This window comes from Eschrichtius robustus, chromosome 14, assembly GCF_028021215.1.
Source record: "Eschrichtius robustus isolate mEscRob2 chromosome 14, mEscRob2.pri, whole genome shotgun sequence".
Lineage (NCBI taxonomy): Eukaryota > Metazoa > Chordata > Mammalia > Artiodactyla > Eschrichtiidae > Eschrichtius > Eschrichtius robustus.
In genome coordinates this window covers 15,330,266-15,385,737 of record NC_090837.1, presented here as the reverse complement: position 1 = coordinate 15,385,737, position 55,472 = coordinate 15,330,266, and the positions used below count along the sequence as shown (strand labels likewise).

Here is a 55,472-nt window from a genome sequence, read left to right as displayed (position 1 = left end):
ATTATTATCCCCATTTAACAGATGGTGAAACTGAAGCACAGAAAACTCAAGTTGCATGTTCAAGGTCAGATGGCCACTAAATAGTGGCCGGGATTTGAAGCCAGTGTCCTATTCTGCCTTCCTATGAGCACACATAGCTTCCAGCGAATCCTGTTTATGAAAATCCAAATCCTCCCAAGGTAAAAATGAGGGAGGGAGTATTTGCTGTAATAAAAGCATCACTACCACAACTCTCCCTCCTGGTGTGTATGTGATGCTGTACAGTTTGCAAAGGATTCTCACGGCTCAGAGGGATTAATCCTCCTGCCACCTTTGTTGAAAAAGGACTGGTTTTGAGTATGAAAGTGGCCGTGACTGACCTGAGATCATCTCTGGGTTTCTGGGAGCTGGTACTCCAACCCTGGGCTCCCAAGGAAAGCTCAGGCATTTGTATCAAACAAATCAAGTTTGTACCTGGCTCCCTTTTTCTTTTTCTTTTTTGTTTAAATTTTTATTTTAAATTCATTTTGGGGGGCTTCCCTGGTGGCACAGTGGTTAAGAATCCGCCGGCAAATGCAGGGGATACGGGTTCGAGCCCTAGTCCGGGAAGATCCCACATGCTGTGGAGCAACTAAGCCCGTGCGCCACAACTACTGAACCTGCACTCTAGAGCCCGTGAGCCACAACTACTGAAGCCCGCACGCCTAGAGCCTGTGCTCTGCAAAAAGAGAAGCCACCGCAATAAGAAGCCCGCGCACCGCAACAAAGAGTAGCCCCCGCTCGCCACAACTAGAGGAAGCCCATGAGCAGCAACGAAGACCCAATGCAGCCAAAAATAAATAAATAAATAAAAAGAAAATTATTTTAAAAAAAGTTCATTTTGGACTTAAAGAGAAGTTGCAAAGAATGCAATGAATTATTGTATATCCTTCACTCAGAGTCTTCAAATATTACCATTTTACCATATTTGCTTTCTTTATCTCTCTCTCTCCAATTGATTGGATGAGGCCCACCCTCATTATGGAAAGTAATCTGCTTTACTCAAAGTCTTCCAATTTAAATGCTAATCACATCTAAAAATACCTTCACAGCAACATCTTGACTGGTGTATGACCAAACATGTGGGCACTATAGGCAGGCCAAGGGAACACATAAAATTACCCATCCCAGCTATCAAGGTTCTTTCATCCTTCTGCTTTTCTGTCCTAGATGTGTTGATATTTCAGCCTTAGCATTGTCACCTCAAGGTTACAAGATGGCTGCTGAACTCCAGAAATCACAACCTCAGACAACAATACTGTCCAGAGCAGTGGCCAGGGAAAAGAAGATTAAAAAGGTCTTTTCTTTGCCCATCTCTCTCTTAATAGACAGTCTGGGAATAGACTGGAAGACAGTCTTCCCAGAATCCCTTAGCAGACTTCTCTCTATGTTTAATTGGCCAGAATAAGGTCACATGTCCACCTCTAGACCAATCACTGGAAAGGGGACACAGGATGCCAGAATTGGCTTAGACCAATCAAGACTCATCCCCTGGGACCAGGTGGATGATTTTGGGTAGCAAGGGAAAATAGAGGAATTACTGCTGCGTAGGCAACCAACAGCGCTGGTGTGTACTCGATGCTCCTTAAATGCTGAGGAGTGAACCAATGGATGACTTAAACTTGGTAGAGGCAAGAGTCCGATAAAGGAAACCAAGTGTGTAGAGAGTTGGCTTGGGTCTCCTTTGCAGGCTTAGCTTTCATGGCTTGCCCAGTGCCCTTGACGATTAACAGGCTACCTGGGAGACCCTAGCTGGTCAGGTAGACAGGGCAGCCCAGTTGCAGAGGAAGAAGTGGCCACCACCAGCCTTTGTCCTCTCCGATGTGACAATCTGGTTCCGTCCCATGGCCTCCCAGCCTGGGCTCTGGCCAACCCTCTGACACCGGGACAGCCATCTGCTGTTCTAGAAGCTGACTCTGCAGGCGGGAGACCATGGAGATTTCCCCAGCAGGGAGTGGGGGTGGAAGGAGAGAGGGAGGAGGAGGAGCTCTCAACCCCAAAGCTAAAAGCCAGTAAGAGAGGTCAAGGGTATCCTGAAATGGGTTGGGAAAATTCAATCCTCATTTATAGGATACTTTCCAAGCCTTTTCATATTTATTGTCTTGTTTAAGTATCCCCACAGGCAAGGGAGACAGATACCATTCTTCTCATTATATGGATGAGGCTCTGGAGGTCCAGAAAGTCAAAAAGCCTTGCCCAAGGCCACTATATGCATTTCCTATTGCTGCTGTAACAAATGACCACAGACTTAGTGGCTTTAAACAAAACAAATTTATTACCTTACAGTTCAGGAGGTCAGAAATCCTAAAGTCAAGGTGTCGGCAGGACTGCGTTCATTCTGAAGGCTTCAAGGGAGAGTCTGTTTCTGTGCCTTTTCCAGCTTCTAAAGGCCACTGCGTTCCTTGGCTTGTGGCCCCTTCCTGCATCTGAATTCAAGGCCAGCAGTGTAGCATCTTCCAATCACACCGCCTTTCCTCACTCTGACCTCCTGCCTCCCTCTTCTAAGGACGCTTGCGATTACATTGGGCCCACCATCTGGATAATCCAGGACAATCTCCTCATGTCAAGATCCTTAACTTAATCACATCTGCAAAGTTCTTTTTGCCATGTGCGGTAACATATTTGTCACTTGTGGGGATCAGGATGTGCATATCTTTGGAAAGACATTATTCAACCTATCGTAGTTACCCAGCCGAGGAGTGACTGAGAACTTCTGAGCCCCTACATTGCTCCTTTGCCCTTCTCCTCAGCAGTTTCACTGTGGCTGCAGTCACTGACAGATCCTGTTTGTGCCTTGCACACCCCAGTGACAGCATTTCAGTGGATCCTTCATTTGCCATTTTTAGGTAAGGAATGAACACATGGGCCCTGGAGTCTGGTTGTCTGAGTTGAAATCTTAGCTTCAACTCTTCCTAGTTGTGTGATGTTGGGCAAGTTACTTTACTTTTTTGTAGCTCTGTTTTCTCATCTGTAAAATGGGAATGATGATAATAGATACCTGTCCCCTAGGTGTGGAGTGTGAGTATTAAATGATTTAATGAATGTTGAGTGCTCAGAACAATGTCTGGTTCATAATAACTTCAGTACATGTTAGCTCGCTTTTTTGTTTTTAATTGAAGGCATGACAACCCATCATTTACTCTCTACCAGTGTTCTTTGCTCTCTTCTAACTTTGGGGTCTGAAGGTGTCAGGGTATTTAATGCCAGCCGCCGCAACAGACAAACCTGGAATCACAGTGGCTAAACACAATAATCTTTGACTTATCACTACTTTGAAATCATGATAGTTATTAGACTGGAGTCTTCATTTCAGCCAATGCCCAAGGGCTGGGCTAATCAATGGGGACCTTGGGGGCTGTAGCTGAGGGTTTTCTATGTCTACCAGGCTCTCAGGTGGGATTATAACCCCTGAGGGTGAGGGTCTTTCTCTGGGACTTGGATCATTACAGCTGCAGTGAGGGTCACCTGGCCCAAGTTGGGGTAGGGGGCTGCTGCTCAGGTTCAGGGCTCAGCTGGGAGTATTCTGGAAGTTTCTTATCACTCAAGGAGAATCTTTTTGTTTTTGATCACCCATGGCCATTTCAACCTTTTCTCCACTCAGGCTGAGATCCACAATGGTTCACTAGCTTCCAAAGCCAGGTTTACAGGAGTCCATATAGTTAAGAAGTTAAATGCTTAGAATTCAGAGGCAGAGAGGCCCAGGGTAGAATCCCATCAGCCTACTCACTTGCTGCAGGCCCTTTCGAGGCTGGAAGGAGACAAGGCACTAATGTCTCAACAGCCTTCCCATCCCCCGCAGACTACTTCCCCCCAAATCAAGGCCTTTCTCCTCTCAGTGCTACAGCCACCAAACCCACTCCCCTGCCCCCATCCCAACACCACTGTCCTCTTCTCTTATGGTCAATGAAGTGAGCATTTTCCATGTTTAAAGATCATTTTAACATCTTTTTTCATGAATTGTCCGTTCATAGTTTTTGTCTATTTTTCTATCGGTTTTTCACATTTTCCCCTCAAATTTAAAGGGTTATTCATATATTAGTGAGAATGGCCCTTTATCCATGATGCATGTTATAAATATCTTCTCTCAGTTTGTCACTTGTCTTTTGACTTCGCTTATGGTGTTTTCGACATGCAAAAGTTAATGAAAGTTTTATGTAGTCAAATATACTAATCTTTTATTGCATTTGGATTTTGAGCCATAGTTAGAGGCCTTTTTTTCCCCACACACAAGTTATGCAGGAATTCACCCATACATATACTTCTAGTAATTGCAGTTTCATTTTTTACATCTAGATGCTCATCATTTAGGAGTTTACTCTTTTTTTAAAATAAATTTATTTACTTTTATTTATTTATTTTTGGCTGCGTTGGGTCTTCGTTCCTGCGCACAGGCTTTCTCTAGTTGCGGCGAGTGGGGACTACTCTTCGTTGTGGTGCGCGGGCTTCTCATTGCGGTGGCTTCTCTTGTTGTGGAGCACGGGCTGTATGTGCGTGGGCTTCGGTAGTTGTGGCTCACAGGCTCTAGAGCACAGGCTCAGTAGTTGTGGCACACGGGCTTAGTTGCTCCGCGGCACGTGGGATCTTCCCAGACCAGGGCTCGAACCCATGTCCCCTGCATTGGCAGGCAGATTCTTAACCACTGCACCACCCAGGGAAGTCCCAGGAGTTTATTCTTGTGTGTTGTGTGAGGAATGGATACTGGGTCAAAAGAAAAGAAAAACAGAGAAAGTATTTTTGGGACAACTGGTAAAATTCGAATAAAGACCCTGTATTAGACAATAGTATTAAGTAAATGGTAAATTTCCTGAGTGTTATAACGGTACTGTGGTTATGATGGATAATGTCTTTTCTCTTATATGACCACCTGCAGTTTTTAGGGTTGATGCGTCTCGATGTCTTCAATGAACTCTCAAATGGTTGAGCAAAATTACATGTAAGTATGAAGAGACAGTTAATGAGATGTGACAAAATATTAGCAATTGATGACAGGCATATGGATATTTATTATACTTTACTATTCTTGCAACTTTTCTTGAGGTTCAAACTTTTGAAAAATAAAAAGCTGAGAGGAAGTGTGTCATTGCAAGGTTTGAGCAGGCTGACGAGGGCGCCGGGCCCCTTTAAGATGGCCCTGTCCCTTACGTCCTGTCCTTTACGTCCCGCCCCAGGCCCCGCCCACCCGGAGGGGCTTGGCCCAAGCCCCGCCCCTCCACCGCCTACGGCCTTTTCTTTCCAGCCCCGGCACGGCCCTCCGCTGCGGAGTGCAGTCACGTGAGCCGGGCTGCGGCGCCCCGCTCCGCACCGTCATGGTGGACCCGATGTATGGAGCCCCGGGCGGCCGCCTGGCCCGGGCGCTGACGCGGGCGCTGGCGCTGGCCCTGGTGCTGGTCCTGCTGGTCGGGCTGTTCCTGAGCGGCCTGACCGGCGCAATCCCGACCCCGAAGGGTCACCGGGGACCGGGGAGGCCGGTCCCACCCGCCTCTCGCTGCCGTTCGGTGCTCCTGGACCCTGAGACGGGCCAGCTGCGCCTGGTGGATGGCCGCCACCCTGACGCCGTGGCCTGGGCCAACCTTACCAACGCCATCCGCGAGACCGGGTAAGGGTTGGCCCGGTCTCGCGCGGACCAGCCGGGGGAGGGAGTTGCGTGGGCGCCGGACCTCGCCTGCCCCTAGGACCAGCCTCTTGCCGGTGACAGAGTCCCATCCTTGTCTCCCTGGGGGTCAGTGTCCCACCTCTGAGGCTGCTGCACCGTAGTTGGGTGGGGCTGATGCCGCATCCCTCAGCTCATGGGGACCAGTCCTTTGCCTTCAGCCAGGGATGACAGTACCTCTGTTTCCCTAGTGATACAGTAACTCTTATTCCCACGTAGGCCGGCACTCATCTCACCCCCATGACCAGAGGGGTGGTAATGGCTCTCCAGGAGAAATTCTCACTTCCTTGGTTTTAGCTTACCCCGTGGGTGCCAGCCCCCCTGCCTTCTTTCCAAAACCAGAGCAGCAGGACTGAGCTTGGATTCCAGGCCAGTCTGAAAACAGAGGGTCCCTAAATTCACAAAGACCCAGAGTGTATCATTGCTTGGCCTCTGCTCCTTGCTTCCCTCCTCTCTCCTGGTTCAGGGGAAAGTCACTTGGCCAGATACTTAGTTTGGAGCCAAGCACTCCATCTTTGGCAGTCACCGTCACTATCCTTATCACTGGGACCCAGGCTGTCATTCTGTTGTATGGCTCTTAGCTAACTCCTCTGCCTGTCTGGGCTCTCATTTCCCCATCTGTGGCTTGGATTTTGATGATGTGCTCTGGCTGGGAATTCGGGTGGTGTCCCTCTCAGGCCTTGTACCAGGGCTGGTGCCCATTCATTCATTCACTCACCTGGTACTCTTGGCTATGGGGACACAGAGCTGAGGGGGTCCCCATTCAGTCAGGGAGACAGTGCCAGGAGGGAAAATCCTGGGCGTGGGGAACATCTGCCTCAAAGCCTTGTCAGCAAGGCCCAGACCCTGGATCCACGCTGTGTTGGGGAATCTTGGGGAACCCTGTGTCCCCCCACCCCTCCCCCACCTGCACTGTCCCATCCTGGGGTCATCCCAGTGCTTAGAATACATTACCCCCTCCAGCAGGCATGGCTTCTCCCACTGCTGCCCCCATCCATTTTGCTGGCTTGCATTCATTTCTGCAGGTGTTGGGGAGACATAGGACACTGTGGACACCCCCGTTCTGGTGCTTTGTGGCACTTGGGAGTGTATTAGATAGACAGACCAGAGACTGTGGGGAGAAGATTTGCTGCAGACCCAGGAGCTGGGTGCGGCTAATCTGGGAAGGCTCCCAGGGAGAGGAAGCCACAGAGTGGGCTGGCGTCTGTAGAGGGAATCAGAACTCTGTGGCGACTTGACTCTGGAATCTGGTGACCCAGTCTCTGCTGACTCATATGTTTTGGGCCCCCGCTTAGCAGAGCTAAGAGAGATGACAATCTCTGGATGCCAGGGAGGGGGCACAGAGGTAAGGCTCAGCATGGGGAGGGGGCTTTGGCCCCAGTAGTTCCCCGCTAGGCTGTGTTGCTGTCAATTATGGAAAACAGAGAAGTGGGGAGAGGGCTCCCCTGCTTGCGCTGGATGGAAAGTTCTTCCAGGCTCAGCTCTGGCGCTGTGTGACCTTGGGCAAATCACTTCATCTCTCTGAGCCTGTTTCCTTCCCTGAAGGTGGGCCTCGAAGGGAAATTTGGGGAATCACAGAAAGCACCTCTGTTTATTTACTAAAGGAAGGAGTGAATGAAAGAGAAAGGAGCGCGTGTCTTCTGCCCCCATTTAGCAGGTGGGGAAACTGAGAAGTGAGCCCTGGTCTCTTCCACACTTCTTGCTCTCACTTCACTGTTCCAGCATCTTTTCTGTCCAGTCTGCCCCTTTCCCTGTGGGTTTGACAGCACTTGGGACTACGATGTAGGGGAAACTGTATGGGAAGCCCCCATTTTATAAGTAGGGAAACGGAGGCCCTCAAAGACACCCTCTTGAGAACTCAGGAGTGAGATGTAAGAAAGACATCTGGGGTGTCCTGGCCCCCGAGCAGTAAAACCGCTGATTTGCAGGTGACTGTCTTATTTTTTGGAGGGTGGAAATCATGGTTTGACTCTTCTGTTCACCTAGAATTGGGATCCTTCTTCCTTTCTGGCTCCCAGATTTCACCAGATCGTGGGATTGTCAGGATAACTTGCACGTCTCCTTCCCCCATAATCTTTCCGCTTACTTGTGCTGTATCTGTCTCTGGACTGACACTCCCCATGGAGCCTGAAACATTTAGATTTAATGCTAGGGGATCAGAGATGCACCCAGAGGCAGCGCCTGCGCCAGCCTGGCTCTGGTCTTGGTCCTGGGGATGCCGAACCCTCCAACCTTAGCTTTTCCTCCTTTTCTGACCTGATGCCCCCCAACCTGCTGATTGACCTAAATAGCCTTCGAGTTGGGAGAGGAAGTGAATACCAATAAGAGGGAACTAACCTATTAGGAAACTGGGAAACATCCCAAATCTACCACCCAACAGGCAGAAACGCAGCCCAGTAAAATAGATAAATACCACCCAACTGTTTCTTTTTTTTTTCTTTTTTTCTTTATCTATTTTTTTTTGTATTTTATTTTATTTATTTTTTTATACAGCAGGTTCTTATTAGTCATCCATTTTATACACGTCAGTGTATACATGTCAATCCCAATCTCCCAGTTCATCACAGCACCACCCCCACCCCCCGCTGCTCTCCCCCCTTGGTGTCCATACGTTTGTTCTTTACATCTGTGTCTCTATTTCTGCCCTGCAAACCGGTTCATCGGTACCATTTTTCTAGGTTCCACATGTATGCGTTAATATACGATATTTGTTTTTCTCTTTCTGACTTACTTCACTCTGTATGACAGTCTCTAGATCCATCCACGTCTCTACAAATGACCCAATTTCATTTCTTTTTATGGCTGAGTAATATTCCATTGTATATATGTACCACATCTTCTTTATCCAGTCATCTGTCGATGGGCATTTAGGTTGCTACCGTGACCTGGCTATTGTAAATAGTGCTGCAATGAACATTGGAGCGCATGTGTCTTTTTGAACTATGGTTTTCTCTGGGTATATGCCCAGTAGTGGGATTGCTGGGTCATATGGTGGTTCTATTTTTAGTTTTTTAAGGAACCTCCATACTGTTCTCCATAGTGGCTGTATCAATTTACATTCCCACCAACAGTGCAAGAGGGTTCCCTTTTCTCCACACCCTCTCCAGCATTTGTTGTTTGTAGATTTTCTGATGATGCCCATTCTAACTGGTGTGAGGTGATACCTCATTGTAGTTTTGATTTGCATTTCTCTAATCATTAGTGATGTTGAGCAGCTTTTCATGTGCTTCTTGGCCATCTGTATGTCTTCTTTGGAGAAATGTCTATTTAGGTCTTCTGCCCATTTTTGGATTGGGTTGTTTGTTTTTTTAATACTGAGCTGCATGAGCTGTTTATATATTTTGGATATTAATCATTTGTCCGTTGATTCGTTTGCAAATATTTTCTCCCATTCTGAGGCTTGTCTTTTCGTCTTGTTTATGGTTTCCTTTGCTGTGCAAAAGCTTTGAAGTTTCATTAGGTCCCATTTGTTTATTTTTGTTTTTATTTCCATTACTCTAGGAGGTGGATCAAAAAAGATCTTGCTGTGATTTATGTCAAAGAGTGTTCTTCCTATGTTTTCCTCTAAGAGTTTTATAGTGTCCAGTCTTACATTTAGGTCTCTAATCCACTTTGAGTTTATTTTTGTGTATGGTGTTAGGGAGTGTTCTAATTTCATTCTTTTACATGTAGCTGTCCAGTTTTCCCAGCACCACTTATTGAAGAGACTGTCTTTTCTCCATTGTATATCCTTGCCTCCTTTGTCATAGACTAGTTGACCATAGGTGTGTGGGTTTATCTCTGGGCTTTCTATCTTGTTCCATTGATCTATATTTCTGTTTTTGTGCCAGTACCATACTGTCTTGATGACTGTAGCTTTGTAGTATAGTCTGAAGTCAGGGGGTCTGATTCCTCCAGGTCCACTTTTTTCCCTCAAGACTGCTTTGGCTATTCGGGGTCTTTTGTGTCTCCATACAAATTTTAGGATTTTTTGTTCTAGTTCTGTAAAAAATGCCATTGGTAATTTGATAGGGATTGCATTGAATCTGTAGATTGCTTTGGGTAGTATAGTCATTTTCACAATGTTGATTCTTCCAATCCAAGAACATGGTATATCTCTCCATCTGTTGGTATCATCTTTAATTTCTTTCATCAGTGTCTTATAGTTTTCTGAATACAGGTCTTTTGTCTCCCTAGGTAGGTTTATTCCTAGGTATTTTATTCTTTTTGTTGCAATGGTAAATGGGAGTGTTTCCTTAATTTCTCTTTCAGATTTTTCATCATTAGTATATAGGAATGCAGGAGATTTCTGTGCATTAATTTTGTATCCTGCAACTTTACCAAATTCATTGATTAGCTCTAGTAGTTTTCTGGTGGCATCTTTAGGATTCTCTATGTATAGTATTGTGTCATCTGCAAACAGTGACAGTTTTACTTCTTCTTTTCCAATTTGTATTCCTTTTATTTCTTTTTCTTCTCTGATTGCCGTGGCTAGGACTTCCAAAACTATGTTGAATAATAGTGGTGAGAGTGGACATCCTTGTCTTGTTTCTGATCTTAGAGGAAATGCTTTCAATTTTTCACCATTGAGAATGATGTTTGCTGTGGGTTTGTCGTATATGACCTTTATTATGTTGAGGTAGGTTCCCTCTATGCCCACTTTCTGGAGAGTTTTTATCGTAAATGGGTGTTGAATTTTATCAAAAGCTTTCTCTGCATCTGTTGAGATGATCATACGGTTTTTCTCCTTCAATTTGTTAATATGGTGTATCACATTGATTGATTGGCGCATATTGAAGAATCCTTGCATTCCTGGGATAAACCCCACTTGATCGTGGTGTATGATCCTTTTAATGTGTTGTTGGATTCTGTTTGCTAGTATTTTGTTGGGGATTTTTGCACCTATATTCATCATTGATATTGGTCTGTAATTTTCTTTTTTTGTAGTATCTTTGTCTGGTTTTGGAATCAGGGTGATGGTGGCCTCATGGAATGAGTTTGGGAGTGTTCCTTCCTCTGCAATTTTTTGGAAGAGTTTGAGAAGGATGGGTGTTAGCTCTTCTCTTCTCTAATTTTTAAAAAAATTTTTATTGGAGTATAGCTGATTTACAATGTTGTATTAGTTTCAGGTGTACAACAATGTTGTATTAGTTTCAGTTATACATATATCTACATTTTTTTTTTTAGATTCTTCTCCCACGTAGGCCATTACAGAGTATTGAGTAGAGTTCCCTGTGCTGTAGAGCAGGTTCTTATTAGTTATCCAACTGTTTCTTTGAAAAGTCACAGAAGATAACTTACACCATCAAGAATGGAAGAGGAGTGATAGCCACAGATGAGGTGGTACATCCCACATAGTAGTGGGTGTCCAGGGCACACTGTACACTGAAGGGACAATGAAGGTGAGGGGAGATTTGTGACCTGCTGCTCATCTCACAAGAATGGTCTGGCTTTTCCCAAACGTGGCCTCTTCATTAGATCCTGGCGTCATCTCAGAGGTATTAGCTGCCCCTGACATAAAACCACAGTGTGGCCCATACACTTTCCAGAAAAAAAAAAAGATTGGGGAAATAGATTCAGTGCAGCCGACTTTTTATTTTTGCCAGGCAAGTGCATTAAAAACAAACCAGAACAATATTTATTGATCTCTGCCCATTTCATCTAATAAAAGATCAGCTATTTTAGAACCAAACAAGCAGGAAGGACATGATCTCTGAATCAAGAACAGTCTAATGGGGACATTTTGCTTTAGAAACACATTCTTTCCAGTGGTTTGTTGTTTTGTTTTGTTTTGGCCAGGGACTGGGGTAGAGTCTCCCAAAGTTGTCAGCCAGCACAGCAGTGAGGGATTCCAGAAGCCATTTGCTGATGTCCAAGCCTTCCCGTTTTACAGATGGGGAAGCTGAGGCTGGGAGAGAGTGGAGGTGTGGTATGACGCAGGGTTTCAGGTTTAACATCAGAGAGATCTAGGTTCAGATCTCTGCCCGGACACTTCCTACAGGTGGCTGTTGGCAGCTGCCTCACGCCCCGAGATGAGGATGGCGCCAGCCTTGCAGGGGCCTGGAAGAAAATCATTTGATTAGGGCTTAGGGCCCGAGGCAGCAGAGGGATCCTCAGAGATCAGCCAGAGGGGCTCTAGCACTGAAATTCCCTCATGAATGGGAATCTCTCTCTTTCCAAGGTATTCTGGAAAGATAGGCAGACACCTACGTAGCCAGGTTTTCTGAGAACTCAAGCAAAGTGCACAAACCCCATCCAAACCGAATCACCCCGTTGCCCTTTGGAATAAGGCGGTCCAGAGAGGAATGCAGAAGGCACTCTCTCCAACAAGGGCAGTGACTAATTCCATATTTACAGTACTGTGGCCTGGCTGGGGGGGGGGGGGGGTCGGGGGGGAATTGTCACTCTCCACTCATCCTTTTCCTTTCTGTCCAGCTTGAAAGAGTCACACTGCTCTCTTTTAAATCTTTGTAACTGTTGCACAAGTACTTAACTTTCCATGGTAAAAAAATTCTAGCAGTTTAGAAAGGTGAGGTGGAATGTGGAAGGTAAATTGTGCTCCCCACTCTTTCTTTTTATATATAACCACTGTTCTTTCTTCTAGAATTTTCTATGCATAAACAGGCCTAAACATACATACATACATACATACATGTGTATACGTACTGGTATGTGTGTGTGTGTAATGTTTTTGTACATGGGGTTATCCTGAGTCCACTGTTTGTCCTTCTCTAATCTTATTTTTTTTAAAAAAACTTTGTGTCTGACATCTCATCAGCACATGGCAGTCTGCCACAAGGTTCTAGAAGCCCACCGCATATATGGATAGATTATTGTATCAGGCCCCTAACACTGGATGTTCTGGGAGGGTCCTGTTTTCCTCAGCTCTAGTCAAAAATGCTGCTGTGAGCTCTATTTACAATAGCCAGGACATGGAAGCAACCGAAGTGTCCATCCACAGATGAATGGATAAAGAAGATGTGGAACATATATACAATGGAATATTACTCAGCCATAAAAAGGAACGAAACTGAGTTATTTGTAGTGAGGTGGATGGACCTAGAGACTGTCATACAGAGTGAAGTAAGTCAGAAAGAGAAAAACAAATAACCGTATGCTAACACATATATATGGAATCTAAAAAAAAAAAAAAATGGTCATGAAGAACCTAGGGGCAAGACGGGAATAAAGACGCAGACCTACTAGAGAATGGACTTGAGGATACGGGGAGGGGGAAGGGTAAGCTGGGACAATGTGAGAGAGCGGCATGGACATACACACGCTACCAAACGTACAATCGATAGCTAGCGGGAAGCAGCCGCATAGCACAGGGAGATCAGCTCGGTGCTTTGTGACCGCCTAGAGGGGTGGGATAGGGAGGGTGGGAGGGCGGGAGATGCAAGAGGGAAGAGACATGGGGACATATTTATATGTATAACTGATTCACTGTGTTGTAAAGCAGAAACTAACACACCACTGTAAAGCAATTATACCCGAATAAAGATGTTAAAACCAAAAATGCTGCTGTGAACAAGGACGGTGATACATACCCGTGAGGCTGTGTGAGCCCCGGTCACGGGGTGAGTTCCTAGCCGCGGCCTGTCTTCAGGGCCTCAGCACTGTGGCCTTGACTGAGCCTGCTCCCTGCAGAAGGAGAGCTTTCAAGCAGGCGCTGTCTGGAAGAAGGCCACTGGCCTCTCAGTTATAACCAGGACTTGGCATCTGAACAGGCTTTTTGGTTTTATGTAAGTTGTGTATGTTCTCCCTTGATTCCCCCGCTTTTTTTTTTTTTTTTTTTTTTTTGTATCACGAGGGGAACTACATTCTGTACCCTGTTTTAAATTTCTTCCCATCACCAAGTCTACTGGATTGCTCCAAACCCCCCCTCTCAGGTTCATGATGAGACACATGTTTAGTGAGTATAAAACGTGAGTTCTCTTCTGGCACCTGCCATGGCAACCCTCTGAAGTGGGAATCGCTTTGCCCATTTTACAGGTGAGGAAACTGAGGCCCAGAGAGGTTAAGCAGTTTGCCCAAAGGTACACAGTTGATAAGAGAGAGACCTGGGGATTCAGACGATGCCTGAGGGACCCACAATCCCAGACTCTCTTTGTCCTCCACTCTCCTTGACATTTAAGACCTTTATTCTAGTCTCTTCTGTTTTTCTGTCCATATCTGTGACTATATGTGAGTCATTAGCCGGAAGTTCATGGCTCTTAGATTTGTTTGGTAAGAACTAACTCCTTCACCTTCAAGGACAAAACAATCCCCCACAAAACTCAGTTAAGGTAGAGGCTCAGGGCACATCATGCTCTGTGATGTTAGTCTCAGCTCTGTTGGGCAAGTGACTTCACCTCTCTGAGCCTCAGGTCCCACAACTGTAAATTGGGAGAATCAAACTCATGTCATAGGGTCTTTGGGAGAATTTAGAGAGAAAAGTAGACATGTGATGTGCTTAGCACTGGGGGCTATTGTTATCCACCATAGCAGGGCCTCATTACCAGTCCCCACAGCTCCATTTTATCTTGTAGCTCAAATTCTTTGCTTTGGAACTCTCAGAGCTCAGGCTTCCTTCTTTTACTTTCCCTCTCCCCCCCACCCCCCTTCTCCCTGCAAGCTCTTACTTAAACTTCAAAACGCAGAGCAGCTGTCACCTCTTCTGTAAAGCCTTCCTAGATTTTACTCAGTAGCAGCAGGAGCGTACCTTCTCAGGGTACTTTATTCCTTTTCTCGTCATAGCAGTTACATATATTCATTCTTGTATACCCTCGGTGTCTGGCACCCAGTAGGTGCTCAAAGAAGCTTGATTGCCAAAACTATTGGGTGTGAGTATTTTGATAGTCATTTCCTCTCCTGTGTCTTCTCTAGGGCAGAGCTGTGCCTGTCCTGGAGCTCTTTGGTGACTTTTTAGCCAAATTCTTGTGAGACAGTCCTGGCTGAGCCTGGCTCTCCGTGTTGTGTAGCCTCTTCAAGGTCTCATTAGTGTCTTCTGTTGCCCTCATTTTCTTAATAGAAGTTGCCTTCACAAGTGTTTTCCTTAGTTACAGAAGTCACCTGGGTGAATATTCTTTGTGTCCTTGGAGCAAGGATGAAATCCAGAACCATAAAGGAAAGACCGATAGGACAAAACTGAAAACTACCATATGGCAAAAACAAAAGCAAAAATCTATTAAAATACAGGTATTTTCAATATTAGTGACAAGCCAAGGGCTAATATGTATATAGAGAATTTCACCAATCAATAAGAAAAGGTGATGGGAATTCCCTGGTGGTCTAGTGGTTAGGATTTGGTGCTTTCACAGCCGTGGCCAAGGTTCAATCCCTGGTTGGGGAACTGAGATCCCGCAAGCCACGGTGCAGCCGAAAAATAATAATAATAATAAGATGAAAAAAACCACGGTAGAGAAAGATGAGTAAAGGACATGAACCAAAGAACTATAAATGACCAATAAGAAATAAGAAAATATATGTAACTTAACTCATTAAAGGATTATAATTACGTGATTGAATTTTTCTGTCACCTTAGTAAGGATGAAAAAGATTGATTTTAAGCAGGGAAGTGCACAGACAGGAGTTTGTACGTTGTAGAAATGCAGTATATATCCCAGGCATCACCTGGGAGCTAGTTAGAAATTCAGAGTCTTGGGCTTTACCCCAGACCTCCTGATCAGAATCTGCTTCCTGGGAGCCAGGCTGCCTGGAATTGAATCTTAGCTTTGCCCTTTCTTAGCTCTGTGACCTTTGGTATGTGTATCAGCTAGTATTGGGCAACAGTGTTGTGTAGTAACAAACTGCCCCCAAACTCAGCGGCTTGAAATGACAACTGTTTATGCCCGTGGATCCTTGGAGCAGTTGGGGCAGCTCTGCTTCATGCTATAGTTCTGCAGACCTGGTCAGCAACATGTGGCTCTCATATTCTTGGGACCAGCGAGCTGGCCGGGCATGTTTCTCTCGTGGCCATAGCAGGGACACAAGTGGAAACACGGGAGGCCCTTTGAAGGCTAATCTCATAACTGACACAAGTCACTTCCACCGCATTCCATCGGCCAGAGCAAGTCATATGACATGACTGAGCCCAAATCAAGGGGACAGGGAAGGACATTTGGCCAGTGGTGGGAGGGATGTAAAGCCACACAGCAAAAGGCAGGGACGTGGGGGGAAGAGGCTGCGATGCCATCTACCACAGCAGGTACATAACTCTGTGCTTGAACTTCCTCCCCTCCTGTACGATGGAGACAAGAACGGTGCCTGCCTTGCAGGACTGTGGGATTGTCATGAGGACTAGTACATGAGTTAATAGATATGGAAGTGACTAGAACAGTGCCTGGCTCAGAAGAAACCCTCAGTAGATATTAGCTGGTATTATCGTGGGGGAGGGGCGGAGAATGAAGGTTAGTACAGCCCTGGGGGAGGCTGTTTGTCAGTATCTATTAAAATTAAAAATACATGTGCCCTTTGACCTAGCAGTTCCTCTTTTAGGGATTTAGCCTGACACGTGCACAGAGACAGACCGACAGACATTCACGTGAATGGCAGTTCGTCACTGCGTTGTTTTCTATGGTTTAAAACTGCAGACAGGTGCACGCCGAGCTGAGGGCCCCTTTCACGCTCGCCCTCTCGCTGACCAAGTGTCCCCTCTCCTCCCCCTGCAGGTGGGCCTTTCTGGAGCTGCACACGAACAACCACTACAACGATAGCCTGCAGGCCTACGCAGCGGGCGTGGTGGAGGCCGCCGTGTCCGAGGAGGTAAGGGCCAGATGCGGGACCCCGGGGTTCCCCCCGCCCATCAAGTGTGTTCCCCGGGGAGCGTTGGAGGGTTCTGAGGTATGTGTAGAGGGGGCTCTCCCACCCCCAGCCTTCCATCTAGTTGGGGAGAAAAGGCTCACATGTATTTGTTAAAAATTTACACTGGGTGCTATTTGATGCATGTAAAAAATACACAACACATTCCAAGTTACGAAGCTTAGTAATAAAATGAACACCCAAACTAAACCCTGGACTGTTACTGAAACCACTGAGGCCCCCTCTCAACTCCGTTCCCCTGCGTCTCCTACCCCAGAGACACCCACCACACTACATGTGGTGGCTGTCATTCCCTTTCATTCATTCATTCATTCATTCATTCATTCATTTATATTGAGATAGAATTCACATGCCATAAAATTCACCATTTTATAATGTACAGTTCAGTGGTTTTTAGTATATTCACAAGGTTGCACGACCACCACCACTGCCTAATTCCAGAACCTTCTCATCAGCCCAGAAAGAAACCCCATACCTGTTAGCAGTCACCTCCCTTTTTCCCCACTCCACCCAGCCCCTGGCAATCGCTAATCTACTTTCTGTCTCTACGGATTTGCTTATTCTGAACAGTTCCTATGAAAGGAATCATCCAATATGTGGTCTTTTGTGGCTGGCTTCTTTAACTTGTCTCCAGGGTTCCTCCACATTCTAGTGTATGTTAGTACTTTATTCCTTTTTATGGCCGAATAATATTGCATTGTAGGGATAGACTATTTTATTTATCCTTTCATCAGTGGGTGGACATTTGAGTTATTTCCACTCCCTTCCTTTGGTTAAACTAGTTTTACTACATGTGATGAAACCTTAAACAACATATTATTTTGCTTTACCTGCTCTTGGGCTTTTTAAAAGTGATAATCACAGATTTCAGAAGGCAGACCTCATCAGGAGTGGGTGAGGCCGTGGTGGGCTGACCATGCTCCCACACTGTGTGTGAAGGTGTGACATCCACGTTGGAATGTAATTTGGCATTAACGTGTAGAGTTGAATACACACACGCCTTAGGACCCAGGGGCCCCACTCCTTCGGTGTGTACCCTAGAGGTGACCCAAGGGGTTCAAAGCAGCCCCGAGGCAAACACGCTCAAACGCCACCAGTGGGTGCACGGGTAACCGGATTGCAGTACTGTCACACAGTGCAGGATCATAGAGCAGTGAAAATGAACGAGCAGAGTGGATGAGTGTGAGATGCATGGTGGTGAGAGGGACAGAGCACGTCACAGGAGACGGTGTACAGTGTGACAGCGTTTAATAAACTCCCTCTCCTCATTCTGACACCCAGCTGCAGTTTGAGATGCCCTCCTGGGACCTCGATGTCTGGGGAGGTGTCAGACACTGGGTCACGCCACGCTGTTTTGGGTGCTTGGTGGTATCTGAGACAAGATTCCATCTCTCAAGGGCCCCGTAGCCTGAGCCAGGAACACTGAGGCAAGGCCCGAAGTGGTTCTCACGTGAGGAACCCCAGACACACGTGCCAGGGGCTTTGCCCACGTTACCTCTCTGAGCTTGCACACCAGCCCCCGAGGGAGGCTCTCCGTCTGTTGGGGTGACGGGGACGATGGGCTCATATGGTCTTTCACCCCCCAGCAGGCTGGCCCAGCTTGTTCATGTGATGTCGGGGCGGGGAGGTGGGGAAGGCCTCTTGAGGGCTGGTGGAACTGGCACAGGATTCTCTTGCCAGGTTCACTGCGGTGTCCTCAGTGCTCAGGACAGGACATAGTAGGTGCTCAAAAAAAAAAAAAAGGTAGTTGAGTGACTGAATACATGTATAGATGGGGGGGGGGTCCCCAGTAACAGAGGAGGCGTAATCTAGGGCAGACTGTGAGTGCTGAAGGCTTTCAGAGGAGGGAGGCATCCAGAGGCATTGGGCCCTGGTGGGGGTGAGAGCTGGCTGGGTGAGAGAAGCCAGCGTGAGCAAAGGTGCAGAGGTGTCCTCACCAGAGCTCCTCGACTCTTTGGAGACCTGGATAGGGGTGAGGACTCTGAGCCCGAGTGGGGGCCAGTGGGGTCCTCAGGGAAGAGCACAGCCCCGCTGCCCCGCCCCTGTCCTCGCCCACCCCACAGCTCATCTATATGCACTGGATGAACACGGTGGTGAATTACTGCGGCCCCTTCGAGTACGAAGTCAGTTACTGCGAGAGGCTCAAGAAATTCCTGGAGGCCAACCTGGAGTGGATGCAGAAGGAGATGGAGTTGAACAATGGCTCTGCTTACTGGCACCAGGTGGGCGTGGCCCCCATGCTCAGAGGGCTGGGGCAGCAGGCTGGGTCTGCTTTGGGGACCTGCTACCACTGCGGCTGCTACTGTTCCAGCTGGCCAACCTATCTGTCCCCTGCTCCTCCTAGCCAGCCGTTTCTCCCTTCCTCCCTCCCTCCCTCATCCATCCACCCATCTACCTACCCATCCTCCCATCCATCTACTCATCCATCCACAGATCCTTCCAGTCTTCCCTCCCTCCCTCCCTCCATGTCCATCCTTCCCTTTCTCCCTCCCATACAGCCATCTATCCATCCACCCACCCACCCCTCCATCCATCTACCCGTTCATCCATCCATCCATCCATCTAGCTTTTCAGCACATTCGTCCACCCACAAGTCTATCCATCTTTCACTCCCTTCTTCCCATTTATTCATCTGTCACCATCCTGCCCATCTTAGCCTAGTTGTCAGATATTCTATCCACCCGCCTTGTTGATATACCCCATTTGGTTGCCTGTCTCTCTCTCTGTTCATCATCTACCTGTCTGTCCATCTACCCTCCCATCTACCTGCCTAGCCATCTTTCTGATGGACCACGTTCCCTGCTTCATTCCTCCTCTTCCTTCTGGCCAGAGCCTAGGCACCTCTCAGTCTGTCCATCTGTTGGTCCATCCCCTCTGCTCTGTCTCTGCTGCTCGTACATCTCACCAGGGGCTGCCCAGTTCTCCAGGGTGATGCCCACACTCCTTAATGTGGCCTCAACACCCCCCTGCACCCTCTCCCTCCCCAGCCTCATCTACTGACCTTCTTGATCTGTGCTCCAGCCTCCCTGGCCTCCTCCCAGTTCCTTGAACAAGATGTTACCTCTTCACTCAGGGCTTTAAAATGTGCTGTTCCTTCTGCCTGGAACACTTTTCCTTCTCCCCCCTCTGCCTGGCTCACCCCCACCACTCCTCACCTCCACGTCCCCTCCGTGCACTTCTTCGTAGCACTCTTGTGAGGCATTCAGGTTCTGTCTTCAACTGGACTTGGGCCCCATGAGGACAAGGCAAGGACCACATCTGCCTTGTCCACTGTGGTATCCCCAGTACCTAGCACAGGGGCTGGCACACAGTAGGTGCTTTATAAGTGAAGGTTTGTTGAGTATTTACAGATGAAGGAGTGAATCCCTCTGGTCCCGTCCATCTGCTTCAGCACCTGCCTGAACATGTGTCCTTCTCTTCACTCTCCTGTCCATCTAGACGATTGCCCTTCTCTCTGTCCTTCTCTCGTTTAACTCGGTAGCCACCATCCATCCATCCAGCCATCTGTCCTTTTGTCCATCCATCTTATGGATGCTTGCTAAGTGCCTGGTGTATGCCCAGCACAGGCCAAGGCCCGGTGGGGGACACAGTGATATACTCCATGGTTACAGAACAATGACAGTGCTAGTGGGGAGAAGTCAGCCACGAGACAAGTGCGCTGAGCCAGCAGCACAGCCAGTAAAACTCAGAACAGGGAGCAGTCAACAGTGGGCCAAGGCAGGCTGGGAGGCTTCCTGGAGGAGGTGGGTTTGAGTTGGGTTCTTAAGTGGGGTGATTTGGGGTTGCCACAGGATGGAGACATATAGTTAAATGATGGCAGGAGGGTGCTTGGCATGGAGGGGTGGGTGGTGGTTAAGGGGGGGGTCAGGGTTGGCTGGAGCCTGGAGGGTGCACCTGAGCCTCCCTTGCTGGAGCCCCTCCCATTGCAGAAGGCATGAGCCTGGGGGAGAGGCCTCACACTCCCTCTGCCCCCTGCCCCCTGCCCCCTCCCCCTCCCCCTAGGTGCGGCTGACCCTCCTGCAGCTGAAAGGCCTAGAGGACAGCTATGAAGGCAGTGTGACCTTTCCAACTGGGAAGTTCACCATCAAACCCTTGGGGTTCCTGTAAGTGCCACCCCCAGAGTGGACAGGGCAGGGGAAAGTGCCACACACCTTATAGTCAGACAGACCTGGGTTCCAATACCAGCCCTGCCACTTCCTGGCTACATGGCCTCGGACCGGCCGCCCAACCTCCCAGTGCCTCGGCTTCCTCTTCTGTGAAATGGGTATGTAATGGCACTCCCAGCAGGCGTGGTAACCCTCCGGCACTCTGACCCTCCTCAGCCTGTTGCAGATCTCTGGGGACCTCGAAGACTTAGAGCTGGCCCTGAATAAGACCAAGACCAAGCATGCTATGGGCTCTGGCTCCTGCTCCGCCCTCATCAAGCTGCTGCCTGGCCAGAGTGACCTCCTGGTCGCCCACAACACCTGGCACTCCTACCAGTACATGCTGCGCATCATGAAAAAGTACTGGTTCCAGTTCAGAGAAGGGCCCCAAGGTGGGTAGATGTGGGTGGGTCTGTGTGTGAGCATGTATGTGGGTACACAGTGGGCATAGTACTGGGAGGTGTGGGCCTCAGCCCCGTATACACTGGGGTCACCATAAGGCCACTCTAAGAGTTCATGTTATTTTTAACATGTTTATTTCCTTTTAATTTTTATCTCACAAGGCGTATCAGTAAGCTACTGCTGCATAACAAATCACCCCAAATTTAAAACAACAAAGGTTTAAAACATAGCCATATATTTTTGCTCACGTGTGCATGGGTCTGCTGGGTGGTTTTGTTATTCTGGGACAAGCCTGCTGATCGTGGCCGGGCTCACTGATGCTTCTGTAGTCAGCTGGGGTGAGCTGGCTGACCTAGAATGGCCTCGTCTGCACGTCTGGGGGTTGGCTGTCAGCTAGGATGATGTGACAGCTGGGCTACATGGTCTTTCATCCTCCCACAGGCTAGCTCAGGTTTGTTCATGTGACATCTGGGCAGGGAAGTGTGGAAGGCCTCTCGAGGGCTGATTGAAACTGGCACAGCATTCTGTTGCTCAAAGCAAGTCAAGTGACCCGTGCAGATTCAAGAAGTGGGGAAATAGACCCGACCATGTGATGTAAGGAACTGCAGAGTCACATTGCAGATGACGTGGATACAGGCATGGGGAGAGTTACAGCCATTTTTGCAAACAGCTACACAGGAATGGATGAATACGTTCTTCCTGTCAAATGTGAAAACCTTGCCACTAAGGCCCAAGTGCCAGATAGTGTGCCCGTCATTCCTGGCCCCAGTGTTAAGTCTAGAGGTAGCCACTGCCAAATGTTTGCAGTGCCTCCTTCTTGGTCAAACTTAAAAAAATTAACGTTGCCAGGAGGTGGCGAGAGGGTGGGGAAATGTATACCCTCATTCACCGCTAACGGGAGTGGGAGCTGGCATGGCCACTTTGAAGAGGAGCCCAGCTGGCGTCTAACAAATTTAAAATCTGTCTCGCCTGTGATCCAGCAACCCTCTGGCTCAGATCTGTCCCTGGAGAAACATTTCTATTTCTGCAAGGGGATTGTGTACGTGGATGTCAGCTGCAGTAGTGGTTTGGAAACAACCTAATGCCCATTAATTTAAATTTAAACTTCTAAATTGACATTTGTACAGAAAAGTGTGTGCATCATAAGTGTACAGCTGGAATTTTTTCACGTTGAACACACACCTGTGTGTGTAGCATCCAGACAGAGAAACAACATTCCCAGCCCCCAGAAGCTTCCTTCCCGTCCCTTTCCAGGCACTGTCCCCAGCCCATAGTGACTTCTCACAGCCTGGATTAGGTTTGATGGATTTGGAATGTTTTGCGAATAGAATCATGCAGCATGGGCTTGTTTGCATCTGGCTTCTTTCACTCAGTGTAATGTCTGTGAGTTTCATCCATGTTGTCCTCTGTAGCTGCAGATCTGTCGTTCCCATTGCTGTGTATCCACTGTCATCTTAATATCTGAAAAACCTACATAAGTCATACACGTATGTTACAGAAAATCGGAAAATGTGGCAAAACACACATACACACAATGAAAGTCACTGGGACACCCCACATCCCACAAGAGATCATTTCTGCAAACACTTGGTTATGTTTTTTTAGACTTTTAAAAAACGTACCTCACTTTTCCATTTGTTTTAACTTATCAATATTTTTATTATACTATTTATATGTAAATACACCCTCACTGCCACAGATTCCAGCAATAGAGATGAAGAAATACATCTCCCTTGATACCTTCGTCCCAAATTCCAGGTCTCTCCTAAGAGGAAAGCACTGATGCCATTTTGGTTTGGATCTATCTAGGTTTTGGGGGATGCATTTATATGTGTGTATATATGGACCTTTTTAAAATTAATAGACTTTATTTCTTAGAAAAATTTTACATTGACATAAATTGAGTAGACAGTACCGAGCGTTCCCATATATCCCCCTTCCCACTTTCCCCTGTTACTAGCCTCTTGCATTAGTGTGGTTCATTTGTTACAATTGATGAACCAATATTGATACATTATTGTCAACTGAAGTCCATGGTTTACATTTGAGTTCACTCTTTGTAGAGTTTTATGGATTTTTGATGAACGCTCAATGACATGTATCCGCCATTACCGTATTCTACAGAATAGTTGCACAGCCCTAAAAAGTTTGCTTTCTGGGTTTTTAAAAAAAACATAAATGAGATCATGCTACATGGATTGTTTGCCACTTGTTCCTCTTGTTCCACAGCCGGCCTTGGAGAGCTTTTGATATTGCCGTGTTCGGTCCACCTTTTAACAGCTGGACGTTAAATTTTAATTAGTCCCCAGTTGAGGATATGGGCCATTTCCAGGTCTTTGCTCTTCCTCCCTTCCTCCCTTCCTTCCTTCCTTCCTTCCTTCCTCCCTCCCTCCCTCCCTCCCTCCCTTCCTCCCTTCCTCCCTTCCTTCCTTCCTTCCTTCCTTCCTCCCTCCCTCCCTCCCTCCCTCCCTCCCTCCCTCCCTCCCTTCCTTCCTTCCTTCCTTCCTTCCTTCCTCCCTCCCTCCCTCCCTCCCTCCCTTCCTTCTTTCTTTTTAAAAAATATTTATTTCTTTATTTGGCCACACCATGAGGCTTGTGGGATGTGCGATCTTAGTTCCCCGACCAGGGACCGAACCTGGGCCCTCACCAGTGAGAGCAAGGAGTCCCAACCACTGGACTGCCAGGGAATTCCCAGGTCTTCGCTGTTTTAAACAGTACTACAGCAAGCAAGTGGGCCCCCAGATGTGTTTCCTGGTGGAAACGCTGGGTTAAAAGATGAGTATAATTAAAATTTTAGTTTCTAGATAGATAACAGCCAAATTGCCTCAAAAAATGGTGGGGCCAATTTACACTTCCACCGCCATTCTGTGAATATGCTGTCTTTCCCCACAGCCTTGCTAGCACTGGGTATTATGGTTCATTTCAAATTTTTTTGCCATTCTGCTGGGTGATAAATGATGTCCCGGACGAAGTTTGTTCTGTTTTTTTTTTTTTTTAAATTCACTTTATTGATGGATAGCTTAAATACACATTTAGAGCATATAATTTGATGGGTTTGGACAAACATCTGCAGTCATGTAAACACCATTCCATGAAGATATAGAACATTTCCGTCACCCTAGAAAGTTCCCTGCGACCTTTGCAGTTAGCTTCCCCGCCTCTCCCCAGGCAACCGCTCTTCTGATTTCTTTCCCATGAGGTTAGATTTGCCTGTTCTAGAACTTCATATAAACCTGCACTAACTTTTAAAAATTTTCGAAGGGAACTCCCTGGCGGTCCAGTGGTTAGGACTCTGCCCTTCCACTGCAGGGGGCACAGGTTTGATCCCTGGTCAGGGAACTGAGATCCTGCATGCCTCACGGTGCAGCCAAAAAAAATCGTTTTTTCTAGTTTTATTTATTTATTTATTTATTTAATTGAGGTGAAATTCACATAACATAAAATTAACTATTTTAAAGTGAACAGTTCAGTGGCATTTAGTGCATTCACAGTGGTGTGCAACTGCCACCTCAGTCTAGTTCCAAAACGTTTTCATCACCAAGAGAGGAAACCCTGTACCCACTGAGTAATCACTCCCTTTTCCCCCTCCTCCCAGCCCCTGGCAACCACCAATCTACTTTCTATCTCTGTAGATTTACCTGTTCTGGACATCCCATAAAAATGGAAACATACAATGGTGGTTTTCTTACGACTGGCTTCTTTCACTCAGCGTCATAATTTCAAGGCTTCTCCATGTCGTAGCAGGTGTCAGCACTCCATTCCTTTTTCTGACTGCCTAATATTTCACCGCATGGAGATACTACAGTTTGTTTATCTATCCATCTGTTGATGGATATTTGGGTTATTTCTTTTTGTATTCTACACTTATTTTTAATAATTAAAAAAACAAATTACTCAAGTCATACATGTTCACTGTAGAAAGTTAGAAAATAGAGCACAAAGAAGGAATAAAAATCACTTGTAACCCGCCCTGCCACCAGCCCCTGAAAAACCACCATTGGTGTTGGTTGTTTTCCCTTCCAGTTTTAGCTGTTCATTGATGGCTTTGCCCTTTTTACTTTTATCTATTTATTAGTTATATAGAAATAGCTCCTTTGGTCCATCCCCTCATCCCTAGGGGCCCTCATCCCTACCCCAGAACACTTTGTACCAAAAGTCCATCCCTTGACAAGTGCTGGTCTGGTTACGCAGTAACCTTGATTGTAGGCCTACTGGGTACCCACTGTTATGCTAGAAACTACCTCCACGATCTTATAAATTAAATCTTTACAACTGCCCTGTGTGAGATGAAGGATTATTATTCCCAGTTTGCAGATAAGGAAACTGAGGCTCAGAAAGGCTAAGTAACTTGACATAAATCAAACAGTTGATAAGGGCCTGAACCGGGATTCTGCCCAGGTCTCCTCCCCACAAAGCCTGTGCTCTCATATGATCCATCCATCTCACTTCCAGGAAATAAAATCTTGAGGAAGTGTCTGCACTCCTATGTTCATTGCAGTATTCACAATAGCTGAGATATGGAAACAACCTAAATGTCCATCGCCAGACAAATGGATAAAGAAAATGTACACGTATACACACACACACACAAAATGGAGTATTATTCAACTGAAAAAAGCAGGAAATCCTGCCATTTGCGACAACATGGGTGAACCTGGAGGCCATTATGCTAAGTGAAATAAGTCATAGAAAGACAAATACTGTATGATCTCACTTTCATGTGGAATCTAAAAAAGTTGAACTCGAGGGAATTCCCTGGAGGTCCAGTGGTTAGGACTCAGCTTTCACTGCTGCGGGCCCGGGTTCAATCCCTGGTTGGAGAATTAAGATCCCGCAAGCTGCGTGGTATGGCCAAAAAAAAAAAATGTTGAACTGATATAAGCAGAGAGTAGAATGGTGGTTGCAGGGGGCTGGGGGGAGGGGGAAATGGGGAGATGCTGGTCAGAGAGTACCATCTCCCAGTTAGAAGACAAATGAATTCTGGAGTCTAAAGCACTGCATGGTGACTGTAGTTAACAACGCCGTATTGTATACTTGAATCTTGCCAAGAGAGTAGAACTTCAGTGTTTTCACCACACACACAGCAGAGGTAACTACGTGAAGTGATGGATGTGTAAATTAGCTTGACTGTGGCCATCCTTTCACAGTGTCTACGTCTATCCAAACATCACAGTGTGCACCTTAAACACAGACAATTTTTATTTGTCAATTATACCTCAGTAAAGCAGGAGATAAACCCTCCCCCCACCCCCCCAAAAAAACCAGAAAAACAAACTCCATGCTCTCAGACTTCTGGGTATTTGCTCTGTGAATTATCTTTTTCACAATAGGTTTTTGCAATTAAAAAAAAAAAGGAAAGCCAAAAAAAGGTACAGTAATCAAAAAAATTATATATATATATGTATATTGCTACTAGCTTTTACACAAATGGCCTGGTTTGCTGACTCTCAGAAAGACTGGAGTAGGGGCTTCCTCTGAAGCCTGCCGTTCCACCTGGAGACTCCCAAGTCTTGCTGGGAGGGGGGAGTGGGGTTCTCCGTATGCGCTTGTCTGACCAGGCCCCCTCCCCTGCCCCCCCCCCCCCCCCGCCCCCCGGGCTCACTCTCCCGCCTGCAGAGCAATCTACCCGGGCTCCCGGCAACAGGGTGACCTTCTCATCCTACCCTGGTACCATTTTCTCCTGTGATGACTTCTACATCCTGGGCAGCGGGCTGGTGAGTCATCCTCTGGTGTCACTTTTCTCCCCGGGGGCAGCTTCACACCCAGCAGCTTAGGCACAGCATGGGGACGCAGACAACCCCCATTCCCGCATCACCACCACCCCAGGGCCGAGGCCGTCCTCCACCAGGAAGCGCTTGTAAAATGTCGCTCCCCAGGTCACGCCCGGACCTCCAGACCCTGCAGCCGGCCTGGGGCTCTGCATTGTCCTGCAGCTCCTCAGAAATCCCTGGTTTGGGCCCTTTTGAAATATCCGTGGCCCCAGTGACCTCATTTTGTGTTTATGTATTTAGGACAAGCCATCTCTCTCCCTACCATGACTCTGCTCTTTCTCGTTCAGCCTTCCCTCTTGCTTTCCACAAAACCCCCTCTAAACCTGGCTGGGTTTTCTGAATAAATGTTGTTTACAATGTGTTGTTTTTATCGGTTTTCCTGGCTGGGCCCCAAACTCATTTAGAAATCTGTTCCTGGCACCCGTAGACGACACAGCAAGCCCTGTAGTCGCCAGGGTAACACTGCAGAGGAGAAAAAACATCACTTAAAAAAAAAAAATCCTAGATGCAGAAGACGCCAGTTCCTGGGGAGGGGAGAGGAAGGGGCTCTTTTTCTTCTATTACTTTGTGAGAGGAGCGTGGGATTTAGTTCCCTTAAATGTGGGAAGAAGCATGAGAGGGGCCAGGCAGTGGGTGAGGGGACCCCCTTGCTGCGGTCTGGGGTGGGGAAAACAGGAGTGAAGCCTGGGGAAGGACAGTTGAAATAGTTTGATCCAGTTACGAAAAGTGTCCGGGAAGGAAATTTACCTCCATCTGGGTTCTTAACTGTTTTTCGACTCCTTTGGCAGTCTGGGGCCGTGAACCCCTTCTCAGAATAACGCTTTTAAATGCACAAGCCAACATATATGGGATTATAAAGGAAACCAATTATATCGACATGCATTTATCGAAATATTATATAAGTAAACTTTTAATGTAATATACAAGTATACCTCGTTTTATTGAACTTTGCAGATATTGCAGTTTTTACAAATTGAAGGTTTGTAACAACCCTGCATCGGGCAAGTCTGTCAGAGCCATTTTTCTAACAACATTTGCTCATTTTGTGTCTCTGTGTCACATTCTGGTAATTCTCACAATATTTTAAGGTTTTCATTATTATTATATTCATTATGGTCATCTGTGGTCAGTGATCTTTGATGTGACTATTGTAATTGGTTTTTTGTTTTTGTATTTTTTTTTCTATTTTTAAATTAAGGTATGTACATTGGTTTTTAAGACATAATACTATTGCACACTTAATAGACTATAGTATAGTGGAAACATAACTCTTATATGCACTGGGAAATCAAAAAATCCATGGGACTTGCTTTCTTGTGGTGTTCGCTTTATTGCAGTGGTCCGGAACAGAACCTGCAGTATCTCTCGGGTCAGCCTGTATGTGCTGCTTTATTAGCACGTTAAATAAGAAACTCCAGGGACTTCACTGGTGGTCCAGTGGTTAAGATTCCGTGCTCCCAAGGCAGGGGGCACGGGTTCGATCCCTGGTCGGGGAACTAAGATCCCTCATGCCACAAGGCGTGGCCAAAAAAAGAAAGAAAGAAACTCCAGTCGCAGGTGGGCTACCTGCCATAATTTAGAAGTATGAGGAGCGTAAACGATATCTTGAGATGTGTGCAATCCTGTCCTATGGTGGGGAAACATCTGTGATTTCTGTTGGTGACGATCTCAGGTACCGCTAATAACACTTGTCATGTGTCACCTCATTAGCAATGGAAGGAGATGCTGCATTTCGGTTTGACATTAGTGGAAATAAAGATGTAATGTTTCCCCGCCCAAGTCTGCAGACTCCCTGAGCACTGTCCCAGGTTGAGAACAGCCCCTGGCGCAGAGAGAGGAAACTGCCCTCCAGGGCTTCTGAGGCCATGCGGGTCTGAATCCTGGCAATGACGTGGGACACTAGAGGGATGAGGAGGGTACAGTGTGGAGGGAGTAGAGAAGCTCTTCCTACCTGGGCATCGCTATTGAGAGGCTTGCTTTGCAGATTCCTCTTTGAAACATCATATTGATGGCTACTGCTATCTCGTAGTTGTTTTCCAGCTTCGTATAAAAAAGGAAGAAGCATGCTAATATCCTGCTGTAGGGGAGCAAGCCCCGATTTAAGAGTTGGAAATCTGAGGATCAAATCTTGGCCCAGCCACGTAGCGGCCATGACCTTTTGGCAAGTCTTTTAGCTTCTCCAGGCCTCAGTTTACCTTTCAAGAAGAAGGGGGCTTAATAGCCGTGCTGTGTTTTCCCCCGGAGGGCTGTAAGAGTTCATGGAGACTGTAGCAGTCCACCAGGCTACCAACCCGAAGCCTCCCAGCTTTCCCTGCGGAACTGCAGGGAAGGGGTAGAGATGGGATGCTATGTCTCTCTGGGGAAAGAGTTGACCCACTTGGTAGGGGGAGTGGGTCCCGTAGGAGCGGCACCCTGGGCTCTCTTAGGGGCTGTTCCCCAGGGCAAAGGTGGATGCATGATCTTGATCATGACCCCCCCTCAATGCTCATCCAAAGAACTAGTGAGGAACATGCACCTAAGCCAGGACGTGAAGTTTTAAAAAACTAGTCAACAAATTTGAACCACGGTTGATGCAGCGCTGCCACTTGGTGGCACCACGCCCCGGCTGTGAGTTAGGGGGCCCTTTCGTGCAGCGCCCCCTCGGCTCTCCCACAGGTGGCCCTGGAGACCACCATCGGCAACCGGAACTCGGCCCTGTGGAAGTACGTGCAGCCTGAGGGCTGTGTGCTGGAGTGGATGCGAAATGTTGTGGCCAATCGCCTGGCCTTGGACGGGGACTCCTGGGCCGATATCTTCAAGAGGTTCAACAGTGGCACGTGAGTGGGCTTCTGGCACTGCGGCCGTCCCACCCAACCTCCCCACTAATGCTCGGACCCTGGGAGACCTGACGTGGCACCAGGGCCACACCCCCCACACCCTCTGCAGAGTCCTCTCCTTGTTTTATACGTGGGGAAACTGAGGCACGGGGAAGGAAAGGATTTGCCCCCCTCTTGCAGGCTCCTCCACCCAGGGAGAGGCTCCCAGAGGGAGGACAGGAAGACACTTGGAACTTGAGAGCTCTGGGGACAGTGGAGAGGGCCATCCGAGGAGATGGACATGGGTGGATGGGGGCCCCATGAGCCAGAGACATGGGAAGTGGATAGGGCAGGGTCTTAGAACATTGCGCAGAATTGACCTTTGTTCCAGTAAGCACTAGGGAGCCATAGACTCTTCTGGAGCAGGTAAGCAGCATGATGAGAGAAAAGTCTGAGGACGCCTGCTCAAGCTGCAGCGTCCGGGTGACGGTCGGATGGCCGGACGCGCCCAGACCACCCCGGCCCCATGATTCCTGACAGTGTGTGGCCCTGGGGGCAGGGGGAGGCTGGGGCAGTGACCACAGGGTCTGTTCAGCCTTCCTTCCTTGGGCACGGCAGGTACAACAACCAGTGGATGATCGTGGACTACAAGGCATTTGTCCCTGGCGGGCCCAGCCCTGGGAGAAGGGTGCTCACCATTCTGGAGCAGCTCCCGTGAGTACCCGGAAAGGGGCAGGGCATTCCAGCAGAGGGAACTGCCGAGGCAGAGGCCTGGAGGCAGCTGAATCGTGTGCGGGAGGGGAAACATCAGGAAGGCAATCCTGGAGGAGAAGGCAGCTCCTGATTGGGGCTAAAGATTGGGGACATAATCTAGCCCCAGGCAGTGGGGAGCCATTGAGGGTCTTTGAGCAGGGCAGCGCCCACAGGAGCCCCCTTTCTCACCACTCCTGCCCCGTGTCCCTTCCCGGTCGCAGGGGCATGGTGGTGGTGGCCGACAGGACCTCGGAACTCTACCAGAAGACCTACTGGGCCAGCTACAATATCCCGTATGTCCCCCCTTCCTGGTATTCCCCACCCTTCGCTCAGCTCTCCGTGCTGGGGAGGGGTGCTTCCCAGGTGATTGTTTAACTCCACAAAGAAACCCACCCTAACCCCTTTTTCTCCAGGAAAGCCCTGATGGTTTTAGGGTACAGTTGTGAGGTCGGCATCCGTTCGGCCTCCCAGTCTGCACCCACCCACCGCAGGGTGGTAGGAGGCGGCCTGGCTCAGGTGCCGACCCCTGCCGTGGCTCTCCAGCTGGAGCTGCTTTAACTGGGCTACACAGCCAGCACCTCTTGACCCTCACTGTGCTTTACCTGGGTTATCCCCTTTGATCCGTGCAGCCACCGTGCGTGGTAGCCACGGCTCCTATTCCCATTTCACAGATGATGAAACCGAGGCCTTGAGAAAGTACCTAACTCTCCCAAGGTTCCATAGGTGGCCAACAGTGAAGTCAGAATTTGAACCCGTGCCTCTTGGACCCCAGAGCCCTAGCTTGGCCACCCCACCAAGCCACCCCACAGCACAAACAAAAGACATGATTATTGCTATCCCGACTGTCGTGGTTGTTGGTGTTAATGTCCTGGCACGACCACCCTCTTCACCTCCCTGGCCACGGTCACGGCCGGGTGAAGTCAGTGGGGGTCGTGAGTGACCATCCTCGTTCCCAGCAGGTCCTTTGAGTCTGTGTTCAACACCAGTGGGCTGCCGGCCCTGGTGGCCCACTTTGGGGACTGGTTCTCCTACGACGGGAGCCCCCGGGCCCAGATCTTCCGGCGGAACCAGTCGCTGGTACACGACCTGAACTCCATGATCCGGCTTATGAGGTACGCGAGGGACCATGAGCCCAGAGTCATGTGGTGGGGCTTTATTGTAACTCATTTCAACCTCCCAACAAGCCCGGGGGGGCGGCAGGGGGGTGGTGCAACTGTGTAGCAGCCAGGACAGCAGGACCGAGGCAGCGCTCCGCTGAGCCCTCTTGCTGTCCTCATGTCATGGGTGAGGATGACGAACAGCTGTGGAGTGACCGCCCTGTGCTGGGCTCCGTGCTTGGCACTGGGAAACAGGCACAGAACGTGTCCCCACTGTCCTTGGGGAGCACCCTGTCCTTTGGGGGATGCAGAAATCCAACCCGTATTCACACCGATGTGGACGTGTAACTAGGACCGTCTGAGCTCCAGGAAATGCTATGAAGGGACAAAACGGGGTCTCTAGCCTGGCCTGGGATGGGGGCCCAGAGGGATTCCCGGAGGGAGGGAGGGATGGCAGAGCCGAGGCTGAGTGAGGCCTGTGGAGTGACCAGCTGAAGGGGGAGGTGGTGACTGAAGCCCAGGCGGCGGGAGGGAGCCGGGCACGTTGCAAGCAGGCGGCTGGGTGAGGGGCTGCCACTAGCAGTCTGGCCTCCCCCGCTCCCCGCACCACTGATGTCTTCTCTCTTTCCGCATCCAGGTACAACGACTTCCTGCATGACCCCCTGTCATTGTGCAAAGCTTGCAACCCCAAGCCCAATGGGGAGAATGCCATCTCGGCCCGCTCTGACCTCAACCCAGCCAATGGCTCCTACCCCTTCCAGGCCCTGCACCAGCGCTCCCATGGGGGCATCGATGTGAAGGTGCCGGGCCTGGGGCTGTGGATGGGGTCAGAGTTGGGGCGGGGAGCAGCAGAGCCTCGCAGGTGGGGACAACTCAACGACCTGCCCTCCCCTCTACCCCCAGGTGACCAGCACGGCACTGGCCAAGGCCCTGCGTCTCCTGGCGGCCAGCGGCCCCACGTGGGACCAGCTGCCCCCGTTCCAGTGGAGCACCTCGCCCTTCAGCAGCCTGCTGCACATGGGCCAGCCCGACCTCTGGAAGTTCTCACCCATTGAGGTCTGGTGGGACTGAGGCTCCATCTCTGCTCTGCTGCGTCTGCCCCTGCTGACCCCAGCGGGGCCACCCGACTGGCTACCACCCTGCCCTCCTGGCTGTCCCCCCGCCCCGGTCCCCCGTGTGAGCATTGCCCCCTGCGCTGTGCCCACGTTGGGGACCTGGGTCGGCCAGGTTCACTCTCGTCTGGGTGGCCTCCTGGGTGGGGAACGGAACCCGATGGGACCCAGGACTGACTCTGTCCCCCTAAGTGGGTGATGCCATCCCCGTCTCCCTCTGCCTCTCGTCTCCCTCTGCCTCTCTGCGTCTCTCTGCGTCTCTCTCTCTCTCCCTGCTTTTCTCTCTCTTACAGCCTTGGGCCCCCTCCTCGTGCCGCCCCTTCCTGAGGGCGGGAGCCGGATCCTGGGACCGGGTTCCGGGGCCCCTAGGGGGGCCGGCAGGAGAGGCCTGTTCCCGTGCCTGCTTCCCAGTGCTGTTTCTGCCGGCGGCTCTGGAGCTTCAGCCCCCGAGACCCGGGCGTTGCCTCCGGTTGGCATCTCTCCTCCCAACCCCCGACCCCAGCCCCACTCTGCTCCGTCGGGAAGTAGCTCCCCTGTTTCTCCTCCTGGAGAGCCTCCTTGAGGACAGAAACTTGAAACCAAACAAGAACCAAAGTTTCTGGCCACTTGTGGCTGGAAGGGCCCGAGTGTCCTTCTCTCTCCGGGGGCAGGCAGGAGTGTCAGCCCCCTGCTCCAGCCTCGGCCCGTGCCCCCCCAAACCCAGGCCTGCCCCTGGCCTCAGGGCAGTGCCCACAGGTCCCCTGCTGCAGGAACCAAATAGCAGGCTGTGCCGCCATTAAAAAGAGAGGCCATGGCCCCTGTGCTGTGCTTCTTGGGGCAGTGGGGAAGGCTGGGTCGGCGCCCTCTCTCTTCTCAGGTTTGGGTTCTGACCATTCACCTATGCATCTCCTGTCCATCCTTCTGTCTGTCCATCTATACATTCATTCACCTGCCAACCCACCCACCCCTTGTCCATCTGCACGGTCATCCATCCATCCATCCATCCATTTTCCAATCATCCATCCATCCATCCGTCATCCAGATACTGACCCATCTACCCATTCATCCATCCATCCGTATCTATCCGACCATCCTTCTATCCATATGTTTATTGAACACCTACTTTGTTCTGGGTCCTGTTCTAGGGCTCTCTTAACCACCAAGACCTTCCCAAATCATACTGGGGGTTGAGAGGGGGACAGATCAACACAACACAGAGTCCCTCCCCACCTGATCTTACCCAAAGCCTGCAGTGGAGACTCACACAATGCGGTGTGCTTAGGGAGAGGAAAGCACACAACCCGGGAGTCCGAGGCCTGGGCTTGAATCCTGTCTCCACCTCTTACTAGTTATGGGACTTAATCTCTCTGAGCCTCGGTTACCTCATCTGTAAAATAGGTAACCATGTGAGCAGCATTTCCCCGCGCATGAGTGTGCACGTTTGGTGGGGGGAGGGTGAGGATTTGCTGCAAAGGTGGCTGTGACGTAGCCCACACGGGGCCTCACACACACAACGTTCATTCATTAGCGAGGATTTATCGAATGCTTGGAACGTGCCAGGCACTGTTATAAGGTCCTGGGGATACCTCAAAACAACAGGTATCCCCCCCCCCAAAAAAAATCCCTGCTCTTGTGACGTTTACATCGGGGAGGTAGATAGGTAGTGAAAATAGACATACAGTGTGTAAGATGCTGGTAAATGCTCTGGAGAAACTAAAGCACAGTTGAGGGCTGGAGATGGATTTGCTATTTCTTTTTTTTTTTTTGGCCTCGCTGTGTGGCTTGTGGGATCTTAGTTCCCTGTCCAGGGATCTAACCTGTGCCCCCTGCAGTGGAAGCATGGAGTCTTAACCACTGGACCACCAGGGAAGTTTGCTGTTTCTCACCATAGCTTTACAATTCTTGTTATCTGGGAATTGACAACTTGTGGTTCTAAAAATTAACTTTTCTGCCGGTACATTTCCCAGCTCCCTTAAGAGTGTTGTCTTTCCCAGGTCTCTTGAGCTCACAACAGCCCTGTTAAGTGGGGTAGGCCGGGATGTTCACATGTAGTTAAAAGATGAGGATGCAGACTTGGAGAAGGGAAGTGACGTGCCTGAAATCTCAAGTCTTGGGCCCTTCAGAACTAGGACGGGGGCCCAGGTCTGCAGACTCTCCCATGGGACACAGCTCTCCCTCCCCATATCCTTGTGATGGTGCAGGGCCCAGCAGAACAAAAGTCACCACCCCCCACCACTGTGCGCCGGCCACTGGATCTTCCCAACCACTCTTGAGGCTGAGGCTTTTATGAGACCCATTTGGCAGATGAGCAATCAGAGGCTCAGGCTGGTGGAACTCAAACAGGGCCACTCTGTAGGAAGGGGCAACTCTTGTCTCTTCCCTAGAATGATTCTGGTCCCTCTTTCTGCTTTTCAGGGGTTAAGGGTAGGTGTGAAGCTAAGGTGACTGAACAGAGAATGGGGGGTCATGCAGATGGTCCCCCACTGGAGCTTCAGCTGATCCAGTAAAGGCAGGACCCACCTTTGCAGGGGCAGCCTGAAAGGCAGTTTCCCTCAGCATCTTTGCACTGGGAGTTTCCCACAATCCTCAGCTTCAAGATGGCAGCCGCAGGCTCATCTCTGACTTCTGCCCTCCCCTGCAGGACAAGGGTCTGGCCAGCTGGTCGGTCCTGGCCCACAGCGGCTCCTCCTTTAGTGGGCAGAGATGTCTGCCTCCCTTCTTTTGGGGTCTTGTGCCTGATTCATGCAGGACAGTGGAAGCTGGAGACTCCTGTTCTGGGCAGGTTTCCCTGAACTGAATGCTGTTTTAGGCCCTGTCCCACTGGGAACAATTCTGGGGCCAAGGGGCTGATTATTTCCCATCCCTTTCCTGCTGTCCTCTCTCCTGGGTTTTTAAAGTACATGTGCTGTCCCTCCTGCCTGGAAATCAGCACGTAGGCCTGTTGCTGGGATGGGTTTTCCCTGAATTTCACAGCACCTGCTCTTGGTCAAGGTGGGTGGGGGACTGCAAGCCCACGTGGATCTGTGTGGTATCCCGAAGGGTTAGGTTGGTTCTCAAACTTCACTTTGAATTTGGGGATCCACTAGTGTCCCAGGGACTGCTATAGGTAGTGCAGGGATGTTCTTGAGTGGCTATGGGGGGCTCCCTTCAGGACCTCCAGGCAGCCCCGGCAGTTCCTCTTCTGTCTGGTTTATCGGCTGGCTTCAGTAATGTGCTGTCCTTGGAAGAGAGGGTTTGTGTTTGAGAGGGTTTGCTTGACGTTGACCAGAGATGGGTGTCCAGTGTCAGTTTACACACCCCCACGAATGGGGGGCTCACTACTCCGCTCCCAGTGGTTCTGTGATAAAATCATTCTGTTATCAGAAAGGACTTCCGATCAGAATGAGGTTGGACTCTTCGGCCTCCACTGGAGGCCCGCATCCCATCCCAAACCCCTCGTGTTCAGCACAGCTCCCCCTCGCCTTCTCCCTGCCATGCAGGGATGCCCCCTCCCGGCACACAAGCCCAGCAGGAGTTGGGATCCTGGCCTCCAAGTGGGAGCCCAGGGTTCCCAGGGGTGGAGGATGGAACGGTGCTCAGTGCTGAGAACTGGGGGCGACAGCAGGCACGGTGGGGTGGAAGGGAGCGAGGGAGGAAGACAGCCATGATGGAGAAACTCAAAGGAGCTTCATTTCAATAAATAATACTTTTCTTCTTCAATGAAAGTTTGCACATTAGAAAAGTGAGTAAGGATGGACTTCGGGCTTTCTGGGAGGAGAGACAAGACGGTTCTTCCACCCTGGACTGTGGCCCTGTCCACCTTCCCAGGGAGAAAGCCTGGGTCGGGGACATCTCATCTTGAGGAGGCCCCGCTGCTGTCCCTCCTGCCCACCCTGCTCTGGGCACCAGGTCTATTCCATGTGGGCGGTTGCCACCCTAGCAGGGGTGGATAAGAGCGGGGCGCGGGGAGGGACCACAGAGCAGTCACACAGATACCGAAGAGTTCAGTTCACAGCCTTGCCGGCTGCTTCCCTTCCGGGCCCTCCGCACAGTGTTCGCGTGAGAATGAGGTTACCGGCTGGCCCGGGCCACAGGCTCCCAACAGACACAAGAATAATATTTAACAAGTCACTGGATGAAACTCCAGCCCTTCCAGGGGTCTCCTGGGTAGGGGGAGGCGTCCTCACTGGGGCAGCCCGCTCTTCATGCCCAGCTGTTTCTTGAGCGCCGGCAGCTGGGCCAGGCTGATGTTGCTGCCCCCACAAACGATGACCACGAGGGAGGACAGTGGGGTGCAGAGCTTCCCCTCTCCTTGCAGCTTCTGAACCACGTTGCTGTAGATGGCAGCCAGGGCTGCCCCACAGGCGGGCTCCACCAGGATCTTCTCGTCATCTGCCAGAGGAGGGGGATGGGGAGGGTAGAGCCAGAGTTCCGCAGGGTGCAAGGGAACAGTTGGGCCACTGGTAAAGCATGAGCCAATCAGCTCTCAGCCCTGGGCACAGACTCTGGTCCTGGACCAACCCCACCCCGCCATCATTACCCTACATTGAACTTCCAAGGTCTGAGCCAGGGCTGAGTTTCATCGTCAGTGCTAACACTGATAAAATGATTGTAATTTCCTGAGCACCGTGTGGAGCATTCTGAGGAATCATCTGAGCAAGAGTGCCAGGGTTGATTAGCCAAAATAACTGTGAGTGTAGGAGAATTAAGTGGCAGCTTAAGTGTGTGTGTATGTGTGTGTGTATGTGTGTGTGTGTGTATGTGTGTGTGTGTGTATGTGTGTGTGTGTGTATGTGTGTGTGTGTATGTGTGTGTGTGTATGTGTGTGTGTGTGTATGTTTGTCATCCCTGTCCCAGGATGAACCCAGTAAGAGTCCAACTTAGTTACAGACCCACCTCTGAATCCAACACTGAGGCCCATAATTTCCTTTTTTTACCCTGGCTACCGGGAAACTCAGAGCCAACATTTTAGATACTCCGTTATTTTTCCTTGCTGTTATGTTATCAGACTTACTTCTTCATTTGTCCCTTTGGTCTTTCTATTTTTACCACCACATTGCATTAACTTCCATTAATGGGAAATTCCAGGGAGGGACGGGAGACAGAACTGTGAATGGGATCCCTTGGCATGCCAAGTGGACAGCCACTTAGGTCCTGAATCAGCAGGTTGGGTCTTGAAAGGACTTGGCACATACCCACAAACTTCTCAACAGCGGCCACAGCCTCCTGGTCCGAGACAACTTCAGAGAAAATGGGGTGTTCCTGAAACACCTTCATAGCCTGTGCTGTCACAGTGGTCACGCCCAGGGCTTTGGCAACACTGGAGAGGCAAGGATGGAGAAGGGGGGGAAGAGATAGGAGAGAGGAGGGAGGCAGGCCATGTGACTACCTTCTGGCCAATGAGAGGTAAATGGAAATATCGTGTCTTTAAAGGGAGGGGGCATAGCTTCTGCCCAGACTTCTTCCTGCTAGATGGAGTGTGGGTGTGATAGCTGGCACTTAAGCAGCTATTTTGGGCCATAAGTCTACATGATAAGGATTATGGAGAACAAACTCAAGGATCCTGGGCCCCTGGCTTCGTGGAGTTGCCCCTGGACTGCCTACCTCCAGATTTTTTTTTATATATGAGAGGAAATAAAGTTCAATTTCGTTTAAGCCATTGTTATTTTGGGCTCCTGTATAATGTGGCCAAACCTAATCCGAATCAAACACCATCTGTCAAAGGTTTGGGGCTGGGATAAGAACTCCTTGGGAGCAGGAGCTGTGTTTATTCACCACTGTCTCCCCAGGATCAGCCAGTGTCTTGCACATATTAGGGGCTCAGTAAATGGTTGGTAAATTAGTGAGGTGTGTAAAACCCTGCCACAGAGGAACCCAATTAATGATTAATATTAGACTTTTCATGCAAGGAAGTGTGATGTTCATGGTACAGAGTCACACAGACTTGGGTTTGGTCCCAGCCGTACCACTCACTGGCTGTGTGACTCTGGGCAAGTGACCAAAGCCTCAGTTTCTTCACCTATAAAATGGGACTGGCATCGGGATCTGCCTCACAGCCAGCACCGAGGGGGGAGCTCCCCAACGCTCGCGGAACATAGTGGCAGCACCCCTGCCTACTTACCTGGTAATCTGGGGCAGGGTGACAAGCTTGCCGGCCTTGGTGGAAGCGTGGAAGCTGTTGGCTCCGATGGTCTCCATGGTGATGATGGGCACGTCCCCCCAGCCCACCTCCACCAGCCCCTGGGCCACTCCGCACAGCAGGCCTCCACCCCCCACCGCCAGCACGATGGCCCCTGGCTTTGTGCTCATCGTCTCCTTCAGCTCCTTCACGATAGAAGAGTGGCCTTCCCTGGAGGAGGTGGGGGGGCGGGGCAGGTCAGGGCTGGGCTTCCTGGAGACCCCAGGCAGTCCTGAAGATGCCACTTACCCTCTGTATTTGCCCTCATCCCAGGCGGCTGATGGGCCTCGGGGCTGGTCCCCTCGTCCCCGACTCCACCCTGATTTCCAGCTGCCAGCATCTGCATCTCTACCTGAGGGCTTTCTCTGGCCACTGGAGCACTATGACTGTGGCAGCTGGCGGTGCCAGGAGATGAAACGCCCTGGGAGCAGCCCCCAACCAACTAGGGGGATTAACAATTACGGGAGCTGATGCACAGACGCCCCAGCATCACCTTCTGCAGGTGCGGTAACTCTGGTTCATGTTCCACGCTGGCTTCCAGGGGCCCCCGAGGGATTAAGCTCCAGCTGCCCACAGTGGTCACTGGCCCATCAGTGCTCTTTATTGGCTTCCCTCCTCACTCCTCTAATGAGTCACCTCCCAAGTCAACTGCTTTCCCTGAAATCTTTGTCTCGGTGTCTGATGCCGGGAGACCCAATCACACACACCTGTGTATCTGAGCCCATGTGTTCGCTCATGGTCAAGGAGAATGGGCCTTGGTGCACGTGTGTGCGGGCACCAGCTGCCATGCCTGTGTGTGTGCTTCTACATGATGATGTGCACACACGTGTACACCGCTGTGTGTGATGGTGTGCTTCATGGCAGGTGTCTACTCAGTGGCGTAGCGGGGTGGTCACTACCCACCCCGGGTGACCCTGGGCTCCACGTACCAGATGAGGGGGTCGTCAAAGGGAGGGACGTAGATCCAGCCTGAGTTGTTTTTTGGCAGGGCCTTGGCCACCCTGACAGCCTCATCCAATGTCTGCAAGATCACAGAGGAGGCGGGAGGGGTGAGGGGCTGGGGGACCTGGCCCTGCTACCAGGTGCCCTCCATGGCCCCTGCCCCAGGTTGGCACTCACCTCACCCACCACCTTGACCATGGCGCCCTCATTCTTGAGCCGCTGGATGGTGAGGGCAGGCGTGGTGCTGGGCACGACGATCGTGGCGGGGATGCCCAGCTTCCTGGCCGCATAGGCAGCTGCCATGCCTGCGTTGCCTGCTGCCAGGGGTCGGGGGCGGATAGTGTTAGTGGGACTCCCTGACCTCCAGGCTCTGAACCCTCCCTGGGTGACCGCTGGCCTCCAGCTGGAATTCTAAATTGGGACTTCCGCAGATGTTTGCAACGGCTCATTGCTGGGGAAACCAGGGCCCAGAGAGGTGGAGCCCCTGGCCCCAGGACACACAGCGGAGGACAGGAGGAGGCATGCAGGCCACTTACCCGAGGAACAGACAAAATGTTCACAGCCTCGCTCAGCCCACTGTAGAGACAAAGAGGGAGGGGATCAGGCCGTACATCTTCCCTCCCCAAAGAGACTGGCTCAGGGAAGGGTGAAGGAGAGGCAGGCCACTGATGGCTCTGGGATCAGTCCACAAGGGGACCCTCTGGACTGGCACCCCTTAACCAGAGGAGGCGTTAATGGTGGGTGCTCAGGCACTGCGGGGAGGTTGCAGGGCCTAGCCTGTAGCTCCTAGGATTTCACACCGCACTGGGCCTGGCCTGTCCAGAAGGAGGACCTGCTGCGCTCTCCCGGATGATGCAGAGCCCGTGCTGTACCGTCTTGCAGAGGTGTCCGATGCCCCGGATCTTGAAGGAGCCAGAGGGCTGGGCACTGTCCATCTTGAGATAGACGGTGGTGCCAGCCACTTTGGACAGGGTCATGCTGTCACGGACGGGGGTCTTCACGTGCAGGGGTTCGCCTGACATCATTGCTGGGAGAAAGGAAGGAAACCCAGAGGGTCAGGGGAGCTGGCCCTGGTGGCAGCTGCTGCCATTCAGTAGGCAGTGTGGCTGGGAGGGACCCTGTCCCTAACTTCCCAGGAGGCCAAGGACAAGGCCCAGATTATAGCAACCTGGAGACCTGAGTTCAAATCTCAACTCGGCCACCTACTTGACATGGGACAAGGAATCTCCCTTCAGCCTCAGCTGTCTCATCTGTAAAATGGGCATAAGGGTCATCTGCCCCCCAACCTTGCCCACCCCAAGACACACATACGCTATGCCGGGAAGCTACGAACATCAGAAATAACATCCAGGGAATTCCCTGGCGGTCCAGGGGTTAGTACTTCTCGCTCTCACTGTCGAGGGCCTGAGTTCGATCCCTGGTCGGGGAACTAAGATCCCACAAGCTGCATGGCGCGGTGAGAAAGAAAAAAAAAAAAAAAAAAAAAAAAAGAAATAACATCCAGACTTTGTAGCTTTTGAAGAGCACGAGGTGGAAATAGATTTGCAGGTGCTGATTCAGACTGAGCCACAAGATGGCTAAGTGGCTGAAACAGGGGCGGGATATCAGGTCTAGTCTGTGCAAAAAATGCAGGGACACACGCACACACACACAATCCACATGCTCCCATGTGCACAGAACATCTCAGGAAACACACAAGAAACCAGTCAGGGTGGGGGCCTCTGAGGAGAACTGGCACTCGGCATCCCCTTATGTACAATTTGAATGTTTTGCCATGTGCGTATATATTACTTATTTAAATATGCATTTAAAAAAATTTTTATTTTAAAAATTATTTATTTATTTATTTTTGGCTGCATTGGGTCTTCGCTGCTGCATGCGGGCTTTCTCTAGTTGCGGCGAGCCAGGGCTACTCTTCATTGTGGTGCGCGGGGCTTCTTATTACGGTGGCTTCTCTTGTTGCGGAGCACGGGCTCTAGGGCACGTGGGCTTCAGTAGTTGTGGCACGTGGGCTCAGTAGTTGTGGCTCGTGGGCTCTAGAGCGCAGGCTCAGTAGTTGTGGTGCACGGGCTTAGTTGCTCCGCGGCACGTGGGATCTTCCCAGACCAGGGATCGAACCCATGTCCCCTGCATTGGCAGGTGGATTCTTAACCACTGCGCCACCAGGGAAGTCCAAAATGTGCATTTTAAAAAAACTAACCTTCGGAAAGCCCTGTACCCAGTTAGGGGAAGCTTTTTATTATTGTTATTTTTTATAATAATTATTATATTATTTAATAATCACTTCTAAAGTGATTACCATGTGCCAGGCACTGTCTTCAGTTTTACAGATATTAACTCACTTAACCCTTTTAACAGTCCTAGGAGGTGTCATTATTCTGCAGTTCTCCTGGTGAGGAAACGGACTCTGTTTTACAGGTTGACCACGTGTACCTCTTATGATGCGACATTGACGCTTTTCTAGATGGGAGGTGAGGTAGGGTCTATGCTTCCTCCTCTTGAACTGCGTCGGGGGTGGGAGGGGCGCTGTGGCTGCAGTGGAAGTGACACTATGTGACCTCCAAGCAGTGATGTGCTGGTGAATATTTAACTATGGCCTCTCCAAAGGAAAAGAAGGTCCTGATTTCTAGTGTGTGGCTCTAGCCCAGCGTGGCTCTCAAGGCTGGTGCATGTAAGGTGACCCAGCTTCCACCTGGCTGGTAAGCTCCCTGTCCTAACCCAGACGCCATGATGGGCGCAAGCCCAGGCCGCACGCGGAGGCCACAGGTAGGTGCCCTGCCCGACAGTTCCAGCTGAGATTCCAGCTGATGGCCAGACATGGGGTCTGACTTAGGGATGACTCTAGCCCAGCTACCGTCATCACGCTGCAGCCCCCAAGTGAGACCCAAGTGGGAAGTACCTGGCTGAGTCCAATCAAGCCCCAGAGTCATGACAGGTAAAGAATGTCTACTGTTGTTTTCAGTCACTCACCTTGGGGCAGTTTGTCACACAGCAATAGAGACTGGAGTATTGACTTGCCCAAGGTCACACAACTAAGGAGTAGGGGAGGCAGGATTTTTATTTTTTATTTTTGGCCGTGCCGCGTGGCTTGTGGGATCTTAGTTCCCCAACCAGGGAATGAACCTGTGCCTTCGGCTGTGAAAGCGTGGAATCCTAACCACTGGACTGCCAGAGCATTCCCAAGTGGGGGAGACAGGATTTGAACCAGGCAGTCTAGGCCCAGAGCCAGGCTCTCTCCAGGACACATGGGTGTGGCTCAGGCTCCCCTGTCTGCACGGATTCTGGGTGATTGAGAAACTAAGGTGGCCCAGAGTCTGACCACACCCCCGCATACACATGCAGGCTTTCCATCCTGCCTCTCCTGCTGAGTCACAGGGGAAACTGATTCTCCCCAACTTGATCGGAGCCAGAATTGATCAGCGGGTGGTTGAACAGCCTATCTGCTCCTCCCCTCCCCCCGACCCCAGAAGGCCAGGCAAGGGTGGCTACCCTCGCCCATCCCCCCACTACATTTCCAGTGACTCCACTGGTCCAGCCCCTGGACCTGGGTACTCCTGGCCCAGGCATCCCCCCTCCCGGAATGGTCCAGATATGCCTGGCTTGGAAGAAAAGTGGGGGATGGTGTTCCTGACCACCCCAGCAGCCTTAGCACCCCCCAAATATGGGCCTCCCACGTCTGTCTGAATTAACTGACATTCAGGGCCTGGGTTGGGGGGGTCCAAACACACACCACCTCTCCCCTAGATCTGCTGAATAAAAGTCAGAGACAGGAGGCACTTCAAAACAGGGGCATCCCCACATCTGTTTGAATTAACTTTTAGCTCCTGGAGGTTATTCCTCAAACAATGGCACTCCTGTCCTGGCTGACTGGACCTTAAGGTCTTATGCAGGTCTTATGCAGGGAGCCAAGTCCTGGTCTCAGGGAGCCCTCCTGGTTGGAGTGGGGGGAGGCACCCACCCCTTTCAGGTGGATTTGGAACACCCCCCCCCAACCCGTCTCCCATTGTGCCATCGGATGCCCTCAGGTGAGGGGGCAGGGTCCCTCCAGCACAGTGCCCTGTGGAAAGGGGGCATCTGTAAACTGCACTGGGCAGCCATTCCCACCTGCTAAGGAAGGTAAGACTTCAAAAAAGGAGGCTGAGCCAGGCGCGGAGGAGGGAGAGGGCGCGGGAAGCTGCAGTCTGCCTACCTGTCACCCGGCAGTCAGAAGTTACAGTCTCACGTGACTCTCAGTAAGAGCTCAATAAAATGAACTATTATTATACACGGACTGAACACTTTAAGTGCACTATCTCATTTCACCCTCACAACAACCTTAAGAGGAAGGTTCTGTTATTATTACCCCCACTTTACAGATGAGGAAACTGAGGCCCAGAGCTGGCAGTGAACCTAGACAGTCTGGCTTCAAAGCATGGGTTTTTATGCTCAACTGACTCTACCTCCCCCTCTTCCCCTGGGAAAACCCAGGCTGGCCGCAGGCACTCCAGTCGCAGGGATGGAGCTGAGGATGGATGGGGCCGCTTACCGGGCAAAGGCGATGAGCTGGCGGCTGGACAAATCGTGCGAGAAAGGGAGGGATAGATTGGAGATGGTCTTGATGGGTAGACGGCCCACGGACAGATGAAGTGCAGAACAGGTGGAGAGTGTCTTCAGAATTGTCCCGGGGCTAACGGGTCCGGGCTTTATCCCCCCGGGCGCCTCCGGGCAGCCAATGGGGCCCCAGGACAGGCCACACCCCCGCCAGGCCCCGCCCCCTGGCCCAAGGCCGGGGGCTTCCAGGAGGGGAACCGGCAGCTAGCTGCGCCTCTCTGGCAGCTGCTTCTGTCATTTTTCCAGTCCCGCTAGCCACCTCCCCTTCCCCACCCACAACCTCACTTGCAAATGAGGACAAACACCTACTGCCCTAGGGCTTTTAGGCGGCTGCTGGAGGAGGGTGTGCGATAACGCACTTAAAGTCGCTAGTGCGTGCTTGGCACTTAGTAGGCACCCAAGAAACAAACAGTGGAGGAAGTGGATACTATAATTATCCCCATCTTACAGAAAGGGAAACTGAGGCACACAGTAAGAGGGATGAGCTGGCACTTGAACGCAGCAGTCTGACTCCCAAAACTGCAATCTAAACACAGTTTTTTAAATTGCCGTCCCCTGTCACCCTTTGTGACTCCTTTGTCCTAAAGGGGCAGACAGCCTTACGGGTAAGACCCAGGAGGGTCAGGGTTCAAATCCTGGCTCTGCCATTTACTGGGCTGCGTGGCCCTAGGCAAGTCACTTTGCCTCCTGGGGACTCTGCTCATCTGTAAAATGGGGATGATAATGGTACCTCCCTCCTAGGATTAGATGACATGATAACGTATGTATGTATGGAATTGAGTGTGAGTGTTCAGTAAGTGCTGGCAGCCATCACCATCATCCTCACCGTCATCTTCATCATCACAGAAGTGGAAGGTCTTGCCTCCCTGCCCCATGCCAAGCCTCGGATCTGTCGCTGGCTGTCTGCAGGGGTCTGTATCCCCACAGGGGTGGTGCGCATGCGCGCGCGCACACACACATATACACACACACACACACACACACACACACACAGACAGTCGGCTTTCTCCCTGGCCCCTTCAACAAAGGTTTCTTGTCCAACTGGCCAGGACGAGAATATCGATGAGACAGAGGGCAGAGAGGGCACAAACAGCCCACACAACCATCCCCCTCCATGCGACAAGCTGTCCCCTCTTGCTGGCCCCCTCTGACTTTCCACAGGCCATCCCGAGCCCCCCTTCCTAGTGGGACATCCACAGGTGTGTGTTGGGGATCCAGGGTGGCAGAGCCGAAGGGATGTGGGTATCAGGAAGCTCACGCGTAGCCGCAGCCTCCCGGTGTGCATCTGAGTGTATACAGCTGGCGCTCACTTTGCCCGAGTATCTGCTTGTGCCTGATTCCATGTCAAGTGTTTCCTATGTGGGTTTTCACTTAACCCTCAGATAACTAGGTGAGTGGGCATTTTGAATCTCACGTCACCGGTAAGGGAACAGGCTCAGAGATGAAGTAAAACTGCCCAAGGTCACCCAGGAGGCAGGGATGAAATGAGTCGACTGAAATAAAACCTCACAAGGTGAGAGCTGTGAGTTTCAGTTTTATTTGGGAACTTACTGAGGACAGTAGCCCGGGGCGGGTGGGGGGGAGACATCCTCCCAGATTGCTCTAAGGAGCTGCTCCAAAGAGGTGGGGGTTGGGGGGGAAGTCAGTACATATAAGATTTGGTGAAGGGGGTACATGCAATCCAGCAAACATCTCGGTACAACGTTGCTGCTAGTCGCCAGGAGCAGACATCTCCGTTAATGATTTCAGTGCTTTTCTAGGTATGAGAAGATACAAGAAATTGGGTTCCTAAAAATTTTTCCTGAAAATATCCAACAGTCTGAAGGCCTGTTCTGCCAGTTTTCCCAGAGCACAGAGTGCCTCGTTCCTGATCGCAGCCCTGAACCCCTTTTGGGCAGGGTGTGTTGAAGGTCAGAGATTGCAGTGGCTAGCGACTTCATTCTTGTAGAACCAGGTGACGAGTGACATTTTTTAGTTGTGAAATGCAAAGTCAGGAATTCTGAGTGCTTCGTGGATACAAGGCTGATGGAGGGGTTGGAGGTGGGGGTCAGGGAGGGCATCTGGCCCAGCCTGGTCACAGTCAGAAGTCCCAGATTTAGGCTTTTGATGCTACCTCCACATGAGGAAGGCAGCTATTTTAAGTGCTGGATTCAGCTCCATTCCAGTGGAGCAAGCAGCACCCTGACTTGGTGGTGGGAAGCTGCAAGTGGTGGAAACAAGACGATTAATTCTTTCTTTTGACCTCTATGTATTGTTCCATTTATTTCGACAAGACTGGATCCCAGCTGTGATTTGAAAAACACCAAATTAAGAAAATCAATCATATAAGAACCAACAAGAGAGAAAAAGACAAAATATATATCGTTTTTGATATCCTGTCTGGGCATTAAAAAAAAAAAAGGAACTTTACTGGGACTTCCCATGCTTCCAATGCAGGGGGCGTGGGTTCCATCCCTGGTCGGGGAACTAAGATTCCGCATACCATACTGCACAGTGCAGCCAAAAAAAAAAAAAAAAGTAACTTTATTGAGATATAATTCACAAGGCGTACAATTCACCCGTTTACAGAGCATCAGCTTTAGAACATTTTCATCATCGCACAAAGAAACCCCCTACCCAATAACAATCACTGCTCCTTTTCCCCCCTCCCTCCAGCCCCTGGCAACCACCAATCTGCTTTCTGTCTTTATGGATTCTTCTATGCTGGACATTTCATATAAATGGGATCATATACTATGTGACCTTTTGTGTCTGGCTTCTTTCACTGAGTATTCTGTCTTCAGGGTTCAACCACATTGTAGCATGTGTCAGTGCTTCGTTCCTTTTTATTGTTATTTATTATTTATTTATTTAAATTTTTTTTTAAATTCAAGACCCATTTATTCTCTAGTTCTGCCCACATAGAGACACCCTCCTTGAAAAGGCGTTGAATCCTTCCGTTCACTTTAACACCTTGTGCTGAAAACACGTATTCCGAGGTTTCAACTATGAGATCCACATTCTTAAAGCACTAATTCTTTTTTTTTTAAATTTAATTAAATTAATTAATTTATTTATGGCTGTGTTGGGTCTTCGTTTCTGTGCGAGGACTTTCTCTAGTTGCGGCAAGCGGGGGCCACTCTTCATCGCGGTGCGCGGGCCTCTCACTATCGCGGCCTCTCTTGTTGCGGAGCACAGGCTCCAGACGCGCAGGCTCAGCGATTGTGGCTCACGGGCCCAGTTGCTCTGCGGCATGTGGGATCTTCCCAGACCAGGGCTCGAACCCGTGTCCCCTGCACTGGCAGGCAGATTCTCAACCACTGCGCCACCAGGGAAGCCCTAAAACACTAATTCTTAAACCTCATCTAGATTTCTCCCCTTGGATGGGGGGAGATGACCCAAACACAGTGAAGAACAGCTCAGGACTGTGGGCTCTGCTCGCCCAGAAGACCTTGCAGCTTCCCTGACCACCCAGCTGGAGCCAGGATTAGGGCCCTGAGCCGAGGGGCGCCTGCTGGGCTGCCGCCATCGCCCCCAACTCCTGTCCTCTTCACTAGGCTGGCTGTCACCTCTAGTTTCCCTGGAGTTCGGGGATTCCAGACGGTCTCCGCTCACACTTCTGCATCCCGCCTGCTGCCTCAGCACTGCTGAGCCACACCAAGGGGGAACAGCACACAGAACTGCTTTTCAACACACCAGCGTTCCACGCCAAAGTTAAGCCTGCACGTTCTTTTTCATCAGAGGACATTCGCAAGGCCATGACTTTCCCCGGCTCCCCACTGCCCTTGCCAGCAGACTGGACATGCGTGGCCGCAGTGCTGAGTCGGGCACACCCCCCTGGCTCCACTCAGGCGCACTCTCCTGGAGAACTGCGGGCGGTGCCCTGGGCGCATCTGCAGGCTCTATCCTGAAGCCAGTCCTAGAGTGACAAGAGCCACACCTGCAGGTCTGTTCCACTGACCAGCCGCACAGGACCGAGCTGGGCCCATGGACCTTGGTCTGGACTGTGTTGGCTGGTCGTTCTTGCCTAGGTTCACAGGCCAACAGCCCGTGTCCTTCCTTTCCTGTTCATCACCGCACCAGCGGCTCACTCCTACCTGCTGCCGTCACACGCCTGGCAACCTCGTGTTCCGGGGCCAGCCAAGAACTGAGACCCCAGCAGGCCCCTAGTTTCCAGCAGGCAAACTCCCCATTAAACTACCGCTGCCTAGCGGTGTTCTCGAGGCTTCAGAGCCAGGAGAGTGCGGAGAGCAGAGCAAGCCGCGGCGCCCCCAGCCCCAGACCCGCGATCCTCCGAGGAGGCACCGGAACCTCGCCGCACCCCCCATCCCCAACACAAGCGACCTCTGCGCCCGGCTGTCCCGCGGACCCGGGCGCACCTCCGACCACCGTGACCCAGGACGGAGGCGCGGGGCGCGGGGCTCGGCCGGCGGGGGGCGCTGGCATGGGCGGGGACCTGGGTTCCGGCCCCGCCGCCCGGAAAGCTTCGTTCCTTTTTATGTCTTTATAATATTCCATTGTATGGATAGACGACATTTTTGTTATCCATTCAGCAGTTGATGGACATTTGCAGTCTGGGCATATCTTCATTTTTTAAAAATGTAAAAAAATATGTACATGTGTGGGTATATGTGTGGTTCTGTGTCCCATCACATGGATGGAAACCCGAGACCCTAACAGGGCAGGGGGCTCACCCATGGTCACCCTGGAGAGCAAATGGAGCAGAACCAGGTAGAGTGGCGGTGTGATGGGGACATTGTGACCAGTCAGCTGCTGGAGGGTCTTAGAGGGAGGCTGGCCGCTGTCATTGTACAGACCTCAGCCAGATCAGTTTATGCCCATGACTCTAGCATCCAAGGCGTGTCCGTTTCCAGATAGCAAGTGAGTCAGTTTCCTGACAGGACCAAGTTCAAATCCAACTTTTGCCATGAACTTGCTTTAACTGATAGTAGTATCCACCCCTTAGATTTGTTGTGAGGATTTAATGACTTAATTGATGTAAAGTCGTAAGGACAGTGCCCAGCATATAGCGGGCTCTTAATAGGTGATGGCTATTTTCTTTTTCTGGTACTAAAGAGGGCATTTTCATCCCTAGCTCTATGTAATAGGGAACCAGGGCTTTCCTTTCCCATCTAATCCTCCCTTGAAAGGTCTTGAGAAACAGGGAGGAAACTGAAAGTCCCCTTCCCCCATTTCACAGATGGGCAAACTGAGGCCTGGATCTATCCAATGTAGGGAGGTGAAGGCAGAGCCGGTAGTCCCAGGAGGAGGGTGGGAGTCTGGCTGTGGAATCTTGGGCAAGTTGCCTCTCTCACCTCTGCCTGCTGGCTCTGTTGCATCACACCCAGATCAGTGTTTCCTTGGTTGTGGGAAGTGGGGATGATGACGACTGTCTTCACAACCCCGAGGAGGAACAGACAGCTCTCAGTTCTGTTTGCCCTCCCTGGTAGGTGCAGCCAAGCCCCAGAGTCTCCTGATTAGTTCAGGTCTCTGGCTCCTGAGTCCATCAGACTTGGGCTGAAACTGACATCCATCTGTGTGACTTTGGGGTGGTCACCTAACTTCCCTAAGCCTCAGTTTCCTGCCCCAAGAAATGGAAATGATGGTACCTCCTGGGTATTGCAAGACAGAGATAGTGGCAGCCCAGTGTCAGGCACCGGGTAAGGGCTGAAAGAACAGTAGCTGCTATTATGATTATCTTTGGTAGTGTTATTATTGTCCAGGACTTTCCCACCCCTCTGGTCCCCTTTTCCTGAGTCCTCCCTCCAAGCCTGGCTCCTCATTCATGTTTATTCCCCATCAAGTCCGGGTTGGAGCCTCTTTGAGTTTCTGCAGCCTGGCAGCCCCTGGAGACTCACCCCAGGGGACCATGAGCAGCCTGAGGGCAGGTCTGTACTAACTTGTTCCCCGCTGGATTTCCCACTCTCCCCTCCATTCACTCAACGTCCTATACTGCACTGGACCGCACCCTCCACCCCCCAACAAAGAATCATCTGACCCCAAATGCCAGTAGTGCTGAGGTTGAAAAATTCTGTTTAAGAGTAATATGGAATGAGACTCTATCCTCCCTTGTTCTATCTTCTCTACTGCTATTAATATGACCAAGTGAATTAATTAACCTCATGTGGGTGAAATGTGCTTTATCTTAAAAACTGTTGTTCTGGGAATTCCCTGGCAGTCCAGTGGTTAGGACTCTGTGCTTCCATGGCCGGGGGCCCGGGTTTGATCCCTGGTCAGGGAACAAAACTGTGGTTCTATGTCCAAATGCTACTCAATCAACCCCCAGAGAAGTTAAAAGATTTTTTTTCTTGGTGAGATTAATACAATCCAATCACGCCTCCCTTGTTTTGGATTTAATGCATTTAACCTCTGTGGCCCTGGCTGTACTACTGGACAGCTAGCCCTCTTTATTTTCCTTCACCTGGCTTCAATCCATCATTCAATTTGGCCAAGACCTTTTGGAACCCTCCTCGGGACATTTGACGGTGCTGTCTGTGGTGGTGCTGCCCGGCTTTGCGTCATCCCCAAACATGGCAAACAGCCTGTTGGTGGGCCCTGTGGCTAAAACTGGCCACAGCGGGGCTTCCCCCTTGGGATTATCATCACCCGTCAATCAACGTGTGAGGAGTTGACTGGGTCCAAATGGCCTAATGAGGGATTTTGTCCAAAGTTGACCAGAAAACCAAGATATTTGCAGCGGGTTTCAGTCTCAGAACACAAACCCCATGTGCAACAAATGAAGACTTTTTAATTTTCCTCTAACTCGGCTTAATTTTTGTTTCAAGCAGATAAATAATTGGAGGCACTGAGGGGTTTTCCCTCCCCCCTCCCCACCAGGGGTGGCAGTGACATTCCAGGGCTGAGTCAACACAAGGTGGGGTGGGGATGCTGTCTGGTCCTCACTTGTCTGACCCCCGCCCCAGCTTGCTGGGGGGCCCTTCCTCATTCCCAGCCACGTGAATCCTTGTCCCATAGTCTGGGGGCCACGGGCAACCATTCCAGAGAAAGGTTGGAGACTCAAGGTATCTTCACTCCCCTCCCTGTTTTGGCCACTGCCTTAAACTTTCTCTTATCTCCATTCCCTGAGGCAAAGTGCATGCCCCCTCTTCCAGCAGTGGAGTGTGGAGTAGACGCCTATCAACTGTAAATCTGCAGGAAAGTTTGAGTAAGTCGTTAAACTTTGGTAGCTTGAAACTATCCGCTGGGGGACTATTGATACCATGAAAATCAACAAATGTTACAAATGAGGACTCCTTCCTTCTTTCCTTCCTTCCTTCTTTCTTTTTCTCTCTCTTTCTCTGTCTCTCTCTGATCTGTCTCTTTGTCTCTCAATGTCTCTCTTTCTTTGTCTCTGTCTCTCTGTGTCTGTCTCTGTCTGTTACTCTCTGTCTCTCACTGTCTGTCTCCTCCCCAGGGGAGGGAAGTGAGGGGGAGGGAGTGATAAGTTAATATTCTCAAAATATTAGTCCTCCATCATACATGACTCTGCTATGCATTTCCCCTGATTATGCAGAAACATAACTATGGCAAAAGGGAAAAAATTGTTACTGCTGATCCCGGACTGGCTCCTGTTCATTGCCCCCTCTTTATTTAATGGTTGTAGTCAATTTCTTTTCCAGCTTTTTCTCTGTCATCGGCTAGCTTCTCAACATCTGCATCCAAGCAGTGGGCCTGTTTCTCCCTCCATTTTAAAACATAGGACTTTAGTCAGTTAAGCTCGCTTTGAATGAGAATGAAAAAAAAAAAAAAAAAAAGCACCTCGTTATTTAAGCACCCTCTGAGGAGAACCTTTCTGCAAAGCAAAGAATCCTCTTGTAAGAAATATTGTTATTTTCCGCTACTTTTGCAGGTTTGGGTATAGGGACTTAAAAAAAAAAAAACTTTTTATTTTAGAATAGTTTTAGATTTACAGAAATGGAAATCTAAAACTGCGTCGATAGTATAGAGTGTTCCTATATACCCCACACCCAGTTTCCCCTATTATTAATTTACATTAACACGGTACATTGGTCGCAATTATTGAACCACTATCGATACATTATTATTCACTGAAGTCCATATTTTACTGAGTTCCTTAGTTTCTCCCTGACGTCATGTTTCGGTTCCAGGATCCCATCCAGAACGGCACGTTACATTGACCCATCCTGTCTCCTTCGCTTCTTCTTGGCTGTGACAGTTTCTCAGACTTCCCTTGTTTTTGATGACCTTGACAGATTTGAACAGAACTGTTGTGGATTTTATGTTTTTTCTCATGAGTGGAAGGACGGGGGTTATAGGATTTGGGGAGGAAGACCATGGAGGCGATGTTTCATCCCATCCCATTAAGACCAGGCCAACTACCAACATGACATCACTGTGGATGCTGACCTTGATCACCTGGCCCGGGTGCTGGCTGTCAGGTGTCCCCACTGTAACGTTCCTCTTTCTTCCAGGTGTGAAGTTTTGTTGAGTTGCGTCCATCTGTATGGCGCACAGATCCCATATTTACTCGGGGGACTTCCTGTCCCTGTTTTGTGATTGCCCTTCTGTCTGCATGTCACTTGGATCTGTCTGTCTCAGTGGGGGAATCATTACACAAAGCCGAAGGACAGACTAACACGGTTCCCCCTCCCCTGGTGACAATACGCCTCTCATGTTGGGTCCACACTGCCTCCTAGACAGATCCTCTAGCTCATGCTGTCCAGTATGGTAGCCCCTGGCCACCTCTGGTTATTTACATTAAAGTAAAATTTTTATTGAAGTACAGTTGATTTACAATATTGTGTTAATTTCTGTTGTACAGCAAAGTGATTCAGTTATACGTATATATACATTCTTTTTCATATTCTTTTCCATTATGGTTTATCACAGGATATTGAATATAGTTCCCTGTGCTATACAGTAGGACCTTGTTGTTTATCCATCCTAAGGTTATTTACATTTAGATTAATCAAAATTAAACAAAAGTTACAATTCAGTTCCTCAGTTGCACAATCACAATTCAAGAGCTCGGTAGGCATGGGTGGTGAGTGGCTACCATATTGCACAGCGAAGATTACGGACCATTTTCATCGTCATGTTTCCATGATGGACCCCGCCTCCTTGCCCCACTCTGCCCTCATCCCCACCTCTCCCATTTCCCCAGGACAAATGATGTTATCAGTATTGTTGTCCATGAACCTACAGGTATTGATGCAATCATAGACTGGTGTATCAGGAACTTTTGGTTATTGTTGTCTTTTTAAAAGTAACATTGTTGTTTGTTTAAAAAAAAAAGTCATTACACCCCTGTTTGAGGAAAGCATCCTAAGAAGTTGTTTGGAAAATCTGGGAGTTTTGAAGAATGCACTAATCATTCCATCTCTAGACTGCTGTTCTAATCTACAGATCCTGGACTTGAGCTGCAGCATCTAGATTTCCGGTCTCCAGCCACCCTGCTCACTTCAGACTGGCCCCCACTGCCAATCCTAATTGGCAAGAGCCAATTCCTTAATATCTACCCTGCTGCTACTGTCTGTCTTGAATTCAGTGCGTTTTATATACTGACCGACTCCTCGGTCTCAGGTCTGAAGTCACAGGGAGCTTCTGTCAGTAACCGAGGACCACTCAGTTCAGTCCTGGGTTTTTCCTCCAATCACATGGCTTGTCCCTTTACTTGTGCTACTAAATGTATAAAAGTATATCGAGTTGTACCACCTCCTAGATTCCCTAATTGTTTAATATATTGTGCAATATTTAATACACTGCACTCTTAAAGCTGCCTATCCATTTCTCTTTATTTCAAAAATCTGAACATAGGGCCAGAACTGTTCCCCTTTTTCCTCTGGGCCCCATTTTCCCCATCCACAATAAGGATGGCTTAGATGGCCCTGACAGATTCTTTCAGCTCAGATATCATGGCTGTGAATTTGTAAGTCTCAGGACAAGAACATCCATGTTGGATGTGGGATCCCTCAGTGATTGGTCCCGTGGGCTATTTGCTGGGCAAGTCACTTAACCTTTCTGTGCCTCAGCTTCTCCCTTAATAACTGACTCCTTTCCTTTTCAGGGCAAGAGGAGAGAGGGAGAGTTCCTCTGCACAGGGTTTCAAACTCAGAGAACTCCAGGAAACAGGCAGGAGCCTTCTGGGTGTTAGGGATGCAATAGTGAAAGATGGGTACAGTGGCAAATAGAACTATCCCCCACGGGATAGTTCTACAGAGGACAGAGTGAATCAGCTCCAGCCAGCAAAAACGTGGCCCCCTAGTTTGAGACCCTCTCTGCTCTAGAATGATTTATCATCTTGGCAAGGGTCTGAGACATTAGCTAAGACGTATTGGGTGTTAGAAGATCCAGGGCAAATCCCAGCTGGGTTACTCACTAGCTAGACTGGCTGCTTGACTGCATGAACCCCAGTTCTTTTACCTGTTAATGGAACTGAACCTCTGTGGCTTGGAAAGTGTATGACGCAGAGGCCAGGGTTAAACCTGCAAATTCAGAGGACCAATTACCTGTGTCCAAGACTCCATCCCTCCTCTTTACGCAGTTCCCTTGCCCTGGGAACAAGAAGGCCAGCTTGGGGTGAGGATGGTGAAATGAAGCTTAATGAATAATCCGGGAGGCTGGCCAGGGTGTTTGGCAGCCTGAGGTGTCAGGGACACGGGCTGGCTAACAAATGTGGATCTGGGAGGGAATGGGTCAGTGACTTGGACCCCTCTCCAGCCTCATCTGCTCTCTGATGCAGCCACTCTGGCTTCCCCACTCCATCCTCTTCCAGGTCAGGAGCTCTGGGTCTAAGCCCTGGCTCTGCCCCTGCTGTGTGACCTCAGGAAAATGACTTGGCCTTTCTGAGCCAAATCTGATTCCACAATGTGGAGTTCATTACAATACCTACCTCCCCCAGGGTGTTGTAAGCGTCCTGTGATAGAACTATGTCATGTTCCCAAACTTCAGACATTCATGTGCTGCCTTTGCAATTTTTGCCACACTGTTGTGTCACATCTTTTATAATACTGATAAAGCAACACTAGCAGCGACAGCAGCCAACACAGAGTACTTCCTACTGTTCTAAATAGTTTACATCTGTTAACTTTTTTTTGTTTTTTTGTTTTTGGCCGCACTCTGCAACATGGGGGATGGTTCTCTGACCAGGGATCGAACCCGTGCCCCGTGCATTGGGAGCGCAGAGTCTTAACCACTGGACCGCCAGGGAAGTCCCCATCTGTTAACTCTTTTGATCCTCACATCAACTCCACTAGGGAAGCAGTATTTTTTTTTTTCTACCCGTCAAATGGAAATTCAGTATTATAATCAAAACTTCAAAGTCTTCCTCCCATACTGCT

The 55,472-nt window shown here is 49.9% G+C and overlaps 2 protein-coding genes across 4 annotated transcripts; one reads left to right on the top strand and one right to left on the bottom strand.

Annotated features, from left to right (window-relative positions):
* Window positions 1-5,247: 5,247 nt before the first annotated feature.
* On the top strand, window positions 5,248-33,319 carry PLBD2 (phospholipase B domain containing 2). 2 transcript variants are annotated; one of them, XM_068562334.1, is made up of 12 exons: window positions 5,248-5,614; window positions 16,300-16,393; window positions 18,514-18,672; window positions 20,453-20,553; window positions 20,773-20,987; window positions 26,614-26,711; window positions 29,424-29,584; window positions 30,182-30,277; window positions 30,538-30,609; window positions 31,276-31,428; window positions 32,051-32,213; window positions 32,317-33,319. In XM_068562334.1, exons 1-12 carry the CDS (start codon window positions 5,325-5,327, stop codon window positions 32,482-32,484), a joined length of 1,770 nt encoding a protein of 589 aa, XP_068418435.1. In that variant the 5' UTR covers window positions 5,248-5,324; the 3' UTR covers window positions 32,485-33,319. The 2 variants fall into 2 exon arrangements, with proteins under 2 accessions (XP_068418435.1, XP_068418434.1); XM_068562333.1 differs by having other exon boundaries at window positions 31,273-31,428.
* A 2,855-nt stretch (window positions 33,320-36,174) lies between these two features.
* On the bottom strand, window positions 36,175-44,261 carry SDS (serine dehydratase). Of its 2 annotated transcripts, none has more exons than XM_068562335.1 (8): window positions 44,129-44,261; window positions 40,476-40,630; window positions 40,140-40,179; window positions 39,781-39,920; window positions 39,591-39,682; window positions 38,605-38,832; window positions 37,679-37,803; window positions 36,175-36,875 (listed from the first exon to the last, which is right to left on the bottom strand). In XM_068562335.1, the coding sequence occupies exons 2-8, from the start codon at window positions 40,626-40,628 to the stop codon at window positions 36,667-36,669; spliced, it is 987 nt and encodes a 328-aa protein (XP_068418436.1). In that variant the 5' UTR covers window positions 40,629-40,630; window positions 44,129-44,261; the 3' UTR covers window positions 36,175-36,666. The 2 variants fall into 2 exon arrangements, with proteins under 2 accessions (XP_068418436.1, XP_068418438.1); XM_068562337.1 differs by having other exon boundaries at window positions 39,781-39,917.
* Window positions 44,262-55,472: the final 11,211 nt, after the last annotated feature.

Excerpts from the sequence above, each read along its gene's own strand:
- PLBD2 (XM_068562333.1), top strand. The coding sequence starts at position 5,325 with ATGGTGGACCCGATGTATGGAGCCCCGGGCGGCCGCCTGGCCCGGGCG. Across the intron at positions 20,554-20,772 it reads ATCAAACCCTTGGGGTTCCT|CCTGTTGCAGATCTCTGGGG; the intron begins GTAAGTGCCACC and ends GACCCTCCTCAG. Across the intron at positions 31,429-32,050 it reads TCCATGATCCGGCTTATGAG|GTACAACGACTTCCTGCATG; the intron begins GTACGCGAGGGA and ends TTCCGCATCCAG.
- SDS (XM_068562335.1), bottom strand. The coding sequence starts at position 40,628 with ATGATGTCAGGCGAACCCCTGCACGTGAAGACCCCCGTCCGTGACAGC. Across the intron at positions 37,804-38,604 it reads ACCCTGCCCCAGATTACCAG|TGTTGCCAAAGCCCTGGGCG; the intron begins GTAAGTAGGCAG and ends TTGCCTCTCCAG. Across the intron at positions 36,876-37,678 it reads CGCTGTTGAGAAGTTTGTGG|ATGACGAGAAGATCCTGGTG; the intron begins GTATGTGCCAAG and ends CTCCTCTGGCAG.